This window comes from Mytilus trossulus, chromosome 5 (genome assembly GCF_036588685.1).
Source record: "Mytilus trossulus isolate FHL-02 chromosome 5, PNRI_Mtr1.1.1.hap1, whole genome shotgun sequence".
Classification (NCBI taxonomy): Eukaryota; Metazoa; Mollusca; class Bivalvia; order Mytilida; family Mytilidae; genus Mytilus; species Mytilus trossulus.
Window position 1 is genome coordinate 9,486,401 of NC_086377.1, and position 52,109 is coordinate 9,538,509.

At 30.7% G+C, this 52,109-nt stretch overlaps 1 protein-coding gene across 1 annotated transcript; it reads left to right on the forward strand.

Moving 5' to 3' along the window:
• Positions 1-19,415: 19,415 nt before the first annotated feature.
• On the forward strand, positions 19,416-39,620 carry LOC134717571 (tripartite motif-containing protein 46-like). Its single transcript, XM_063580063.1, has 13 exons — positions 19,416-20,182; positions 20,979-21,035; positions 26,771-26,836; positions 27,906-27,909; positions 29,805-29,807; positions 30,925-30,927; positions 32,390-32,392; positions 33,806-33,808; positions 35,013-35,018; positions 36,498-36,500; positions 37,969-37,974; positions 38,399-38,413; positions 39,546-39,620. Exons 1-13 carry the CDS (start codon positions 19,416-19,418, stop codon positions 39,618-39,620), a joined length of 1,011 nt encoding a protein of 336 aa, XP_063436133.1.
• The last annotated feature ends 12,489 nt before the right edge of the window (positions 39,621-52,109 follow it).

A 52,109-nucleotide genomic window follows, 5' to 3' on the forward strand; every position in this document is an offset into this window, starting at 1 on the left:
AAATTTTTGTTCCGACGACCCTCCTTAAGTGTCTATTTCAGTATTTCAGTTGATTCATTTAGTTTATGTGAAAGATTTTAACCGATTCAGACATTATAAACGGTCCGTTTCAGGCTGAAAAATCTATCAAATATGCCTAAAAAATGTCACTTTTCAGATGATTTTTTTCATACATGAAAGTGATCGCATCCGTGTTCATCCTCAACCTTTATATATGTTATGTATTATCATCAAGTACATTTTATATTTCATTATAAAGAATTAACACAAATGCAACCAATTTTTATTTCAGACGAAAACCGTCTGAAATTAAACAAAAATGCTAAAATTGTGACGATATCGGTAATTAAGCGGGACTTAACGAGGCTATTACCCAATATATTGGCATTATCTTGTCAAGAATAGCCCATTTTTATATAGCAGATGCATGTTACTTTCCAATAAATACCTAAAAATGTACATTTTAATAATTTTGCCAGAAGAACGACTATATTGCATAGGTTTTTTAAGATTTGTTGATGACCTTAAATCTTACTGTCAATTTCTGTTAGGAGTACAGGTGGGTAGTTGTTTCATCTGCATTAAGTTTTAATCTCCGTTTTTTATATGAAAATCAAAGCAATGAGTATCGAATGAAAGCAGGAACCATCCTTCAATTGTGCGTGAAGAAATAAATAATATATCAGCCCTTGCATTTTTGTAGTACTGATCATGCTTATTCGGTTAACATTTATTATTTTTCTCATATTTTATTTTCAAAATAAAGAATTACACAGTACATAAAGATGAATGATTTGCAACTGCATACATCATATTTAATTATTTAAATATGGCATGTACTTAGTGATGTCCTTTACATAAATTCCTGGACAGACATCACTTCATATTTATAGAGTAGCAATCATTCTCATACTTTGATTTGGTAAAATAGATAATGATTAAAGGTTAGAAGGTACAAGTATGCTATTGTTCCCTGAATTATTCTAACCCAACTGCGCATGTGCAAAATGCACACCATATGGTTCAGAAGTCTAGAACTATTTGCAGGTTTTAAGTCCAATGAATTCAAAGACTTTACATCTTTATGTCTTTGAGGTGTTAAAGGAGATTGTTGTAGTAATGTCGCTACACTTTTATTGTGTGGAAAGAAGCCATTGTATATTAACCTATATTATAGAATAGAATAGAATAGAATGGAATATTTTTATTTACCAAATTACAGGGCCCATGCAGGGCATGAAATCGGATACAATTGATTTACATAATTGGTAACAGCAACAATAATAGATGCATATAAATATAAATTAGGAGTATAAGCATTGGTCAGAATCAACTAAAAAACCACATATATATAGTGAATAAAATAAAAATAAAAATACATTATATCTGTATTTATATAAATTGTCCAGTTTTACATCTTTGCCGCCTTATCTAATTTTAACGGAACTCCGCCACCGCGCGCTGAATTATGGGTAACTGTGAAATACTCTATTCATTGAACAACCAAACAAACACACATGCAACCACACCCACTACATAAAAAACTGTTTACTGAGCAAGACGGTAGCAACCATAATTAGGGTTGATTTCAGGTGCTCAGAGGATATATGAGGTCGATGATCAGTAATTTTAAGTGATGTACGCAGTTTGAAATATGTCCGTTATGATCTGTGACGCAAACATTCCGTACCGATCAACCAAATATTGACGGCGTCTGTAAAAAATTCGGAAGGGTAATTTCTACTTTCCAATAAAACCCTGTTTATAAAAGCTTCATTGTACGCAACAAATCTATATCGAGGCAATCATGACAGAAAACGCAAGCGTTGAAATATCGTAAAAATTGGGAGATATTTACTCCATGTGCATGCATTGCGGGAATGTTGCTACATAGAAACGGAAAAAATATTACTGGATAGCCGAATTAATTTTTCTTGTCATAAAATTAAGTTACCAAACGACGTTCAGGTATCAGCCAAGATATACGACAAACGTATTTATAACTTTCGGTGTCCTATGTTTAAAGTTCTATTAGATATATGCATTCAACATAACTACTTTTAATTATTTAAGTCAAAAGACATCATTTATATAGCAGAACATAAAGTTAAATGATATTTCTACCTTATTTTCATTTTTGTCTGAGAATCTCCCCTATAAAGTCGAATATGAATAAAGGAACATGTTCACAGGAAGAAGAGCATAGTTCCAAATTATGCGCTCTGTGTTCCATATCACAGAAACAGAACTTGGGAATGTTACCAGTAAAGCAACACGTGCATATTATTTACATTGAAATCCTTGGTAAACCTTTCATTCGGGGTAGTGAAAGTTAAGACAATAAGTGTTAGTTTAAACTCTGAGATGTTCACAGCATATAAACGTTAAAAATATGCCGCAAAGCCCTATATTTTGACCTTCGACAAAAAATGTGGTGCACATGAACTTTCATTTGTAGAATAACACAGAACTTAATAGTGCAATTGGTACAGTTTTAGTCGTAAAATGAGTTCCAATCGGAAATTGCATTGTTAACATTAACAGAAATGCAACCTCTGAGAAGATATGCAAGATTACCTCTGCTTCTTTTACTAATAGGTGCAATTTGGGTACTCGGTGTAATGTTTGTACCGAGACGTTATATCTAATGTTTATATTTGGGTTTTATTTATGTAGTTTTTGTTAGCATTGTATGATTTTTAAATTTGTGTTTCTTGTGTATAATTCAGATTTGAGTATGACTGTTCAGAGTCATTAACACATTTTGGACCGTTATCAACGGTTCAGCCATTAGCAAATTTCAGAAACAGTTTTCTTTTCTAAAAAAATCAAAAAAAGGGTCGAATATTCTAAAAACAAAATGTTGAATTACAAGCATTTATCAATCTTGGAATATCAAACTATGCCATCTAGCACACAGAAATATCCCTTAAAATCTGACCAAACGCGTATATACTATAGTAGTCAATGCAATTATAGGAGAAAAAAGTAAAATCACAAAAATACCGAACTCAGAGGAAAATCAATTTCGAAAGTCCATAATCACATGGCAAAATCAAAAAACAAAACGCATCAAAAAACAAAACGCATCAAAAACGAATGGACAAGAACTGTCATATTCCTGACTTGGTACAGGCATTTTCAAATGTAGAAATTGGTGGATTAAACCTGGTTCTATAGCGCTAACCCTCTCACTTTAATAACAGTCTCATCAAATTCCGCTACATTTACATGATGCGTTAAATAAACAGTCACAATTAATAAAATAGTCAAAATATGGGTACATCAGTCATCATCGTATAACAATTTAACAGGACACAAAACATCTACTATATACGAACACATGGATTGAATTGAGTGTCTGACGTTAGAAAAATTATATACGTCACATAAATTTGTCGTTCAATGTGCATACAATAGTTATCAAAAGTACCAGGATTATAACAATTTTAAAATTTACATAGGCAATGAACGCATACAGGGTTAAAAAATCAAAAGTATGTAAGAATAATTACAGAAATAGACCGAGATTCAAACTAGTCCAAAAGTTATACATAGAATTTATGAGAATCCAAAACTTTTAAGAGGGAACAATTTAACAGGACACAAAAACCTATCTACGAACACATGGATTGATTGCATTATTGAAACATTATTCTAACATTATTATTCTAACAAGATTACCCGGTAGGTGTTGCTGAAATAGTGGACGTAGTGAGCATTCAAGTCTCAAAATGGAGGCGTCAGAAGAAAACTTATTCTTATAAAAATATAACTGTCAATCCTAGAACTACAATATTTTAAACAATGCTTTTGAATTTCTTGCAATTTTACACCAATCTAAATAACCAAAGGAACTGATCTTAAAGGTAACACAAAATATTACCACTTTTTAACCACTATTTTTCAAAGTTAAATTCACATCGTTTGGCAACAATGTGTAAAGAGCGACTGTGGTTGAAGATGTGGCTGGACTATATGACCGAACGGGACTCTGCAACATTTTAATCTGGAGAAACCTTTAAAGTTAATGCAAGAATGAACTGGCAAACTTGCAAACTGGTTTGATAAATGCATGTAACATTGTCTCCAATGTTCATTTTTTGTATTTCTAATTAAAGAAGTATAGACAGATCACGCAATCAAATTATACATAAAGACATTATAAAGTAATCAACTTATACGTGAAAAATATTTAAAAAAATCCCTGATGATATTTGATTCTATAAATACAGAGCAAATATCTTTTTCCAGTCGAGAAAATTCATTTTTTTTTAAATTGAAATACAGTTGTGGTTATATGCTTAGTTAACACTATCAACATATTTACTATATCCCAAAATGTAGGTTTTGCTAGCCACAAAATCAGGTTCAACCCACATTTTTTTCTTAAAATGTGCTGTATCAGGTCAGGAAAATGGTAGATAGGTATCTTGTTGTTCGTATCTAAATATGTTTGTGTGTTTATTTTTTTTTTGCACTTTGGTGTTTCTGTTGTTTCGTTGCTTTCTTATGATAATTGATGTGTTTCCATCTGTTTTTGTTTGTTACACGAATTTGTTTTCTCACAAATTGATTGATGACGTTCGAACAGCGGTATACATCTGTTGCCTTTATGTAAAAGAATATGTAGTCAGACTCTTTACCTCAGCTATTTTGAAGAATGAAACTTATTTTATTGTATTTATAATAACATATTAGTTAATTACTTTACAATGTTCATAAAATAAGTGTTTTTAAGAAGAAATGTGGTATATTAAACCTTTCAGATGGGAGAAAATATATTAACGGTAAGTATTTGTAATTCAATAAGCAGCACATGTGGAGCAGAATCTGCTTACCCGTTCGAAGCACCTGAGATCACGTCCATTATTTGGTAGGGTTCGTGTTGCTCAGTCTTTAGTTTTAGTTAAGTTGTGTATTCTGTACTAGTTTTTGTCTGTTTGTCGTTTTGTTTTTGGCCACGGCGTTGTCAATTTGTTTTCAATGGTCTTCAATCTATGAGTTTGACTGTCCCTCTTGTATCTTTCGTCCCTTTTTTTTAAGACCTTTGTATGTAACATATACTTTCTGTTTTTTAATTACAGACAAAATTTTGAAGTATACATTATGCTCTAGATAGTTGCGTTAGTAGATATCTATACAATAGATTATATAAGCCATCACAAATCATTCAATACAGACACCCTTGAAACATAAAATTTTGGTTAAAGTCATTAATAACCACACGCTGCATATTTTAAGGTTGGTGTGTTTATTCTTTAGTTTTCTATGTTGTATCATGTATACTATTGTGTGTCTGTTTGTCTTTTTCATTTTTAGTCATGGCGTTGTTAGTTTATTTTCGATTTATGAGTTTGACTGTCCCTTTGGTATCTTTCGTCCTTCTTTTAAGGGTTTATCGTGTCCCATTACACACATTAATGTCGGTCTTTCGTTTGATCAACACTGACACCCCGTGGTGTGTTTAATCTTCAAATATGGGTTATCTTTGATATATTCTAAACAAGGTATCAACTATTGGTGTTTTTCAATATTGATGTTTTCAACGAATGCGTTTTAAGAAAGAATATGATATACTTTCCTATCATAAAAATTACTATCTTTTATATTACATACACATGTATCTACAATAATTTAAGTAATCGTGTATATAAAATTAAGATACAAAAAATTAATATACATGTACTTTACACAGGTTTATTTATAAATATCGAATAACATAATAATTAATAAAATTAATTGCTTAATGTAATTCTTCAGAAACCAAACGTGCATTTTCCTTATTTTTCAGCAAATAAGAAGTGTTGTATACCAAATGGAAAACAAAATTGATCAGTGTAAACAAAAAGTAGACATGGATAATTTTGTATCAGGCTTAAACAGGCTTGTAAACAGGCTTACTGAGATAGCAAGACTGCTTTCTGGGAGATGATGTGTTTTTTTGCATTTGGCATGGTTTTTAGGATATCAAAAGGGACGATGTGATATAATTGCCAATGACAACTATCAACCAATTGGTTTGCTCTGATAAACACAATGTAATGTTCTTTTGGCAATTTACCTTGGATAGCAAATTAAATACATTTAAAAATACAACAACAAAAAACATCCGAATTCTATCCACTTAGTTATGACTCCAATGCCTTTTTTTAAATTAAATTACGCACGTCTATTTATTGAATTTTAGACATTAAGTTACACCAACGCAATCACGCCAATTCTGTCAATTTGATTGTATTTCTATACTTTGCTGATGACTGGCATTCATACCAATTCAATGACAATGTTTTAATATATCCGTTCATATATCATGTATAGTTCAACCTGATTATTAGGAATTGAAATTAAATAAAAATCATAAGTGTTTATAAAATAAGGCTGCATTTTAATGAATAGACAATCCAATGTAAATGTAAATTGACCGAATGATTACAAAAAATACAAACAGAATCTTAGTAGTACCAATGCGAAATGTGTTCCAAATAACTGTTTTTTTATTAAACGATAAATCTTTTATTGCAAATTTCTCTGCTGTTTAACAAATTACTCGACTCACAGCATTCAGTTGGGCATCCCTGTGAATTAGTTACTGTTTTACCAGGGAGATTATACAGTAAATCTATATTTATATATATATGAAATATGATTAGTTATAAATACAATACATTGATTTTAACAATTTTTCAAAGTTCTTAGTTTTGTGGAGGTCATTATAATGTAACGAAAATACGGAAGTTGTACTATTCATTGTCCGATATTGGTTATAATTTAATCATTGACCCTTAACCTTAATCAAAATATTCCCGTGAAAATTGAGATGATCGAATGATTGAAGGATAACATGTGTAATGATTTCAAGAGTAAAGGATCTAAACTGAGTATTTCTAAAGGTGAGTTTTTTTTATATTTCTATTGACTTATGATAAACTGATCAAGTAGGAATATTTCCTATCCTGAAATATTTTCCAGTAATTAGACAGTAGACAGTTCGGGGTCAAAAATCATGTCCTACAGATAATCATTGACCATTTGTCACATTTGAACATCTTACAATAAAATATTTGTTTACATTTGAGTTTTTCTACATGATATATAGAGTAATACAAAAGAATGATCATCCGCAATTATGGTTATTATATTTTTTCATAAACATCATTCAAAAATCTACTTATCAAGAAGTTTCATATTTTCATAATATAAACAAGAAGATGTGGTATGATTGCCAATGAGACAACTATCCACAAAAGACGAAAATGACACAGACATTAACAATTATAGGTCACCGTACGGCCTTCAACAATGAGCAAAGCCCATACCACATATAGTCAGCTATAAAAGGCCCCGATAAGACAAGGTAAAACAATTCAAACGAGATAACTAACGGCCTTATTTATGTAAAAAAAATGAACGAAAAACAAATTTGGAACAAACGACAACCACTGAATTACAGGCTCCTGACTTTGGACAGACACATACATAAATAATGTGGCGGGGTTTTAATTCTAATTTAAATATTCTATAGACATCTTTTTTTTGTTTATACTCTGATGCATATGTCGCTTTATGAATAGAGAATAATATTACAGTGAGAAATAGATTGATGTCATAATAGTTTTTATCATATATTTTGTAGCCTGGTATTAGATTTTGGAAGGGGATTATCTGTGTTCCCATTTTTATTTTATAAAGGAGTATTTTGACTTTTCCCAAAATTTTTAAGTATTTGCATGAAGTGAAAAAGTGTTCATAGTTTTCTAATTGGTTGCAAACATGGCACTGGTCGTCATTTTTCAGTTGCCAGATGTACAATAATTGTTTACAAGGAAGTATATAATGAAGTAACTTCCACCTGAATATTTTTAGTGTGTTTTCTTGCAAACTATTAAATATAAAGTTAAGCATTTTGTACAAATGGCTTTCTTGAATCTAATTTTAATTGTGTTTTCCATTTAAGAAAGCCAATTGGTGTATTTTCCGGTATATTACATGAGCTAATGCTTTTATAAATTAATTTTGACGGAAGGTTTTAAATGCTGATCAATTTTGTATTATATTGTGTTTCTGCGTTTAGCTTTTTACTTGTTTTAACTCGAGTATAGCATGAATTTCATTAGCATTTGATTTTTTTTTTGGTATTGCAGCTCTTATAAGTTTATTGCCCCAAATATATTGTTGTTTTATATTAATAAAATTTGTACTGTTGGTTTTTAGTTCAGAGATATCTTTTTTTTTTTTATCGTAAACGAACTTTTGGATATTTCTAAATAGATAAGAGGGAGTGTTTTCCTGAGTTTTGGGATCACTTTTATGCTACCAGGATTCATGTTAAAAGTTTTCTCCAAATTTATAAAAGAAGAAAGGGGGAATGACTTTCCAGTTCGCAAAGTGTGTTGATGTTAAACGTTTGACCCAGGATAATTGTATAGCTGATAGAAAATCATCAATATTGATCATGTTAAGGCCTCCTTCCAAGTGATCTTTACATAGCGTTATCCGTTTAACATTTCTCTTTTATTACCCCAGATGAAGTTGTAAATCAGTTTTTTAAATTAATTTAAAAATTCTTTGGAAATGGTTGTAACTGATGCCAAGAAAGTTAAATTTGGTAGGATAAGAGATTTAATTACTGTTATTCTAGCTATCATTGTAAGATTTCTTCTGTTCCAGCTATTGATTGCATTTCTTAAAATTCTTTCTCTATTCAATTTGTCACATTCATTTTTGTTAAGTCCAAAGTATACACCTAGGCTTTTAATAGGTTCTTTATTCCAGTTAATATTTTCATATTTATCTTTACAACTTTTAAGTCAGCCTAGCTTCTGTTTTCGATCGGTTGAGTTTAAGACCTGAGAGTGTTCCAAATATTTCAATAATACTTAACATAGCTAATTTCCTGCTTGCTTTTAAAAAAAAGAGTTGTGTCATCGGCTAATTGTGATATTTTAAGACTATGTGTTTTAGAATCTAATTTTATTTGAAACCCCTAATACCAGTATCTTGTATTAATTTGCATGCAAGAATTTCTACTGCTATTGTGAAAATTGGAGAGCTGCAGGGACAGCCTTGACGTATCCCACGAGATACATTATAAGTTTCTGAAATCCACCCATTATTTAGCATTCAGCCTTTAATATTCTTATATAATGTTTTAACCCATTTAATAAATGAGTTTGGTACACCAAATTTGATAAGGGCTTCATACATAAAATTCCATTCTAATGAATCAAAAGCTTTTGAAAAGTCAATAAGAGTAATGCAGTATCTATGTTAAAAGTTTCAGCATACTAGTCTATAATGTCTTGCATTTGGCGTATATTAAAACCAAAATATCTATTTTTGATATACCCATTTTGATCTCCATGAATTATGTTTAGCAGTATTGGTTTTAAGCGCTGGTCTATTGCATATGCAATGAGTCTTGTATCTACATTTATTAGGTGTAATACCACCATTGGTTTTCCCCTATTAGTCTTTGTAAAATTTAAACTTTTCAAAAAATTGTGCAGAATTAATCTTTGTTTCAAATAAAGAAATACTTGGCATGAGTAAAGTTTTATCCTGTCCAGTTCTATAGAAAAAATTTCACATAACATTTCATTGCATATAAGAAAATAACCATCATTGGAAGTTAACCAATCAAATGTCTCCCCTTATTCTATCTGTGCACAAAGTTTAGTCACAATGTTACCACAAGATTACAAAATTTTCCATATAAATCACAAATAAAAAATAATGGTGTTTTGAAATACCCAAGACATATGTTTATGACACAGAAATAGTTTTATTGCAATAAAATGTAGGATTAATTACCCACAACGGTCAAATTCAAGGGAATATATTTTCCGACCTACAATCGTATAAAACCGGATGTGACATACCATGATTTGGTGGTATTATACCTATTAAAGAAGACCTTTTTGTTCAATAAACTGAATGATACTTTTTTGCTTTGTTATTCTGGTTATTTCAAGCATTTCTGTCAAGTTTTGTCATAATCAGTTCAATAGTTTGAGAAAAATCTAGTATAATGAAAGACAACATCTACAGCAATTCGAGCAAAATTTCTTCGACAAATCCAAACCAAGCCGCATCAAGATAGAATGGAGTGTGGACCAAAAGATGATCAAATATCTATTTTATCTGCCTACAAACAGTTGAATATGATACACAAGATGATTTTAGGAAGATACATATCACAAATGAACCTCTTTGTCTTCTTTTTAAGGTCTCTTTGGGTCAATTTATACCTCTTATTTCCTCAAAAATTCAACTTTACAGTCCAATTAATAAAAATAATGGGGTAACTTTCACTCATTTTTGGTAGAAATGTTATGAGAAATGAGTAATTGAAACATTTTAGCAGAATGACCAATCAATATAAAAGTTCACTGTCTCCAAGGAGGTTTCAATAAGTCCTTGCGTAAACTTTAAATGTACGCCGCGTTTCAAAGAGGGACATCAAAGGCTTCTCTTTTAAAGAATAACTTGTCGTTACATTATAAATAATTTCATCGACTTATAACTATATACTTATTTAAATATATTACCTAGGAAAATGTTATATCATAGCAGATATAAGAAATAACCATCCCCTCCAAAAAAAAATATATGCACTTAGTATGGCTTGTTCTGTCAACTGAATATTCATGGTACAGTCCTATTTCAAGACAATTTGCTCATAAAAATGTGTTTTGGAGACTCAATCCACTCAGAATATTTCATTTTTTGTACTATTTCACTTAAATAGCAAGAGATTTTAACACATGAGAATACTCACAAGGCCATAGGTGCATGTACAGCTTCCCATATTAGGTTTAATACCAATCATTGATTTTCCCCTATTAGTCTTTGTTAAATTTGCACTTTTCAAAAAATTGTGCAGAATTTATCTTTGTTTCAAATAAAGAAATACTTGGCATGAGTAAAGTTTTATCCTGTCCAGTTCTATAGAAACATTTTACAAAAATGAACAGTAAAATTACATCTACAAACAAGTCATCATTACCAAAATAGATAATTTTGCCATGCATTCTATTCTTGTATTTAATGTTGAAGAGTGCCCTCTGTTTGACATGAACTACAGAAAATAGACTAAGGTGAATGGCACAGGCTCTTAAGACACTCTTTAATGTTTAATAAAATCCCATAACTCGGAAACGTAAAATCAATAATTTCTAAAAATTCGAAAGGAATGACACTTCAATAGACAATTCACCGCAGTTTCATGTAAATTGGTTACAGCGCTTTTGAGTGTGTCCGAAATGCTGACGATGCGGAATGGACAACGGGGTACAATAATACGTCTTGTATGAAAACTACATGGTTCACAACGACATTGTTATCTTCTTTAAAAAAAAGTTACAAAGTGGAAAGGGATAAATATGTTTCAATAACTTGTTTCCCAATAAACTATAAATAAATATGTTTAAACTAACAAAGTACCATGATATGAATTTAAACAGATTATGATTCTTCTGCACTTTGTTCTAAATACCTTTGATAAAAGGATCTTATTATTTCTGATTTAATACTAGTACTGGAAAGTTTTGGTAAAACGATTTCCGAACAAAAACTTGCATTAAATTTAGATGAAGTATTATGTTTTGTATGATTTATTACTAATAAACTATATTTTCATTCATTTTATTACTGATATAAACTAAAATGTTGTATTTTATAGTCTAGAATACCTTTGTGCCATATTCAAATTTTCTGTAAAATCCAGTACCATTTTTCTCAAACCCGGAAAATTCCACAGTTGCTCTCAAAAAAACAGACAATAATAAAAACTGATTTTTTTGTTTATTACAAGGAAATTGTGCTTCTTTGTTGATCGAAACATGTATATTATTCAATATAAGATGGATACTAGTGTAAAAAAAATATTATAATTACGAAATAGCAGTTAACTGGACTTGTGTTATCACTCAAAAAAACCCGAACTACTCTCGAAATAAAAGGACAGAAAAACCTCTATCGTAGCCGGACACTTAACCTACCGTGTAGCATGTTACATACAGACACACATAAGTGACACTAAAAGAAGCATTCGCAATGTTACATCAAGTTATTATAGTGTCATGTAACGACTTGTAAGGAAGAGTTCGTTCGTCAGAACTATTAGTAAATGTATGTAATTTCCTTGTTTCAAGAAACAGAACATATCATCAGTACAATTTATTATTATAATCTTAACAAAAACAGAACAATTTCCTTGCAAATCCATAATAAGTGGCATAAGTAAACTTTTACTCATGTCGCACGTTCTCATGTTTTTTTTAATTTAATTAATTACAATATTTTCAAATTTTAGCTGTGCTAACTGTGACGGTCAAGTACTTACAACATAAAGTTATAATAGTCAATTGGTTAAAATAAATAAAAAAAATGAATGACCTTTTCCCAACGAATATATATATAATATTGGAGATGACATTCTCTTTGAAATAGTATCATATCGAATATATTGACGATATACCTGATGTGTCAAAACTAAACAACGCCAAATTCTAAAATCTTAACAACATTCCTGAAGCAGGCTATGGTCTCTATCATTATAATTGACATGTTTATTGTAAAAACTAAACAAATAACTGTAATGATATATTTTAGATATCACGGGACTGTTTTCTTTCAAGCAAAACATATCACGTGACTTATTCACGTCGACAACCTCAAAGTGCCCAGGTATACTTAAAATACATTACAATAGTGTACACCACAAATTTTCAACGAAGATGATATAAAAGGAAGTAAAATCACAAACATACTGTACTTAAAGGAAAATCAATTCGGAAAGTCCATAATTACATGGCAAAATCAAATATCAAATAACAAAACGCATCAAAAACGAATGGACAAGAACTGTCATATTTCTGACTTGGTACAGGCATTTTCAAATGTACAAAATGTTGGATTAAACCTGGTTCTATAGCGCTAACTGTACCCTCTCACTAAAATGTAAATTACTATGAATTAGAACATCTAAATTATTATGAATGAAATAAGCAAAACATCAATTGTATTTCCTCTATCTTTCAGGTATATGGTGCATATACATGGTGTAAACTAATACTACAGTACGCAGAAACAGAAAGAACAAAAAGATTGATAAAGATGAATAATTGGCAAAAAAAGTCTTGATGTTTTTTTTTGTTATTATGATATTGACTTATGTAGAATTCTAGTTTTACCAAAACAAAAAATGTAATTGGTTAACAGTAATATTTGTGTTATCGAATTGTGTTTACTTAAGTTATTCCATAACATGCACCATATTTGCTTACTTCAGTAAATGAACTATGTTTAGATATTAATATGAATTTGGAATATGCTAGAACTACTAGAGAAATGATATTACAGCATTAATATGACATCCAATCTACCAATCCACAACTAAACACAAGTTCTTTGCATTAATTCAAGCAGTATATCGGTTGTGTAAGAATGAGATGTGAACAACTCATCAAACTGAGAATCACTTAACCAAGCAATCTGAATGATCTAAAAATTTCACGAAAGATATGAAGATCGTTTTTTAAATTTGAATCACTCTTCAAAAATTTGTTACGTAGTAAATCAATGCAAGGAACCTTCTTACAAAGATAGCATTGTGAATGTTACTCATTTGTCATATTGGTTTAAGAATTATAATCATGTTAGTATAGGACATTTGCGGAAACTAGATATATGCCTAGGATCACACGTAAGGCTTCCAAGTAAAGGTGGCAATAACAATGGGTCATCTCAAAATACAAAAACAAAATGATGTCTTCTACAGAAAAAAAGGACATGAAGGCAAACGTTAAATTTCATTTGTCCGAAACGCTTTTCTTGATTTACAATCAGGACCGCACAAAGTCGACTATTTGTATACAAGGCTATATAAGGACGGCGTGTGTAGATAAATGTATGATATATATATATAAATATAATACCAGTAGTAGAATAATACTTTCCTCGCGAAACAGGGCACTTTAAATGCAATTGCCAGTATACGAAAACCAGTAAAATATTGTTCAGATAATACTCTACTGCACGATTTCAACTTTGCACCCGCAACTGTTGCGTTGCCGACTTAAATAGATGTTTTTAACAATTTATTCTCGCCTGCTACACTTTTGATTTGTTTTTATCCCTATCAATCAAATTAAATAGATTTGCGTATAAACTTTGTGTTGAAATGAACAACGTCGCAGTGAGAGTTCACGGGCTGTGCTGGGGGTCGGAACACCTCTTTAACTGCATATCAAGACGCTTGATTAGTGACATTTGGTCGACACCCTTCCCCTTTATCTTGGGTTGAAATCCTCTTTAAAAAAGGCTCGATTGACCCCTGTGTCGTCAGTGCACTCTACATTACAATTCTAGAAAATAGTACCAGTCTCGAAACAGGGGTTAATTTAAGCTCATGTGTCGAACAAACATGTTCCAACTATGGTCATGGAATATAACTATCGACATCGCGAGAAATACTTTATGATTCCCAAGATCTTTTTATAACAATTGAATAAAAGAAAAAAAGTTTGGAACAAGTTAGTAATTTTCTGCTTGTTGCTGTTGAAAACATAAAATGCATAATTTAGCTATTTGAGAAAATCTACTTTACATTTTAAATGAGTCTGCCGAACAGTTTAAAATATATTTCCGACACAGAAAAGTTCGTCGATAACTGTTTTTTTTTTTGGTGTTTTTTTTCTCTAATAGTTTTTTTTTTCTATTGAAAACAAAAACGTAAACAAAAAGTGTCCTATTAAGGAAAAATAATAGATTTCAAATAGTACCGAACGGCAAGTGAAATTTTATGCTGAAGAAATAGCTTAAAAACACCCGTCCGCTGTATTCCCTAATTCTCTTTAAAACAATATAAAGAGAGAAAGTATGTACATTATGTATTAGCATAAACATGCTTCCATGCTCCATGGTTTATTGCACCTTTCTTTAGCTTACACAAAGTATTCCAATTTATCAACTGCAACGACAACTGCTATATTTTGTGTGTTTCATGTTAAATTTATTTCTAAAGTAATGTTAATTCATTCTATCATACTTTGTACATTTGCAGAATTTTCAACCTTGGATAACACTGTTGTTTTGGATCAACGGTTTACATTTACACCTTCAGAAAGCCCAAGATTAAAATGCTACCTGTTAGTGTAATTGAAATCCTAATCGTAGGTGTAACAGAGTTTCCACAGATGTCTTTAAACACTAATAGTTAGATAACAGGAATTATAATATACTTAGACCTTATAACATATGATTCTAACTGTATGATAATAACAGCAAATTAACGTAAACTCCATATTTTTCGAAATGGTGCTTAGTGGGCCGATATGAATAGTTGATTACATGCTCCGATTGTTATCACATCCCTTTCCGTAACGTTATCGCATGGCATTCCGGTGATACTCGGCGAATTCCGTAAAAACACACCTCAATGCTACCTTTTCAGTGAAAAAAGTTACAAAGTAGTGTGTAAAACAATTATTTGGATACTGGAAAGTATAATGTGTAAAATAATTAAAAAAAAAGATAAAAAAAAAGATAAATGGATTTTTTAAAATTTTCAAACATAATTTAGAAATTTACTCTAAAAAAGATGACTATTCCAAACAGTGTTCTTTATGTAAATTGATGAATTTTTTTTTTGTCGATTCGTCTATATAAGAATATTTTTTATTCTCTGTTGAGGTATAAAATAGAAAGATTTCATATCGAATGTACTAATTATGGGGTCCGACTTTCGTGAACTTTTCAATCTTTGAACTCCTTTTTTGGAACCGCGTACAAGGATCAATATATGAATCATCTGTTATTTTTTCTCCATTGTTGAAGCATGTGATGAAAAGTTCAAAACATGTAATTTTTCATATCTCATGTGTAATCAGCCCTCAGTCAATATCAGCCCTCAAGCTATGCGGCTCTTGGGCTGATATTGATAAAACATGCGTTATGAAAAATGGCATGTAAATATCTGATAACATGAATAAATGTTTACATTCTAAACTTATGACGAAAGAACCCGACAATGCAATGGCATAAAAAGAGCGAAAAGCTGGACGGTTTCACAAAATCTGGAAAACTAAAACCTGAGAATCACTTAACCAAAGCAATGTAAATAAGCTCGTCATTGATACCAGGATTATAATTTTGTATTTAAGCTAGACGCGCGTTTAGTGTTTAAAAGACTTATCAGTGACGCTCGAATCAGAATGATTAAAGGGCCAAATAAAATACAAAGTTGAATGATCTCTAAAATATCCCGAAAGATATAAAGATCGTTTTCTAAATTTTGACATGGATCGAAAAACTCATGTTAGATACGTTGAACGAAAAATGCTAATATTACCTGTTTTTGTAGCTTTGAATACAAGAGCATTATTATATTCTCGACATATACTTCTTTTGTTTTCTACTTTTGAATCCACACATATCAGTACCTTCATCAGTTGTATTGCCATCGGCATCGTGCATATCATGGCGGTCCTTATTTATCATACATGAGTAGTTGATCATTTATGTAACAGTCTAATCTATATAAAATACGATAAACGAAAAAAACTGACGAACCACATCAACAAATGGAAACCACTGAACAACATTATACTGACTTTGGACAGGTGCAAACAAATGCAGCGGGTTTAAACTTTGCTATAGGTAAAATGCATCACCCTTAATTAGGACAATAGTGTATCATCACAACAAAGAAAGACGCACTATGGAATATTTTATTGTTTGGCGTTTTAACTATCTTGATCTGAGCATCACTGATGAGTCTTATGTAGACGTAACGCGCGTCTGACGTATACAATTATAATCCTGGTATTATTGAAATGGCCTAATTCTATGAAAATACATATTATCACAAGTGACCTTGAATTGCACGAACACATATGATATATGTCAAAATGTAAACACAAACCCAATAGAAGGGTTATATGTAAAACAATGTAAGAAAGGCAAATAAAACGTTGAACAACATACCATCAAAAATAATTTTGTTTGAAGACGATCAGGTTTGATTTTTTGTGGTCTGTGGCATATAAATCAATTAAATTGAAAATAATTAATTCGAATAAACAAATTCAGATACCAAATATTTCTCTTAAAGATGACATAAGAAATCAATCATAATGTATTACAGCATTACTGACCTAAAATCTCTATTGTTTGATACATCTTGGCTGCGTTACGTCAAAATGTTACTCTTGGCCGTACCACAGCGGTCATTTTTTTTATGATTAAGAAGCATTCAAACAGGATCTATACAATTAAGACCTATTTTTTTTTATTATGAGGATTCAAACAGAATCTATGCAATAATTACATATGGTGTTGTCATTGTTTAATAAACATGATTAGAATTTTTATTAAAGCATTGGATTTCAGTTTAGCTTGAACTTGAAAGTGTAAACCATTTGAAACCAGAACTACTTACCCTCCTAAAACATCTTAAGTGTCACCCTCAAACAAAAGAAACAACAAAGAAACCGATTTATTTATTTCTTATATTTTATCATTTGATAATCATGATATACATACACATGTTGACTTGTATGAATATACAATTGTCTGCATATCATGTTTTTAGGAATGTCGCCATCGTTGATGATTTTTTTGCGTTGCACTTCAATATAATACATACTTAGTTGTTTCCAATCCATTTATTTTTTTAGACTTAACTGTTTGTGATCCGTATGTTTATCATGTATACGTATTCCTCTGTAATATCTTATATTGAAGTAATATCATGAAATAGTATTATAAAAACAGCAGTAGTAGCAAGAACACACAACTGTTACTATGCAAGGCTTGTTTCTCTATCGGTGACCATTAGCTACTTATTTTTTGTATCATGTGGTCTGTTGAAGAAAGTTGTCTCATTGGCAATCATACCACATCTTTTTTTATCTATAAGATTTTGTACACATTAATTCTGCAATATTATATTCCTATCTATACATATTCCAGTTATTATAGATTATATACCTATATGGAGTTATTTTCTTTCAGAACGACAGGTCATTCTTTTTCAGAATCAACCCGGACGATACCATGCTTCAATGATATATGCTCCAAGGCATAAAATAATGACCTGTGTGAGGTCATTATTTTCCTTGATAAACATGCAATCTGTGATTAACTTCGAAACTTTATTTGTCTAACAGTTTTTTGTTGCCGATTTGGAAATTTATTTTTCAAGTTTAAATCGATGATAGGTGTAAAAGAAACCACATTGTAGTCCCGCATTTTAATCTTAGAAACACATAACGTGAAGTGTTGTTAATTCATCGCTACACTAAAGAACTATTATCATATATTTCAGATGAATTTAAATGTAGACTTTCATAAGATAAATATTTAAAAATTATTTATAAAATAAAATTTAACATATTCGTGTGTAAGATTTTGTAAATCTTATTGAGTCAAACTGAATAGGTTGATTGATTTTTGGTTTCTTGCTTAACGTCCAGTGGCAAATATTTCATGCATGTTCAGAACGATACAAACTAAATAAGAAATCATACTGTATCCTACATGTATTTATATTCGTCTTCGTGTCAGTTCTTAACTTTTTAAAATTTATGTATACCTTTTACTCAACTAATACAATAATCTTATATTCTATTGAATAACAATAACGTAACTCACGAAAGGGTCGGGTGCGGATGGTATATAATGATATCCTGATTATCTTTTAATGAAATGTATTGCTATTCAAAAGACAATCTTTCTGCATTTTTCATCCGATTCAAGTAAAAATGTTCAAAAAATAACTTTTCCGCGATAGAAATATCATAACAAATAGAAAATAACCATACCCCTCCCCCTTTTCCATAAGCTACGTGGTACAATTAATTACTTACAATGTGTCTTGTATTTGTCATACACCGTTATCGGATGGTAACAATACATTTATGTCTTACTTCATGCAGTTACAATTATATTGTTATTGTGTATGGATAATAATTTTGAAAAGGTTTATATCTAAATTATTTAGTGAGTTTTATTTCACTTTCTAAATGAGCCGCAGGGTGTATTAAAACCTGAACGCATTAGAAAGGAATATCCCACCTTTGTGTTGTCAGTAAAATAGGATACTTAATTTTACAAATCTTTATAAAATTAAAAATTTTTGACGGTATATAAGTCAGATAATTCAATACAATTGTTAAATTATGATAATCAAGTCAAGATTGCAGGTCAATAACTAATGTCATTAACATAACTGTACACTATCTTAAATTTTCAAATGATATTCAGGTTATAATTCAAGTTTAATATTTCACAATTTATCATCTAAATACACATTATACATAGATAACCGTAATTGATTCAAATATAGAACACGTTATCATTGGTTATATACCTTACCTGTGCATTACACATTGAAGACGATCAGCGCCAAAATGGCACAGGCAGCCTCTAAAACATGTGAGATATGTATAAGTGCTCCAGGATCCCAATACTGTTTGGAGTGTGAACAAAACTTTTGTGAAAATTGTAAAACTTTTCATAGTAGGCAGAAGATATCAAAAACTCACCAGTTCCAGTCTTCCTCTGATGTAATCCCGGAGGGTAAATCGAAATGTAAGGACCACAATGAGGACTTCAGTTTTGTATGCAAAACATGTGACGTAGTAGTGTGCAGTAGTTGTGTGACTGGCAGTCACACAGGGCATGCTTTTTCCAAGCTTCTGGACAGCATTAAACAGGTAAAGGAGAAGAACACAACATACCTACGTATAAGAGTACAACAGTCAACACAAAACATGAAGCAGATAGAAAAAGGTATAAAGGAATTTGATGTCAAGGTGGAAGGAGTAGTCAAAGCTATTACAAAAGAAGGTACACAACTCAAGGCTATGGTTGATAAATGTGTTGCAGAGATGATTTCGTCGGTCAATGATCAATCTAGGAGAGAAAAGGACAAATTGACAAAGATCATGGCAGATACTAGAATGGATTTGAAGGCAGGAAGCAATTTATACATGCAGATTGATGAACTCGACAAGATCAGAAACGATGGTAATTTGTTACAGTCTTTACAGAAGCTTACAGATGACATTGCAAAGCTGACGATAAAGCCAATGCCCGAGTTTCCGAACATAAGGTATACTGCGAAGTCCGCAACAGATAACGACGTTAAACATCTGTTTGGTAACTACATACTCAGGTAATTCTACTAAAAATGACTGATAATTTTGTGGGCGTAATACATAGTATAATATAACCATAGTATCTTAATGAGACACGTTTTTTTGCGAAATAAAAATTATGTTGTATTCTGAAATATAAACTTATGTCTTGAAATAATTATAATATGACAGACGAAGGAGCGATAATTCATGAAATACAAATATGCGTTCATTACACATCTATTGTTTAATATTATGGATTCAACATGTGCTCCAGTAGATAAATGCAGGATCTATGGCATTTTACATTTGAAGTTGTATTGATACATGTACGTTTACCTATATCGACAATACGTAAACATATGTAGAAATGCAAAAATAAAATTGAGAATAGAAATGGGGAATGTGTCAAAAAGACAACAACCCGACCAAATAAAAAAACAACAGCAGAAGGTCACCAACAGGTCTTCAATGTAGCGAATACTTGCTTCCAAACTAGTACAGATATAACTGTTTTTCATGTTATTTAAATATGTTATTATAATTGCATGTATTTTATGTAATATTATAAAAGAAATAAAGACAAAAGAAGTATACCGCTTTACAATAGTAATATATCGATTAAACTGAGAAAAAAATCCGAACAAAACTGAGGGAAACACACATTAACTACAAGTGGAAAGCAACATAACAACATTAACGCTATATTGCTACAAAAACAAACGCCAAAATACAAAGAAAATTACTATTTGTTCACAACTGTCATACTCCTGACACTTGACAGAACATTTCATGAAAAAAAAATATAAAAAAATTCTGTTTATCTTTTATCAGTGAAATGCGTACACAACAAATCATGAACAAAGAAAGAGAATTGCCTTCATCCAAGAGGTAGGGAAATATTTGTGCATATTAAACAGTTTTAAAGTTACATATTTGGCAATATAAACTTGTTATCAAATCTGTGAGTGAATTACACATTATTTTCTTGCATACCTCGCCATTTGACGTTTCAACGGTTCTGATTAAGATTTTATTATATATAATGTACCCCAGTTAAGCGTTTAATTTTTTTTTCGATAAATCAATTAGAATGTCTCTCCTCTTTTTTCCACTACGTACGTTAGAACACACTGGCTCGAGCACGATTGCATTTTAGTAAATAAAGCATATGATATGCAAACGCATACTAGTAGCATCAATTATGTTCAATAAAGTTTAGATTTTGTTGCATTTAATTTTCGTAAATATACTGTTCGTTAAAATGTGCCTGCTTCTCAGGTTGAAATATTTAAAACCTCTTTACACTTATAGAATTTCTCTATGGCTTATGTATCTCCTCTTTTTTCCACTACGTACGTTAGAACAAACTGGCTTGAGCACGATTGTAACTTGATGTTGTTGCATTTAATATTCGTTAAATTGTCCCTGCTTGTCTAGTTGAAATATATAGAACCTCTTTAAACTTATACGATATAACCAAAATATAAAAGTCATTCATCACAATTATCTGGACTATTGAGGCACGTATACTCAAAAGACGAAATACTGTTTTACAACAACATAACTGTTTTGTTAAGTGTAGTTTGTCTTTTTGTAAATAGTCTTTGTATGTCATATCCTTTCTCCTATAGAAATGAGCTCTTTTAATGCGGTGACTGAAAGCAGATTTTATTTTAATCTAATCTCCCCACCGAACACACATCTATATAATATATCATTGGAAAGAGGAAATCGCGTACTATAATAATATGCCTGTCGTCAGGACTTGATATGGTCACATTTTTTTTATAAATTGAGGTCAAAGGTCATATGTAAAAATCTGTGAAAATTCGGGAGGGTTTCAATTTTGACATTTTTTCTTTTTTCTAAACTCTATCTAAACACACATGATACTGTTTTGGCTTTAGTAATGTTTGTTATTATACATAAACCTTAATCATTTAGAATTAAAAAAAAAACCAACTAAAACGATGTTTTATAAACAAAACTTCATAAATCAAGTTTTCAACCTATAAAATGTTTAGAGCACCTTAACCTTATGAAAGTTTTCAGTTTCAGGTAAAATATAGGTGTCATGCAGGACAGTACTTAAAAAAAAAAATTAAACTAACATATTGGGTGAGGTATCAAACCAAAGCAATAGCACTCTACAGTCAAATATTACCTCAAATTGAATTTGCGGATACTTCAGGTTTTTTTTATCGACTACTCGTTTTTCACAATTATTACTGCTTCCATAGTAGTATCTGTTGTTGTGTTTTCTACTCTGGTTAATATCTATTACATTATAGGTTTTGTACCTATATCCCCTCTTTTTCCCTTTGCAACGTACCACAAACTTCAAAAGTATTCCATATAAAAAAAACATGTAATATGCTTGCCAATAAAACAACTCTTAAAATAAGACCAAATGAGACATAAATTAACAAATAAAGGTCCTGTACGGGCTTCAACTATGAGTAAAATTCATACGGCATAGTCTGCGATTCAAAGTAATAAAAGAATTGAAAAAAAATGAATTGATTCCTGAAATGAATAAATTAAAACAAAAGAAAAATATAACGGCCTGATTAATATACAAAATAAATAAGAAACAAACAAATATAGTATACAGAAACAAACACCAAACACTGCATAACCGTCGCGTGACTTGTAAAACACATAAAATGTGGCGGGATTTAACTTTTTTAAAGTCGCGCCAACACTCCCCTAACCTCGAGGAAGGGACTGTGGGTACATTTTGTACCAGTGCAACAAGCTTTATACCAAATCCACCGTTATCGCCATCATCTTTATTTTGATCAACCGTCACAAGACATGTTTTAATATTTCTACCAATTTCACTCATGGCCACAGTTCTGCACATGCAAAGTTCTGGTCATAGCAAACACATTATTTTGAGTTTTTCTTTACAAGTACCGATAGGGTACTACCATTATAAGAGCACTGATAAAAAACAATTGACGTACATTTGAGTTGAGTTCGTTTTTACGCCAAAAAATGGCGGTGCGACAACTTTGTAAGCCTTTGAAAAATCGCTCATAAATTACTATATATCAATTTTCAGGATATTTGTCTTTAAATTCATAAAATTAAGCAAATTAACTTTGATGTAGTAAATGCAAATACTAAACTTTTATCATTTAGATAAAAGTTTTGAGATTCTCAAATCTGGAATCCCAATTTTGTCCCCGTGAAAAAGATTTGCTCTTGTTATATGGAACGCGGGTTTTTCAATGACGTCATCATAACATCATAAAAAATGCATAAAAGACTGAAGGAACCATTCTGTTTAATAATTGAAAAAACGTTTTGACGAAAATGATAGTTTAGTGGTTACAATAAATGAATTATGTTACGCGGGACAGCCTTAAAATCGTCGTTTTTTTAAAGGTGAAGCTTGTCGCATGCAGCAAAAAACATTGTTTCGGTGATTATTTTTTTCGTTTTTATTTTGAAATTCTTTAGTTTTAAAAATACGTACAATAGCAATGGATATGATATCACAAAATTATATAATTGGACTTGCATCTTGCCAACTACACCGAATTTCCAATAAGGTACGAACATCCCGCGAAACGTCATAGTATACATTTACGCAATTTTTATAGTGCCATTTCCAGAGAAAAGTCTTGGCTGAATGCAGTTTCATCGAGTAACCATAAAATAAATTGCAATGAATACGAAGGCATTGACCGAATTGAAGATGGAAAAGACAATTCATCCGAAGTTGGGTATTCTTCTGTAAAGTTTCGAAGTCTTTTCGAAGTAAACTTGCAGCGGAATGAATTATATGTCCGTTATTTATGTCTATTACAGTTGTCATTGAGATTTTGAGGTCAGTTTTCAATTGACTAGCAGTTGATATGGCATCTCAAATAGTTATTTTGCTATTAAATATTATGTTATAGTTGCCTTGAACTTGTTGAAGATGTTTGACAACTGAATTTCTATAGAAATCAATGAGTTTAGACAGCATTTTACAAGTAGAATATTTAAATTAAGAATCAGCCGGAAGAAAAGATCTATATTTATCAAGTAACGGTGTCATGAGGAATGACCATTGATTCGTCCTCCATAGCCAAACTAAAATTAGTAAAAGCAGTATCGAGATCCGAAATATCTGCTTCTACGGGTTTCGATTTGTTTTTGTTTTTTTCGTTTATAGCAAATATTTTTGTAATACAACCGTTATGACAGAGTGCTTGAAGTTTAAAAGATGGACGGGAAACTGTTCTCAACTTTAACCTTATCTAACACGAATAAAACATTCTTGATACGCTCATCTGATTTAAACTTCAGTTGTTTTTGATCTTACTAAAATGTTTTGTTGCAGCAAAATATACAAGCGCTCCAGTTGAACGACTGCTTTATAGAACGCGTACAAATACCCGAAACTGAGGGACAACAGTCCGATAATTTTATGTCGAAATTAAATGACAGATAGAAGCTTCCTCACTCTAAAAGGGGGAACAAATATATTTACTTGTGTAACTTTTCTAACATGAACAACTATAAACTTCCTGCACAGAGTTCTTTAAATTAACAGCTTCCGCATGCAACATCTTGATGTTCACCTCATCCAATCTTTTATTCAAGTGCAGATTCAAAATCGACTTCCCTATACTAGTAAAATAATTTTTGGCATATTAAGCACTGCATAAAATTTAACGACTTTTGCCTTTTCTTTAGACTTATAATGGAGCAAGTTGGAACGAACTTAACATATCACGGAATATTTCCTGAAACTATCCGTTAATTATTTTGATTTTACAATAAGTCTTTTTTGATGTTTTAGAAGAAATTATAGAATACAAACATATACAAACAAAGTATGTGGCATATATCAGTGCACTTTAATTGAAACCATGCGTATATAAAGCAAAGAAGGTAGTTATTTCATATTTCAGTTGAGATCAAATTATTGACTAATACACAATATGTGACGGAAGGCAAGTGATTGAGTTCAATGTTGAAATTGAAGTTTTTTACTCCATTCTTTTTTCATTGATTTCGTAAGGTTTCTTTGATATTTTGGTTCCGAAATTGTTATCACTTACTAGTTTTATGAAATATTATATGCTTAAAATATTATGGGTTAATGTTTATTACTACTATGAAGAAGAAACTAAAGTTTGGGTCTGAATTTGCAATTAAAATTACCTCGATTTTAAATAGTCAAAACTTCGCAAATTTCATAGATTAGAAGAAAATAAAATACTGAATAGAATACTTTGACATATAAAAATAGCTCCAGTAAAAACCATTTCAATTAAATGTAAGCAAACATACACATTTTTTTTATTTTGAAAAAGGGGGGTTGAAACTCTCAAATATACTACTAGTCATTAAAACGACTTTTTAGAAAAATGTGACCGTACGAAATTTTGACGACAGGGCAAAAATAAAAAAAGACATATTTGTCTTTAAGTTAAGACAATTTTTAGCCGTGTTTTATTTGGGAGATTAAACTCGCGATCTAAACGACTTTTTACACTTCTGTCACCGCACTATTTGTGATATTGTCACCTCTTTTTACCATAAAAATTATTATTGATTCACAAAGTTATTCGCAATCGACTGTCAATAAACAGTTCAACTACGCCAGCATTCACATTCACATTGAAGGGGTAAAAAATTTCAGCAGTCACATTTACCCTATTCACAATCGACTGCTGATACAGAAATTAACGAATTCAGTAGTCACTTTCACAATCGAATTTTGTTGACGGGGTGAATGATTCTATCAGTTACATTTCCGAAATGCATATGAAATTAGTACAAGAGGTTTCGATAGTATGGTATAATTGAGAACTATCAGTCATTACAAAATGATTTGAGTAATTGTATATATTTCTTCAACAAGTTGAAACGAGATTACACATATGCTGTTTTATGAATGGTTAAATTAAAATAGTTCGTCATTTCATTCAGTTTGTAAGTGTCTGTAGGAAAGACGGGGAAATAGAGGGAAAAACGTATGCAATCAGAAATAATTCTATAAGGATTGGAAAGATAAAATATATATGACCTCAAATTGAATATATTGTTTTGGTTGATGTCATCTAATTTTGTTTAAAGGAACGACATACACCAATACGACCATTACAGCTAAATAAAAGTCGAAGTTAATTATAAGTTCTTGTCAAACATTACGTATACTACGTAACGACAACAAATGGTGAACTGTGATACTCTTTGTGGGTAAACAGCTTCTGTTCTACGTAACGACAACACATGGTGAACTGTGATACTCTTTGTGGGTTAACAGCTTCTGTTCTACGTAACGACAACACATGGTGAACTGTGATACTCTTTGTGGGTAAACAGCTTCTGTTCTACACTGAACCATAGAAAACATCTCTGAAGTAAAGCAATATATCTTTCTAGTAAAACAAATGTATCTCTGTCCAGGTGTAAGTTGATTTATTTTTATATAGATTATCATTTCAATTCATTCGAGATTCATTAATTTGGTTTATGACTCTTGTATATATTTCAAATGCTTTTATGATATTTTTGCACTGTTTATGTGTGTATCAGTTAGTAATAGCTTGTTGGATTTTAATATTATCTTAGAATAGAGTAAATTTTAAGTCAATCAATTGTGTTGCTCATTATAGTGATTACAAACAGGATGTGATACCAAAGGTGCAAGGAAAATACCTGTACAGATGTACCAAGTGTGGGTAAGTTCATTTTAATTGTTTCTATGGACATAACACAAAGTTGTACATCTATATCATTTAGCGTATCAAATGTATGATTTCAAAGTGTCAATGAAGTGCAAAATACATGGGGCTTTTATCTCGAAAAATGCAACTGGTGTCATGTGTATTTGGCTTGCGCCACACAGATGTTTGGACTGTTTAAGAAATCAATAAGAAACATCGATGAACAAACCAATAAGAGTGATATAGAGCAGCATCATATCTGTTAACTTGTAAATAATTTACACAAATGTAATGAGCAACATAGGTTCGCCTGCGTCAGCAGTGATGAAAATAGATGTATACTAATAATACTAGACGCCATATTTTGGTACTCATATTTAATCACTCATAGGGCGCATTTGGTGGTTTGATACTAAATCATTCACGGGTATTATGCATGATTTGCATGATTTGCATAATATGGAGAATATAAAAAAGAAGATGTGGTATGATTGCCAAAGAGACAACTATCCACAAAAGACCAAAATGAAATTCATTTATTAATCAGTTAATATGTGGTCTACAGCTTGCATGCATGTCAGTAACTGTCTTTGTTGATATACGCATCACTGGCATTTTGCATAGGTTTTTTTAGTTACCTTTTCTGACATCAGACTCTTTTAAATTGAGTTAAGCGCGCGAGGTTTGTTTAGACTTAAAACTCGATTCAACACACCAATGGCTATAAAAATGTTCTGTTTCAAGTCAGGAATATTGAAATTGTATTCAAATAGTTGGGTTCTATGTATGTTGCATTGCCCTTTGTTTTTATTGCAGTTCAGTGTTTCTTTTGTTTCATTGTGACTTCTTATAATTGGTGTGGGACTCTCAGTTTTAGGTTTGTTACCGGGATTTGTTTTCTCTCAAAATATTTATGACGTTGAACTGCGGAAAACTACTGATGTCGTTATTGGCACTGTCTGGATAACTGTGTGTTTGTTGTGTCGACATTGAACAGATGTTTGCACCTGTCCAAATTCAGGAACCTCTTAGCCTTTGTTAGTCTTTTTCAAATTTAATTTCAGTGAATGTATGTGTTTTGCAGTTTGGTTTGACATCAATGGAACTAAGTTAGTACAAACGTTTTGTTAAGAGGCCAGTTAACGCCAGCGCAGGATTACCTCGTTGTCTTTAAGACCCATAGGTTGCCTTACATGTTCTCTCCTTTTTGTCGGGTTGTTGTCTTTTTGACACATTTATATTTCGATTTTCCATTTTACTTTGTAGTTAATCTTAGAGTGAGACATATATGGTGTGATGACAATTGTCGAAAGGTCAAGCAATACAATACTCATTTGTACAATATTGCAGTTTTGTTTGGATGAAATATTTAGAGAAAAAATGAACAGCTTAACCAAAATCCTCAACCATAAACGACTAAGAATATTTTTACATTGAAATTTATTACAAACTACTCGACATTTTCCTTTTTCGTTGGGTATGTTTCACATAAATTATTTAAAAACGCTGAAACGGCATAATGTAGATGACGTAAAGCTCTAAACGCAGCACAAATTTGTGAATTTAGACGATTTACGTTGGCATTAAATTTCAGACCCTTTTATTTGCTGACTCAATTATCACTTTTGAATCATTAATTGTCAGATGTAGAAAGGTTGATGCCGCCAAAGTTATCTTATAATAATGTAATATTCATCCATAACGATTTTAAATGATTAGCTCACAATACCATTCAACAATAGGTGGTAAAATAAAGTAAACTTTCCTAAATTTATAGAAACTATTAGTATTGCTTCGGAAATGTTTTCTGGATAAACAGCAACTTATATATCAGTAATTTTATTTAGAATGTGTAATTGATACCAATGATCTGTTTCATCTTTCAGAAGGGAAGATAGAACTGATAAGTAAGTATGATCTACGACGTCTATTGTAAAAGACAAATATTAAAAATTCACAATTCGTCAAATTGTTCCAAAAATAAGCTTACAATAGATTGTGACTTGAGCAACACGACGACGGCTAGGTCTAAGTGTTCTTTGTTTTTTTTATCAAACGTGTTGTTTTGCTTTTTTTTAATTTTTCTTTGCTATGGTGTATGTTGTTGTTGGTTTTTATGATTTTCGATTGCCCATTGTAGTAGGTTTAAAACATATTCCGAGAAAATAAACATTTAACGTCTATTATACTGTAATCGAAAACAAGTCCCATTTTAAGCCATTGTGTCTTTTATTTTGCTCACCCGTGCATATTGTTGTCAATTTATTCGAATCATATGATACTGTAATACGATTAATAGGTTCAGCTAGTTATAAAACAAAGTGTAATTCATCATTTTCTTCATTAGTGAATGCATGTACCAAAAAACGGGGCGAAAGATACCAGAATGACAGTCAAACTTATATATCCATAATAAACTGGGAACCACATGTCTTAGAAATATAAAAAGAAACAGGAACAACAACAAAAAAACATCATTGTTTATACTATAGAGATACAAAGAAACACATATCAAACAAAAAAAAGCATGTTGATGTACTAACGTTGTGAGATTAATTGCACATATATAAATACAAGGTTTTACAAGTTAAAAATTCATGAAAAAAAGATTAATGAATAATGTTGTCACGTTGATAAAGACACTCTGCGACGTTTACTATGTGTCCACTTTAATTTAACTGTGGTTAAAAGTTTTTTCCATCTAGTTACCATATCGGATAGGTAAATCAAATGTTGTCTCGTAAAAGTTTTTTCTATCTAGTTACCATATCGGATAGGTAAATCAAATGTTGCTCGGACAAAACACTAAGTAAAAATATAGAAGTGTCATGTCGAATTTTTGTTCATTTGTCACATTCCTATTTATACAGCACGTAAACATTGCAGGGTTTGCACCGCACACTCACCATGTTACTGCATTACTTGTTCAATTACATTTAGTCTATTTATCAATTTTTTATAATTATTTATTTGATATTTTCAGGTTGTAAGTGTCAAGTAGAAAACAGATAAGTATAGCGTAATATTATATTTGTTGGTTTGTTTGTTTGTTTGTGTTGGAATATACAGATATTTATATAAATTAGTTAGGTAGCTTTACAATTTGAAATAATCTCAATCACTATGAGGAAACATGAGAAAACAAATTAAACTCATAGTAATGACTTTACTATTCAATTATCTGACAGAACACTCGATATTCTCAAAATGTTGTACTTTTATTGCATTACTTTTTCAATTTAATCCAATGCCGATTTGTTTTTTGGCAAAATGATTTGCTGTATGATGAATACTTTTACTAATTTTTGTTCAATCTGTAAGTGTTAGTAACAAACAGAAAAGTATAGTTGTATACACTGTAGTTCATTATATAAAGATAGTAAACCAAAGTTTATACAAAAGAGGCGGAAGATACCAAAGAAACATTCAAACTCATAACGTCATTGTACCTAGAACGACAAAAATACTAGGAAATGAATACAAAATACAACAATCAAGATTGCGTTGTTTTCTGTATGTATCTGCATGACATAGAGTGAAACAATACAAATGCCATTAACGTGATGTATGTGAGACTCGCGGGTCTACAGAAAAACGAAAGATACCAAAGAGACATTAAAATGCATAGGTCGAATACAAACTGACACCGCCATGGCTTAATCTTATTCCCACAAAAAGACAAACAACAGTCGTCAAACAAAAACATGGTGTGATTTGATGCACTGATTTATAAATTTACCGTCATTGGAAATGTTGAAAGCAGAAATGTGCAAACCTATGACGTATAATTACCAAAACTGTTGAAGTATATGTCCTTGGAAAACAAACATCACTATGATTATATCGACCTGTCGTCATTTTGTTTTGGTTTCTTAACAAATTATAAATGTTTAAAGCGCCAAATCACACAACTGTTACTTTTAAATAACTGGCATCATTATATTTTATTGACTATACTTTAAAAAAATATGACAAAAACAAACCGTCATCTAAAAATTTTCTCCTATCACATTACAATTTATTCAATTAATTATATTGAAGATAACTTAATTTAGTGTTATATGGTATGCTGTATTATATGGTTATTTATTTGATTATTTCAGTTGGTAAGTTTCAAGTAGCAAACAGATGAGTATAACGTGCACTTCAAAATGAATTAATATGTTTATAACGGTATTAGTAGAGTTGCAAAGTTAAACAAAGAACATACAATTTTAAGAGAGAAATATTCTCAATACCGCTGTTCGAAAGTCGTATATCGAATGAGAGAAAACAAGTAGGTGTCACGTAGAAACCAGATAAGTATAGCGTATAATGGTATATGTAGGTCATTATATACAGATATATGTACCAATTAGTTAAGTAATAGTGAACATTAGATAAACCATCAAAATGATGTATGGTAGACGTGAGCATAGCTCTAAAATTTGAAATCATCAACATAACTATTAGGCAAGATGAGAAAACAAAATCTAACTCATAGTAATGACTTTACTTTTGAATTATCTGACAGAACACTCAATAGTCTCGAAATGATGTACTTTTATTGCATTACGTTTTTTAATTAAATCCAATAGCGATTTTTGCTTTTGCCTGAATGATTTGCTGTTCACTATACTGATTATTTTGACTGATTTTTGTTCAGCGTGTAAGTGTCAAGTAACAAACAGAAATGTATAATTATATATACTATAGTACATTATATAAAGAGAGTAATACAAATATGTTAAGTAAAACAATGAGCATGCGTATAATATGATGTATGATAGCCGTTACGTTATGTCTACAAAAGAGGCGGGAGACACCAAGAGACATTCAAGCGCATAACGTTATAATTTAGTACCCAGAACGACAAAAAGACAACCAAATGAATACAAAATACAACAATCAGGATTGCGTTGTTTACTATATGTATCTTCATCTTCATTACATAACGTGTGATTAATTCAGTAATAAAAGTAAAACAATACACATGTCATTAACGTGATGTATGTGAGACTCGCGAGTCGTCTTCAAATGAGGCGAACGATACCAAAAAGACATTCCAATGCATTGGTTGAATATAAACTGACACCATGGCTTAATCCTAGTCCTACAAAAACACCAACAACAGTCGTCAAACAAATTGTGTGATTTCATGCACTGATTAATACATTTACCGTCATTAAAGCAGAAATGTGTAAACCTGTATAGTTACCAAAACTGTTGTCAGTTTGTTTTAGATTTATGAGTTTGACTGTCCCTTTGGTATCTTTCGTCTCTCCATTGAAGTATATGTCCTTGGAAAACACACATCAATATGATTATATCGACCTGACGTCCATTTTGTTTAGGTTTCTTAACAAATTATAAATGTACAAAGCGCCAAATCACACAACTTTTACATTGCAATAACTGGCATCATTATATCTTATTGACTATACTTTTCAAAAATATGACAAAAACAAACTGTCATCTACAATTTTCTCCTTTCACATTACTATTTATTCCTATAATTATATTGGAGACAACTTAATTTTTTTCTAAATGGTATGCTGTTTTTAATGGTTATTTATTTGATTGTTTCAGGCGGTAAGTGTCAAGTAGCATACAGATAAGTAATTTACACTTATATAATATGCACTTTAAAATGTGATAACATGTATATAAAGGTGTTAGAAGAGTTGCAAAGTTAAACAATAAACATACCATTGTAAGAGAGAAATTTTCTCAGTACCGCTGTTCGAAAATCGTATATCGAATGAGAGAAAACAAGTAGGTGTCACGTAGAAAACAGATAAGTATAGTGTATAATGGTATATGTAGGTCATTATATAAAGCTATATGTACAAATTAGTTAAGTAATAGTGAACATTGTATAAACCATTAAAATGATGTATGGTAGACGTGAGCATAGCTCTAAAATTTGAAATCATCAACATAACTATTAGGCAAGATGAGAAAACAAAATCTAATTCATAGTAATGACTTTACTATTGAATTATCTGACAGAACACTCGATAGTCTCAAAGTGATGTACTTTTATTGCATTACTTTTTTAATTAAATTCAATGACGATTTTTGTTTTTGGCTGAATGATTTGCTGTTTACTATAATAATTGATTTGACTGATTTGTGTTCAGCGTGTGTAAGTGTCAAGTAACAAACAGAAAAGTATAATTATATATACTATAGTTCATTATATAAAGAGAGTAATGCAAGTGTGTAAAGTTAAACAATAAGCATGCCTATAATATGATATATGATAGCCGTGCGGTGTGTCTACAAAAGAGGCAACCGATACCAAGATACATTCAAACTCCTAACGTTATTGTACCAAGAACGACAAAAATACAATCAAATGATTACAAAATACAACAATCAGTATTGTGTTGTTTTCTATATATCTACATTACATAAAGTGTTATACGTGTAGTGAGGTTAAGCAATAAACATACAGTACCATAATTATAATATATGTGAGACTCGTTCTGTCTAATAAAATGGCGAAAGAGAGATTCAACAGCATTGGTCGGATATAAACTTGCACCGCTATGGCTAAATCCTAGTGAGACATACAGATAAACAACAGTTTACAGAACAAAACGTAATATGATGTCATTTCCTGTCTTCTAGATTTACCTTCATTGAAAATACAAAATCAAAAATGGATAAAACTTATGACATATAATAACCAAAACTGTTGAAGTTATTTGGCATCATTATTTAATTTAAATTGAATATATGATTGTCCTTTTAAATAACCGATTCTTGATAAGTCTTCACCAGATAGTGACGTTCAAATACATGGTATCCTGCTCAGCCCTGTCATAGAATTAATTGTCTCCTTCGTATTAGTCAATCAGGAGTATAATAGAAGAAACTGTCATTTAACAAAATGTTTTTTTTATATTTTTATTACGTATTCAACTAATTCCATTAAAGTTGGTTAGTTCATTGCAGAATTGTATGCTCTAATTTATAATTATTATTATTTGTTTACAGCTCGTAAGTTTTAAGTAGAAAACAGATAAGTATAGCGTACATTTACATAGACAATTTATAATGTAAGGCTTTTGATGCAATGTTGGTGGTAACATAGTTAAGTAAAACAATAATCCCACAACTTACATGACGTATCTCAGATGCACGCTCCATCTTTAAAGAGGAGGAAGATAATAGAGAGACATTCAAAATCATTAGTAAAATGTAAACTAAACAAATACCATGGCAAAATAATAAAGAGACAAACAACAGTAAAAAAACAACCCAAAAGACAAGGTAATTTTAGAGACGATGAAAGCCAATACAGTTTTAAATAAAAATAGAGAACATACTCAAAACTGGTTGAACTATCACTAGGACAACTTTTTTTTGAGGATGTTAGTTAAGAGTCTAGGGTTAACGTTTGTTACATATCCGATAATTTGTCAAACCTTCATAGGATAGTCTTAAAAACTTTGGCAGAAGATATTTATGATTCAGAAATAAGGTTTTTAAAATATATGTTCATTTGCAGTCTTTTTCTTATAGATGGTTTTGAATTAATTTAGTTTTACTTGCAATATTTTTAAACCTGCATTGATTTTTATGAAACTTGGGCTTTATTAATACTGTATAATATCGTTTTGTATACAATGTGAAATATCTGATAAATCCATAAATAAACTCATCATAGATAGTTATTAAAACTTTGCTTATCAGATAGTCTTTGTTGTTAGTGTTTTATCGTAAATAATCCAATTCTAAGGTTTTTTTTCTCGCCAATTAATATATTACAGAGTGACGTAATTGATAAAAGTAAGAACTCGTTTGTATTGGTTTTTTCTAACATGATTGTTATATAATTAACAACTGGATACCATAGAATAAAAAAAACATACAGAAGTATTTTGTTATCATGATTGTTATAATTTCATAATATATAATCAATGAGCTTTCAATATCCATTTACAATTATTATGGGAGAGAATATTCATTTTTATCATTTAATTTGCTTTTTATTTGTATATTTTTACTTTTTTGTGATAGCTCTCACATTTAGGAAACTACAGTATCTTCTAAATATGATTAACATTTCCAGACAAAATGCTGAACTTAATATGCACAAGTAAAACGTTGTATCTGATGTTTTTAGATGAGTATTTTCCCTTTCGTTGTTCTCTCAAACTATTCATTCGATCTTAATTGAAATTATATTTCTTTTTTTCAGGGACCTGTAAGTACCAACCATATAAGTATGTTGTGATAAGTTTAAACAAAATGAAAAATAAAACAGCATGTGATATTGAAAATTGTATCTGATATTTTTTAGTAAATGGGAAAATATATTAAAAAAAAGTTCGTCCCTCTTTTATCCTTTAGTTTATGGTATAAGTGTATAGTGTACGTACACACATTCATGGTACTGTTTTGTTCTAAAATGATACAACCCATTTTAAGGAGCCACGTTATCTATTATATGAGAATTGATATGGCATTTTGATGTAGCAACAATTTTTTTACATTATTTAAAACGTTATGTTATACAGTAAATCTTGCATCTTGTGTTTCATTTAGGCACTTCATATAGTATGTTATTTTAATTCACAATTGTCGATTCGTACTTATTTATCTTTGATTAAAACTACCTTACGTCAACTTGTTTTAGGATGAAAACACCAAAGTGTCTTTCGAAAGTCTTGGTGTATAAAAACAAAAATCACATAAATTATGCAATTCATAATAGAAGTTGTTTGATGTAATGTTGTTATTAAAATAGCTAGGCAATACAATACACATACCATTTAAATAATGTCACACAGACGTGCATAACGACTACAAAAGAGTCGGAAGATTTAGGGTATCGTTAAAAATGGTAAAACCAGAAATGTTTTAAGCCAATGACATATGATAACCGGAACAGTTGAAATATTAGACCATAAAAAGCATAAGTGAAACAAGTTTACTCAACCTCAGTTCAACTTAACTTTTGTGTGGTGCAACCTTAGTTCTCAAATGATTTCTAACTTTAAAAAGCGACACGTTTAATGCATACACATACTGTTTATCACATTCCAATGTTTGCCATGCTTGATTTATATACTAATTCAATAATCTGGCTTCAAAATATTCTACTATCACAACTACCTATGGTATTCTTATATTGTCGTTGTTATCTCTCACTGCTAAATTGTATGCTGTTTTCTGTGGTTATAGTTCTATAAGTTGTCCCTCAAGTTAGTGTCAAGTTAGGCAAACACATAGATATGGACATTAGTAATTTATAATATAAGGTTTTGTTAAAATGGTAGTAGTAGACTATTAGATTAATAAAAAATCATATCAACTTAATGTTGTATCTCAGACAGGTTCGTCTACAAGGAGACAATACCATGACAAACAGCAGTATACACAAAAACAAAATCAATATTTTGAGTCATGTTTTAACACAAAGCGGAATAAATGAGAAATTTTCAATTCTTGAGTTTGACTATCTGGTACCTTTCAGCCCTCTTTCATGGATTATACTGCATGAGAAACACTGAAAGCAGAGATGGTGAAATAAAAAAGTATAAAAACAAATTTATTTGGAGAGCTGTTTTGACATATCAACATACTTAAAAATGGTTAAATCAACTCAAGGTCAACTTTATTCGTTTTTGAATTATAATTCAATATTATGCTGTATTTAGTGATTATTTTTTTAATTTTTCAGCTGGTAAGTGTCAAGTAGCAAACAGATAAGTATTGAAAACAATTATATATGCAAGTTATAATATAACGATAGTTATACAATGGCGTTAGCAGAGTAGTAAAGTTAAACAATAAACATACTAGTACCATTTTATGAAGAAAATTAGTTTAGAAGTGTTTTAAATAAAATTGAGAATGGACATTTGTTAGTAGATAACCATTGTCTGTGGGTTTTTTTTTAAACCCTTTTATAAAGATTGAAAGTAATATCACAGCATTTGTGTTCTTAAATAACAGCTCTCAGCTTTTCAAATATGAGAATAAATTGATTAGATTACTTCCGTTTTGAATTTTACTCGAAGTTCAGTATTTATGTGAGTTTACTGTTTGTTAAGTGATTAGACATGATAAGATATTCAAGACTGAGTTTTTAAAGCTTGAGCCATGTGCTTGTTTATGTGTACAGCCAGTGTGTTGTAAACATATGTTGAAAAGAATGTCAGCAATTCTGTATGTTTTGAATTTCCATAATTATTCTGTCTATCAAAAAAAGCAAAACACTTTAAAAATTCAAAACGCCTGAAGCGCTTATGTTGATAAAAGTACCGTGCACTTGACGAAGCGGAACAAGTCAGACATAATTAGTTCAGATTTTTTGCTACAGTACTATGATTGCTATGATTACCATAAGCATCATATAAAGAAAACACATACAGAGTTGATGCTATTATGATTTGTTTTGTCTCAAATGAAGGCAACAATAGTATACTGCTGTTCGAAATTAATAAATCGACAGAGACAGAAAAATACAAATCTGGGTTATAAACTAAAGCTGAGTGAAACGTATCAAATATAAGAGAACTACGTTACAACAGAAACTCAACACCAAATGTAACACACACAGAAACGAACTATACAGTAACAATGGCCATTTTCCCGACTTTGTAAAAGGCATTCTATGAAATAATGGTGGGTTAAACCTGTTTTTGTGGCATGTCAAACCTCCCGTTTTAATGGTAATGTTAATAATAACATTAAAATGACAACATTACACGACAGGGCTACAATAGATAAATCGAAGAAAAATAGGACAGAGAAACAAACGAATAATAGCCATCAAAGGGTACCAAGTGAAAAATAAATGTATACGTCAGACGTGCGTTACGTCCTCACAAAACTATGCTCAGATGTAAAAAGTTTGAAAGCCAAAACAAGTACAGAGTACAAGAGCGATAAACGTTTTGAACAGTCATTTACTTTTTTGGGGGGAGATAGTCATGTTAACAACTTAGTTTGTCATTTTGTTTTATATTTAAGCATCGTTTAACTAGCGACAATATTCACACAGTTTCATCTAAGCAACAAACAAGCAATTTAAAGCAATATTTAAAAATTAGCAAATTGATAATTGATGTTTTGAGAAGATGTTTTATGTGTATCTGGATTTTGTAAAGTTTTTCCTTAGATTTCAAACTTTTTTTTATATTTTTCAGTTCTCGGTAAGTGTTATGTAACAGATAAGTATATAGTGATAAGTTTACCAAACAAAAAGAATGAATAGACATCATATAGCTAATTGTGTGTGTGGTGTTTTAAAGAATGGGAAAATATAAGCCAGTTCCAAAAAAAAGCATTCTTATATAAAGGTTATAAGAAGCCAGGCGATATTTTGAATTCTGTTTTTTTTAAGAATAATATCAGATAGTGATGATTACACATATTCCATAATTTTCTCCAATACTTATGTATTGTGACTTATATTAGAACGTTCATATCTTAAGCTTTAAATCCAATGAATATCTTATGTTTCATCATTAAATAACTATACATTTATTTTAACTGTTGAACCAATTAACGCAAAGTTCAATAAGGATGTCCGAGCGACATGTTTTATATAATTAAGTGTTTTTTTTCTCATTGTAGATGTTCATGTGGCGGGTAAGTACTGCAGATAAAACATACAATCCATATTGCTCTTCGATGACTTTAAGTTCATAGTATGAATTCGTCATACAACGACGTAGAGATTAAAGTATTTATTTAGTTTATCAATTAAATTAAATATGACATGCGTATTATTGTTTTATTCTTCCATTTAGCATATGATAGACATTACTTAATGTTATTATGAGTATGTGCCTATCACAAGTGAACAGCCTGTAATTCACATATTTGTTTTTTCGTTTTGAACAAAAATTAGGCCGTTAGTCTCTTGTTTTACATTTGTCATTTCGGGGCTCGTTGTTAAAGAAGGTTATGTGACTTATAATTTTTTTGTCATTCGGTTTCTCTTGGAGAATTGTCTCGTTTAAAAATCAAACCACATATTCTATGTTATTTTTGCTGCAGAAAAATCTTTTCACTTGCGTTTCATAGAGACACGATAGAAGACGGATGACATACTTTATGTTTACAAATATATTCTTTAGAAGGACACTTGTCTTATTGTTTAGTTAGTTTAAATGACTGTCCTGACATAACTTGTTTCCATTTAAAACGATTGGTAAGTTAGTGTACTTGATATCTATTCACCGAACAAAGAACATTTCAACGTATAAGGTATAAATATAAGCTAAAGAAATCAATATTATACAGAACTAACATATGCTGTTAAAAAAATGTAAAAGGTGTCTTGAATACAACTTGATCAATAGAGTACGATGTTCAACAAATCGGAAGCTTTGACTTCTATGACTTTTGTACAATAAAAACCAAATGTCAACATCAAAACCTACTATTTATCTAGTCAAATCATTACAAAATGCAAAAGCATGCAACGGGACCAACACGACCAACAGTCTCGCCTGATTTAGTTAGTATATAAACCAATTAGTCATTAAATAGCTTCAACCAACCACGTCCGGACTAAAAGACTCACAATGATTTAGCAAAACATACACACACTGTTTAGTTTCATGAAGAATTAATCAATTGCAATCAAATCACATAGAGTACAATCTGTACAAATAACAACAAATTTATACTAGTACGATTATTTTGTAATGATATAATGTATTTATAGTGCATACATTATAATGATAATATTTGTCCATGGTATTCATGTTTTCAGAACTGTGAGGTATATCCAGGAAAAGTAAAGAGACAGTCTGTAACAAGCATTTGCCAGACAAAGAAACAGAAGTAGAAATGTATTTCCTTCTCAACTAACAGGACAAAAAAACCTAATGTTTTTATTTTGTATGTACATATTTTTTTATTGATATAATTTATGATTATAGCTACGAATAAAATAATCTTTGCAAAACGTTCACTAAAATGTTGTTTCTGTCAGGAGTAGTTTTATCATTATCCAAGTCATGTATAGAGTTTAAAGCCTAACAAATGTTTTAAATACACTATCAAAACTCCAGATTATAAGCTTGTAGGGCTTCTGACTTCAACATCAGTCTTGTTTGTTCACTAGGAGGGATCATACAAAGGTTCAAATAACAAATATATGTCAGGGAAACATGTAGTGAACATATAAATTTATCATGTTGTTCATGATATAAATATTCAATGATACGTTGTTTTTAGTAACTGGCGAATAAAACACGGTATTGTGGCTTAATCTGGCAACATAAGCGTGGTTTGATTTGACAAAACGATAACATAACGGTCAACGTTATCAACAGGGCGTCAGTTAAGCTTTTAAGATAGGAGCTCATCATTTCCATTTAAAAAAAATTCTGCTCAAACCTTCATTTCAAGCAGCAGCATATTATAAACTGAGTCATGACAAAAGAAAAAACCCAACTCCGGGAAAATCGTATATAAACAAAGATTTCAATTATTGATTGGATATTTTATTGAAATTGCTGACTAATGAACATTTCAGGAATTGCTGCATACAAATACTATTATTCAGAGTTTGTTCTTTGTCTGGTTGGCGAATTATATCCTTGGATTTGTTTTTATTTCTGAATGTGAACTGTGTTCCGCGTACCCAGACACTGCTGTATTTAAGTACATGTAACCAGACTTAACAAATCGACCAGATCGGTAATCGAACACTAATCGATCATATTTGATCAGTAATCGATTGATGACTTAAAGTCATCGATCAGTAATCGATCAAACTCTCTCGGGAGTTTGATCGATTAGTGATCGATAAGATAAGTGATCGATTTAAGACCGATGACTGATGGATAAGGGATTAGTTAATGACAGATTAGTGATTGTTTTATTATTGAGAAACTATAACTTTTCCAGAAATAAGCCACCCCCTTATGGAAGACATCAGTTGTGAAATAAAAATTCCATGGAAATATTTTCACCATAATGCATTGCCAAAATTGTCTGGAATTCCAGGATTCTACTCAGTAATTCATGTCTATACAATTTGCAGTCGTAACCAAGAGAAGCGTATCTAAAAGATAGGTCCTAACATATTACTGATTAAAAACTACATTTTTGTAGGTTTACCCTTGTATATTAGTCCTAATAACTATGACGTCTTGAAAGGCTATTGTATTGTTTTCTTTTACGCCTTTCATTAATGGGAGGCGTCAAAGCAAAATTTAAAATAGCCTTCAAAGATGTCATAATTATTTGGACTACCGTTTATATAATTATATATGGCTTACAACATTATTTCCATGCGAATTTGGATCTAGCACGTACCCAACCCTTCCCATATCATAATTTTACTTTAAAAAGATGTATATCTGTCATAAAAGCAAATAAGTGTGTGTTTTTTTTTTATGAAAATAAGATAAACCTAAAGTATACATGAATTTAACAGGTGGAAGATAAAATGCCATTTCTTCTAAACACATCAAAAAAAATTTCAGGATACATTTTTAGTAATTTAATTTTTCATTATTATATATTGTTAATGTTAATAAGTTGAAAATGTCAAAATGATAGGATCAAAAGCACAAACAGCAAATTAATAGCTGGTAAGATTGCATTGGAAAATTGATTTAGAGATAATTGATTTGACCACACTATTTGAAACATTAACTAACATCAAAAGATTCTGACATCTAATTAGTTTCAGACACTTGTGAAAAAAACAGGCAATTTGAAAACTTCACCGCCATCTAAATTTCAAGATTTTATCATGAAATATGTAATAGAGCTTTATATAGTGACCATGGTGCCCAACTCATCTCTACCACTCAATTTATTGCACTGTGCAACTACAATTCATAGGTGGATATAACGGCCTTATTTATTTAAAAACAAATATGTATAAACACATAACAAACGACAATCACTGAATTACAGTCACATACGCAATTCTTTTTAAAAATATCTTTAATTTCTTATTCATATTCATTTTACTTATATTAAGTAATATATGCTTTCATGTGAAAATTGCCTTGTATTAAGACTATTTTGAAATTTTAGAAAAAAGGGGGGATCTTCTGAATGTAAATTCAAAAGTCAATAGACAGTTTTCCACTGACTCAGATAACAATCTATTGATCCTAAATTTCATCATAAGGTTAAGGATATATCAAATTGCACGATTTATTTGTGTTGATTAATCCTTATATATGAAAAATACAGATTTTAATATATATTAACTTGGTTGAAATTTTCATCTTCTTAATCACATCACAAGTGTCTGAAGCTGATATTATATGTCAAAATGTATGTTGATGTGTTAACTAAGGTCATTAACTTAAAAGGCATCAAATATATATCAAACCATAGAAGTAAAATTGAGAATGGAAATGGGGAATGTGTCAAAGAGACAACAACCCTACCAAATAAAAAAACAACAGCAGAAGGTCACCAACAGGTTTTCAATGTAGCGAGAAATTCCCGCACCGGAGGCGTTTTCAGCTGGCCCCTAAACAAATATATACTAGTTGAGTGATAATGAATGCCATAATAATTTCCAAATTGTACACAAGAAACTATAATTAAAATAATACAAGACTAACAAAGGCCAGAGGCTCCTGACTTGGGACAGGCGCAAAAATGCGGCGGGGTTAAACATGTGTGTGAGATCTCAATCCTCCTCTATACCTCTAACCAATGTAGAAAAGTAAACGCATAACAATACGTACATTAAAATTCAGTTCAAGAGAAGTCCGAGTCTGATGTCAGAAGATGTAACCAAAGAAAATAAACAAAATGACAATAATACATAAATAACAACAGACTACTAGCAGTTAACTGAAATGCCAGCTCCAGACTTCAATTAAACTGAAAGATTATGATTTCATCATATGAACACCAGGCACAATCCTTCCCGTTAGGGGTTTAGTATCAAGTATATTTATATATACTACTATATTCAAGTCAAATGTTGTTTTTAAAATCTATTTTTCACTCTTTTGGTCTTATGGAAAATATAGTTAGTGCTGTATTTAGACCCCTCTACAACCAAATGTATTACATGCACACATAAAAAAAAATATCAATAATTATGACATCTTGGATGGCTATTTAAAGTTTTGCTTTGACGCCTTACGTCAATGAAAGGTCTAAAAAAAATACAACAGCCTTTCAAGACCTCATAGTTAACTTATTGTACTAATATACACAGGTAAACCTACAAAAATATAGTTTTTAATCAGGAATATGTTAGGACTAAGCTTTTATATACGCTTCTCTTTGTTACGACTGCGTTTTGTATAAACATGTATTAGTGAGTAAATCCTGGATTTTATTTTGCATATTTAGATAGTATCATAAATTCAAAACTAGAAAAATAAAAACTGATGTCTTTCTAACCTTTACACTAAAATTACCAGACATGTTTTTATATTCTAGAATCCCAGAACATTTTGGCAATGGTGAAAATATTTCCATGGAACTTTTATTTCACAACTTATGTCTTTCATAAGGCTTATTTCTGGAATAGCATTGTTTTCTCAATAATAATACAATCTGTCATTAATCAATCACTAATCCATCAGTTATCAGTCTTAAATTAATCATTATATACCTATATGGAGTTATATTTTCTTTTAGAACGCCAGGTCATTCTGTTTCAGAATCAACCCGGACGATACCATGTTTCAATGGTATATGCTTTAAGGCATAAAATAATGACCTGTGTAAGGTCATTATTTTCCTTGATAAACATGCAATCTATGAGAGTTTGATCGATTACTGATCGATGACTTCAAGTCATCATTCAATTACTGATCAAATAAGATCGATTACTGATCGATTACCGATCTGATCGATTAGCTAAGTCTGGATGTAAATAACACATTGGTTATTATAAGAAAATAATAGTAGAATATGACATTCATATTATACATTGTTATAATCATATCATCAAAAGTCTCACTTATAATTCCAAAATTCGTATATGATTTGCATGTCTACAAGTATATGTCATGTATGTTATACTTGAATCAGATGAGTCTGTTATAATTATGTTGCCTTTGATTACATTTTGATCGACCTTCAATGTTCATGCAAGAAATATATGCATGGGATCAAAAGGATCTAACTAAATTGAATATATAATTATGATGCTAGCAATAATGATAATAATAATCATATTCCACATTCTGAGCACATACTTAAAATTCTAATGCAAATGAAACAGAATTCAAATTATCAGAAGTGGTATATGTTACATTAACCAACCAATCATTCATCAATACACTAATAGGTAGGTGGTACGTGTGTCTTTTGTTATCTTGTAAGAGTCGATTTTTGACTCAAATTTCAGGTTCATCTAACGGAAGATTTTGGACTCTTTTTAACACTTAAGGGGGCTCCTGGGTATAAATCAATTTTTATTTCTAATATAGGATTTCGCTATATTGTTTTTATAAATGAACTTTATCCTATACTTAATAGAAAAAATGAAATAAAAAAATGGGTCACTATTCATTTAAGCTCACAATCTGGCTCCGGAAGAAGCATACATTTTTGTTAATGTCCTTTTTTTCTGTTAAACTAGTAAAATTGAGGTAGTATAAAAACATGAAAATAACCTAATTACAGAAATCGCTTAATTTTTACAATCATTTAGTTCATGTATAGCTTATTTGAAAACAATAAGAGAAAATATAGGTCACCGAAATATTAAAAACTAAATGCGGAACAAATGGCATTTTTGCACCAAAGGCAGATAATTTGGAGTTTTTGCAATGATATAAATATTTTAAAAGTAATCTGGGGCCGAACTGAATGGATTTGTTTGGCAGATGCATGTTACTTTCGAATAAATACCTAAACATTTACATTTTGATAATTTGTCGAGATGGACGACTATATTGCATAGGTTTTTTAAGGTTTTTTGATGACCTTAAATCAAACTGTCAATTCCTGTTTCTAGAGTAGAGGTAGATAATTGTCTCATCTGCTATAATTCTTAATCTCCGGATTTTATATGAAAATCAAATTAATGAGTATCCAATGAAAGCATGAACCATCCTTCAATTTTGCTTGGAGAAATAGGTAATGTATCAGGCCTTAAATTTTTGTAGTACTGATCATGTTTATTCGGTTTATCAGTGTTTATATTATTTTTCTCATACTTTATTTTCACAATAAAAATTAACACAGTACATAAAGATGAATGATTTGCAACTCCATACATCATATTTAATTATTCTAATATGACATATACTAGGTGATGTCCATTACTTAAATTCCTGGACATCACTTCATATTTATAGAGTAGCAAATCATTCTCATACTTTCATTTGATAAAATAAATAATGATTAAAGGTTAGAAGGTACAAGTATGCTATTGTTCCCTGAATAATTCTAACCCAACTGCGCAAGTGCAAACTGAACACCATATGGTTCAGAAGTCTAGAACTATTTGCAGGTTTTAAGTCCAATGCATTTAAAGACTTGACATCTTTATATATTTGAGGTGTTACAGGAAGTTGTTGTAGTAATGTCGCTACACTTTTATTGTTTGGAAAGAAGACATTCTATATTAACCTATATTATAGAATAGAAAAGAACAGAATGGAATATTTTTATTTCCCCAATTACAGGGCCCATACAGGGCATAAAATCAGATACAATTGATTTATATAATTGGTAAAATCAACAATAATAGAGGCATATAAATATAAATTGGGAATATCAACATTGTCAGAATCAAGTAAAAAACTACATATATATAGTGAATAAAAGAAAAATAAAATTATATTATATCTGTATTTATATAAATTGTCCAGTTTTACATCTTTGCCGACTTATCTAATTTTACCGGAACTTCGCCACCGCGCGCTGAATTATGGGTAACTGTGAAATAGTCTATTCATTGAACAACCAAACAAACACACATGCAACCGCACCCACTACATAAAAAAACTGTATACTGAGCAAGACGGTCGCAACCATAATTCGGGTTGATTTCAGGTGCTCAGAGGATATATGAGGTCGATGATCAGTAATTTGAAGTGATGTACGAAGTTTGAAATATGTCCGTTATGATCTGTGACGCAAACATTCCGTACCGATCAACCAAATATTGATGGCGTCTGTAATACATTCGGAAGGGTAATTTCTACTTTCCAACAAAGCCCTGTTTATAATAGCTTCATTGTAAGCAACAAATCTATATCGATGCAATCATGACAGAAAACATAAGCGTTGAAATATCGTAAAAATTGGGAGATATTTACTCCATGTGCATGCATTGCAGAAATGCAACCTCTGAGAAGATATGCAAGATTACCTCTGCCTCTTTTACTAATAGGTGCAATTTGGGTACTCTGTGCAATTTTTGTACCGAGACGTTATATCTAATGTTTATATTTGGGTTTTATTTATGTAGTTTTTGTTAGCATTGTATGATTTTTAAATTTGTGTTTCTTGTGTATAATACGGAGTATGACTGTTCCGAGTCATTAACACATTTTGGACCGTTATCAACGGTTCAGCCATGAACAAATTTCAGAAACAGTTTTCTATTCTGAAAAATTCAAAAAAAGGATCGAATATTCTAAAAACAAAATGTTGAATTACAAGCATTTAGCAATCTTGGAATATCAGAATATGCCATCCAGCACACAGAAATATCCTTTGAAATCTGACCAAACGCGTATGTTCTATAGTAGCCAATGAAATTATAGGAGAAAAATACTTGCATCATTAAAACATTATTCTAACATTATTATTCTAACAAGATTACCCGGTAGGTGTTGCTGAAATATTGGACGTGGTGAGCATTTAAGTTACAAAATGGAGGCGTCAGAAGGAAACTTATTCTTATTAAAATATAACTGTCAATCCTAGAACTACAATATTTTAAACAATGCTTTTGAATTTCTTTCAATTTTACAACAATCTAAATAACCAAAGGAACTGATCTTAAAGTTAACACAAAATATTACCACTTTTTAACCAGTACTTTTCAAAGTTAGATTCACATCGTTTGGCAACAATGTGTAGAGAGCGACTGTGGTTGAAGATGTGGCTGGACTATATGACCGAACGGGACTCTGCGACATTTTAATCTGGGGAAACCTTTAAAGGTAATGCAAGAATGAACTGGCAAACTTGCAAACTGGTTTGATAAATGCTTGTAATATTGTCTCCAATGTTCATTTTTTGTATTTAGAATTAAAGAAGTTTAATTATAGACAGATCACGCAAACAAATTATACATAAATACATTATGAATTAATCACCTAATACGTGAAAAAAAAAAAATATCCCTGATTATATATATTTCTATAAATACAGAGCAAATATCTTTTTCCAGTCGAGAAAATTCATTTTTTTTTAAATTGAAATACACAGTTGTGGTTATATGCTTATATGCTTAGTTAAAACTATCAACATATTTACTATATTCCAAAATGTAGGTTTTGCTAGCCACACCATCAGGTTTAACCCACATTTTTTTTCTTAAAATGTGCTGTATCAGGTCAGGAAAATGGTAGATAGTTATCTTGTTGTTCGTATCTAAATATGTTTGTGTGTGTCGTTTGGTTTTTTTGTTGCACTTTGGTGTTTCTGTTGTTTCGTTACTTTCCTATGATAATTGATGTGTTTCCATCTGTTTTTGTTTGTTACCCGAATTTGTTTTCTCACAAATCGATTGATGACTTTCGAACACCGGTATACATCTGTTGCCTTTATGTAAAAGAATATGTAGTCAGACTCTTTACCTCAGCTATTATGAAGAATGAAACTTATTTTATTGTATTTATAATAACATATTAGTAAATTACTTTACAATTCTAACGATGCAAAGAGTTCATAATATAAGTGTTTTTAAAAAGAAATGTGGTATATTAAACCTTTCAGATGGGAGAAAATATATTAACGGTAAGTATTTGTAATTCAATAAGCAGCACGACGGGAGGCACATGTGGAGCAGAATCTGCTTACCCGTTCGTATCACCTGAGATCACGTCCATTATTTGGTAGGGTTCGTGTTGCTCAGTCTTTAGTTTTAGTTAAGTTGTGTATTCTGTACTAGTTTTTGTCTGTTTGTCGTTTTGTTTTTGGCCACGGCGTTGTAAATTTGTTTTCAATGGTCTTCAATCTATGAGTGTGACTGTCCCTCTTGTATCTTTCGTCCCTCTTTTTTAAGACCTTTGTATGTAACATATACTTTCTGTTTTTAATTACAGACACAATTTTGAAGTATACATTATGCACTTGATAGTTGCGTTAGTAGATATCTATACAATAGATTATATAAGCCATCACACATTATTCAATACAGAAACCTTTAAAACATAACATTCTGGTTAAAGTCAGTAATAACCACAAGCTGCATATTTAAAGGTTGGTGTGTTTATTCTTTAGTTTTCTATGTTGTGTCATGTATACTATTGTGTGTCTGTTTGTCTTTTTCATTTTTAGTCATGGCGTTGTTAGTTTATTTTCGATTTATGAGTTTGACGGTTCTTTTGGTATCTGTCGTCCTTCTTTTAAGGGTTTATCGTGTCCCATTACACAAATTAATGTCGGTCTTTCGTTTGATCAACACTGACACCCCGTGGTGTGTTTAATCTTCAAATATGGGTTATCGTTATATATTCTAAACAAGGCATCAACTATTGATGTTTTTCAATATTGATGTTTTCAACGAATGCGTTTTAAGAAAGAATATGATATACTTTCCTATCATAAAAATTACTATCTTTTATATTACATACACATGTATCTACAATAACTTAAGTAATCGTGTATATAAAATTAAGATACAAAAAATTAATATACATGTACTTTACACAGGTTTATTTATAAATATCGGATAACATAATAATCAATAACATTAATTGCTTAATGTAATTCTTCAGAAATCAAACGTGCATTTTTCTTATTTTTCAGCAAATAAGAAGTGTGGTATACCCAATGGAAAACAAAATTGATCAGTGTAAACAAAAAGTAGACATGGATAATTTTGTAAATGCGGTTCTTGTATTGAATAATGTGAAATAACAGGCTGACTGAGATAGCAAGACTGCTTTCTGGGAGATGATGTGTTTATGCATTTGGCTTGCTTTTTAGGATATCAAAAAAGGACGATGTGATATAATTGCCAATGACAACTATCAACCAATTGGTTTGCTCTGATAAACACAATGTAATGTTCTTTTGGCAATTTACCTTGGATAGCAAATTAAATACATTTAAAAATACAACAACAAAAAACATCCGAATTCTATCCACTTAGTCATGACTCCAATGCCTTTTTTAAAATTAAATTACGCACTATTTATTGAATTTTAGACATTAAGTAACACCAAAGCAATCACGCCAATTCTGTCAATTTGATTGTATTTCTATACTTTGCTGATGACTGGCATTCATACCAATTCAATGACAATGTTTTAATATATCCGTTCATATATCATGTATAGTTCAACCTGATTATTAGGAATTGAAATTAAATAAAAAAACATAAGTGTTTATAAAATAAGGCTGCATTTTAATGAATAGACAATCCAATGTTTTGGGAAATGTAAATTGACCGAATGATTACAAAAAATACAAACAGAATCTCAGTAGTACCAATGCGAAATGTGTTCCAAATAACTGTGGTTTTTTTTTAAACGATAAATCTTTTATTGCACATTTATCTGCTGTTTAACTAATTACTCGACTCACAGCATTCAGTCGGGTATCCCTGTGAATTAGTAACTGTTTTATCAGGGAGATTATACAGTAAATCTATATTTATATATATATGAAATATGATTAGTTATAAATACAATACATTGATTTTAACAATTTTTCAAAGTTCTTAGTTTTGTGGAGGTCATTATAATGTAACGTAAATACGGAAGTTGTACTATTCATTGTCCGATATTGGTTATAATTTAATCATTGACCCTTAAACTTAATCAAAATATTCCCGTGTAAATTGAGATGATCGAATGATTGAAGGATAACATGTGTAATGATTTCAAGAGCAAAGGATCTAAACTGAGTATTTCTAAAGGTGAGTTTTTTTTTATATTTCTATTGACTTATGATAAACTGATCAAATAGGAATCTTTCCTATCCTGAAATATTTTCCAGTAATTAGACAGTAGACAGTACGGGGTCAAAAATCATGTCCTACAGATAAACATTGACCATTTGTCACATTTGAACATCTTACAATAAAACATTTGTTTACATTTGAGTTTTTCTACATGATATATAGAGTAATACAAAAGAATGATCATCCGCAATTATGGTTATTATATTTTTTTCATAAACATCATTAAAAAATCTACTTGTTGTTTTATCAAGAAGTTTCATATTTTCATAATATAAAAAAGAAGATGTGGTATGATTGCCAATGAGACAACTATCCACAAAAGACGAAAATGACACAGACATTAACAATTATAGGTCACTGTACGGCCTTCAACAATGAGCAAAGCCCATACCACATATAGTCAGCTATAAAAGGCCCCGATAAGACAAGGTAAAACAATTCAAACGAGATAACTGACGGCCTTATTTATGTAAAAAAATGAACGAAAAACAAATTTGGAACAAACGACAACCACTGAATTACAGGCTCCTGACTTTGGACAGACACATACATAAATAATGTGGCGGGGTTTCAATTCTAATTTAAATATTCTATAGACATCTTTTTTTTGTTTATACTCTGATGCATATGTCGCTTTATGAATAGAGAATAATATTACAGTGAGAAATAGATTGATGTCATTATCGTTTTTATCATATATTTTGTAGCCTGGTATTAGATTTTGGAAGGGGATTATCTGTGTTCCCATTTTTATTTTATAAAGGAGTATTTTGATTTTTCCCAAAATTTTTAAGTATTTGCATGAAGTGAAAAAGTGTTCATAGTTTTCTAATTGGTTGCAAACATGGCGCTGGTCGTCATTTTTCAGTTGCCAGATGTACAATAATTGTTTACAAGGAAGTATATAATGAAGTAACTTCCACCTGAATATTTTTAGTGTGTTTTCTTGCAAACTATTAAATATAAAGTTAAGCATTTTGTACAAATGGCTTCATGAATCTAATTTAAATTGTGTTTTCCATTTAAGAAAGCCAATTGGTGTATTTTCCGGTATATTACATGAGCTAATGCTTTTATAAATTAATTTTGACGGAAGGTTTTAAATGCTGATCAATTTGTATTATTTTGTGTTTCTGAGTTTAGCTTTTTATCTGTTTTAACTCGAGTATAGCATGACTTTCATTAGCATTTGATATTTTTTTTGGTATTGCAGCTCTTATAAGTTTATTGTCCCAAATATATTGTCTTATATTAATAAAATTTGTACTGTTGGGTTTTATTTCACAGATATCTTTTTTTTTTTTTTTTATCTTAAACGAACTTTTGACTATTTCTAAATAGATAAGAGGGAGTGTTTTCCTGAGTTTTGGGATCGCTTTTATGCTACCAGGATTCATGTTAAAAGTTTTCTCCAAATTTATTAAAGAAGAAAGGCGGAATGACTTTCCAGTTCGCAAAGTGTGTTGATGTTAAACATTTGACCCAGGATAATTGTATAGCTGATAGAAAATAATCAATATTGATCAAGGCCTCCTTCCAAGTGATCTTTACATAGCGTTATCCGTTTACCTTTTTCTCTTTTATTACCCCAGATGAAGTTGTAAATCAGTTTTTTAAATTAATTTAAAAATTCTTTGGAAATGGTTGTAACTGATGCCAAGAAAGTTAAACTGAAGAACCACATCAACAAATGGAAACCACTAAACAATATTATACTGACTTTGGACAGGTGCAAACAAATGCAGCGGGTTTAAACTTTGCTAGAGGTAAAATTCATCACCCTTAATTAGGACAATAGTGTATAATCACAACAAAGAAAGACGCACTATGGAATATTTTATTGTTTGGCGTTTTAACTATCTTGATCTGAGCATCACTGATGAGTCTTATGTAGACGTAACGCGCGTCTGACGTATACAATTATAATCCTGGTATTTTTGATAAGTTATTGAAATGGCCTAATTCTATGACAATACATATTATCACAAGTGACCTTGAATTGCACGAACACATATGATATATGTCAAAATGTAAACACAAACCCAATAGAAGGGTTATATGTAAAACAATGTAAGAAAGGCAAATAAAACGTTGAACAACATACCATCAAAAATAATTTTGTTTGATGACGATCAGGTTTGATTTGTTGTGGTCTGTGGCATATAAATCAATTAAATTGAAAATAATTAATTCGAAAAAACAAATTCAGATACCAAATATTTCTCTTAAAGATGACATAAG

Bases quoted from the DNA above. Each gene is read 5' to 3' on its own strand.
- LOC134717571 (XM_063580063.1), top strand. From the start codon at position 19,416: ATGGCACAGGCAGCCTCTAAAACATGTGAGATATGTATAAGTGCTCCA. The intron at 20,183-20,978 runs GTAATTCTACTA...ATCTTTTATCAG, and splicing joins TTTGGTAACTACATACTCAG to TGAAATGCGTACACAACAAA. The intron at 21,036-26,770 runs GTAGGGAAATAT...TGCTCATTATAG, and splicing joins GAATTGCCTTCATCCAAGAG to TGATTACAAACAGGATGTGA.